Source organism: Mytilus trossulus, chromosome 2 (genome assembly GCF_036588685.1).
Source record: "Mytilus trossulus isolate FHL-02 chromosome 2, PNRI_Mtr1.1.1.hap1, whole genome shotgun sequence".
NCBI classification, from domain to species: domain Eukaryota; kingdom Metazoa; phylum Mollusca; class Bivalvia; order Mytilida; family Mytilidae; genus Mytilus; species Mytilus trossulus.
In genome coordinates this window covers 10,471,828-10,543,916 of record NC_086374.1, presented here as the reverse complement: position 1 = coordinate 10,543,916, position 72,089 = coordinate 10,471,828, and the positions used below count along the sequence as shown (strand labels likewise).

The following is a 72,089-nucleotide window of genomic DNA, read 5'->3' as shown; positions in this document are numbered from 1 at the left end:
TACATTTATAAAAATGACTATAGAATTGATTTGCATGTTAACATCGAAGTGGTGACTAATAACAGTATGAAAACGAATACGTGAAACAACCAAAATCAGCACAGCCGAACAACGTTAGCCGAAGAGATCGACGTACAAAAATGACGTCACATTTAAAATTCTAAAATGCCAAACAATATGATAAAGGTCAAGATTAGGTTTATAATACTGATATAACATGTATTAATAACAAAATTACAATTTTTATTAATATAAAATTGTGGTAGTAACTAGATAATTAATTGTATTCTCTAGTTATTTCTTCAAATTAAACTGTAAACCAAATACATCGTATTAATTCAGTTGACAAAAACAAAAATCTTATACATGTAAATGAGCTGGTTGATTGATTATCTTTACCCGAATACACACGAATAATACAGAAAAAAATAAGTTTTACAACTACAAACGTTAAGATATTTGACAAAATCCGATGAGAACAATAAAACTAAATACATGAATTTTGAATAGCAAAATACCGTGACATGTCTTATAGCAATGCGAATTCATAATCAGCTAAAGAGTCACAATCGGGAATAAGTCACGTGCGGTACTTAAAAGATCACACAACGTAATGGCAAACAACATCGAACACGTGGAAATAATGTCCTTATCTAGTTTGGACAAAAGCACATCGTATGGATCAACCAATCCATAAAATGTGCGGAGTGTGGAGCAGTTTCTGCGTTAGGAGAGTACGATCATAACGTATTGACTGATTTATGTAAACACCATATGAAGTGGCAAAAGGTAAGTTACTGATATTTTGGCCACGAGCATCACTGAAGAGACATGTATTGTCGAAATGCGCATCTGGTGCAACAAAATTGGTACCGTTGATTTTATTACTTCCACTGGGTCGATGTCTCTGCTGGTGGACTATTAGTCCCCGAGGGTATCACCAGCCCAGTAGCCAGTACTTCGGTACTGGCATGAAAATACGGATTTTTTGTGTTATTAAAATTTGCTGTTACAAAATATTAGAAATTATTATAAATTAAGGAATGTATCTCCCTCATGCAAAGCTCTGATTCCTTTCACGAATTTGGCTATACTTTTTGGACCTTTTGGATTATAGCTCCTCATCTTTTATATATGCTTTGGATTTCAAATATTTTGGCCACGAGCATCACTGAAGAGACATGTATTGTTAAAATGCGCATCTGGTGCAACAAAATTGGTACCGTTGATTTTATTACTACCACTGGGTCGATGCCTCTGCTGGTGGACTATTAGTCCCCGAGGGTATCACCAGCCCAGTAGCCAGTACTTCGGTACTGGCATGAAAATACGCGGATTTTTGTGTTATTAAAATTTGCTGTTACAAAATATTAAAAATTATTATAAATTAAGGAAAGTATCTCCCTCATGCAAAGCTCTGATTCCTTTCACGAATTTGGCTATACTTTTTGAACCTTTTGGATTATAGCTCCTCATCTTTTATATATGCTTTGGATTTCAAATATTTTGGCCACGAGCATCACTGAAGAGACATGTATTGTCGAAATGCGCATCTGGTGCAACAAAATTGGTACCGTTGATTTTATTACTACCACTGGGTCGATGCCTCTGCTGGTGGACTATTAGTCCCCGAGGGTATCACCAGCCCAGTAGCCAGTACTTCGGTACTGGCATGAAAATACGCGGATTTTTTGTGTTATTAAAATTTGCTGTTACAAAAGATTAAAAATTATTATAAATTAAGGAAAGTATCTCCCTCATGCAAAGCTCTGATTCCTTTCACGAATTTGGCTATACTTTTTGGACCTTTTGGATTATAGCTCCTCATCTTTTATATATGCTTTGGATTTCAAATATTTTGGCCACGAGCATCACTGAAGAGACATGTATTGTCGAAATGCGCATCTGGTGCAACAAAATTGGTACCGTTGATTTTATTACTACCACTGGGTCGATGCCTCTGCTGGTGTACTATTAGTCCCCGCGGATATCACCAGCCCAGTAGCCAGTACTTCGGTACTGGCATGAAAATACGGATTTTTTGTGTTATTAAAATTTGCTGTTACAAAATATTAGAAATTATTATAAATTAAGGAATGTATCTCCCTCATGCAAAGCTCTGATTCCTTTCACGAATTTGGCTATACTTTTTGGACCTTTTGGATTATAGCTCCTCATCTTTTATATATGCTTTGGATTTCAAATATTTTGGCCACGAGCATCACTGAAGAAACATGTATTGTCGAAATGCGCATCTGGTGCAACAAAATTGGTACCGTTGATTTTATTACTACCACTGGGTCGATGCCTCTGCTGGTGGACTATTAGTCCCCGAAGGTATCACCAGCCCAGTAGCCAGTACTTCGGTACTGGCATGAAAATACGGATTTTTGTGTTATTAATATTTGCTGTTACAAAATATTAGAAATTATTATAAATTAAGGAATGTATCTCCCTCATGCAAAGCTCTGATTCCTTTCACGAATTTGGCTATACTTTTTGGACCTTTTGGATTATAGCTCCTCATCTTTTATATATGCTTTGGATTTCAAATATTTTGGCCACGAGCATCACTGAAGAGACATGTATTGTCGAAATGCGCATCTGGTGCAACAAAATTGGTACCGTTGATTTTATTACTACCACTGGGTCGATGCCTCTGCTGGTGGACTATTAGTCCCCGAGGGTATCACCAGCTCAGTAGCCAGTACTTCGGTACTGGCATGAAAATACGGATTTTTTGTGTTATTAATATTTGCTGTTACAAAATATTAGAAATTATTATAAATTAAGGAATGTATCTCCCTCATGCAAAGCTCTGATTCCTTTCACGAATTTGGCTATACTTTTTTGACCTTTTGGATTACAGCTCCTCATCTTTTATATATGCTTTGGATTTCAAATATTTTGGCCACGAGCATCACTGAAGAGACATGTATTGTCGAAATGCGCATCTGGTGCAACAAAATTGGTACCGTTGATTTTATTACTACCACTGGGTCGATGCCTCTGCTGGTGGACTATTAGTCCCCGAGGGTATCACCAGCCCAGTAGCCAGTACTTCGGTACTGGCATGAAAATACGGATTTTTTGTGTTATTAAAATTTGCTGTTACAAAATATTAGAAATTTTTATAAATTAAGGAATGTATCTCCCTCATGCAAAGCTCTGATTCCTTTCACGAATTTGGCTATACTTTTTGGACCTTTTGGATTATAGCTCCTCATCTTTTATATATGCTTTGGATTTCAAATATTTTGGCCACGAGCATCACTGAAGAGACATGTATTGTCGAAATGCGCATCTGGTGCAACAAAATTGGTACCGTTGATTTGATTACTACCACTGGGTCGATGCCTCTGCTGGTGGACTATAAGTCCCCGAGGGTATCACCAGTCCAGTAGCCAGTACTTCGGTACTGGCATGAAAATACGGATTTTTTGTGTTATTAATATTTGCTGTTACAAAATATTAGAAATTATAATAAATTAAGGAATGTATCTCCCTCATGCAAAGCTCTGATTCCTTTCACGAATTTGGCTATACTTTTTGGACCTTTTGGATTATAGCTCCTCATCTTTTATATATGCTTTGGATTTCAAATATTTTGGCCACGAGCATCACTGAAGAGACATGTATTGTCGAAATGCGCATCTGGTGCAACAAAATTGGTACCGTTGATTTTATTACTACCACTGGGTCGATGCCTCTGCTGGTGGACTATTAGTCCCCGAGGGTATCACCAGCCCAGTAGCCAGTACTTCGGTACTGGCATGAAAATACGGATTTTTTGTGTTATTAAAATTTGCTGTTACAAAATATTAGAAATTATTATAAATTAAGGAATGTATCTCCCTCATGCAAAGCTCTGATTCCTTTCACGAATTTGGCTATACTTTTTGGACCTTTTGGATTATAGCTCCTCATCTTTTATATATGCTTTGGATTTCAAATATCTTGGCCACGAGCATCACTGAAGAGACATGTATCGTCGAAATGCGCATCTGGTGCAACAAAATTGGTACCGTTGATTTTATTACTACCACTGGGTCGATGCCTCTGCTGGTGGACTATTAGTCCCCGAGGGTATCACCAGCCCAGTAGCCAGTACTTCGGTACTGGCATGAAAATACGGATTTTTTGTGTTATTAAAATTTGCTGTTACAAATATTAGAAATTATTATAAATTAAGGAATGTATCTCCCTCATGCAAAGCTCTGATTCCTTTCACGAATTTGGCTATACTTTTTGGACCTTTTGGATTATAGCTCCTCATCTTTTATATATGCTTTGGATTTCAAATATTTTGGCCACGAGCATCACTGAAGAGACATGTATTGTCGAAATGCGCATCTGGTGCAACAAAATTGGTACCGTTGATTTTATTACTACTACTGGGTCGATGCCTCTGCTGGTGGACTATTAGTCCCCGAGGGTATCACCAGCCCAGTAGCCAGTACTTCGGTACTGGCATGAAAATACGGATTTTTTGTGTTATTAAAATTTGCTGTTACAAAATATTAGAATTTATTATAAATTAAGGAATGTATCTCCCTCATGCAAAGCTCTGATTCCTTTCACGAATTTGGCTATACTTTTTGGACCTTTTATATTATAGCTCCTCATCTTTTATATATGCTTTGGATTTCAAATATTTTGGCCACGAGCATCACTAAAGAGACATGTATTGTCGAAATGCGCATCTGGTGCAACAAAATTGGTACCGTTGATTTTATTACTACCACTGGGTCGATGCCTCTGCTGGTGGACTATTAGTCCCCGAGGGTATCACCAGCCCAGTAGCCAGTACTTCGGTACTGGCATGAAAATACGGATTTTTTGTGTTATTAAAATTTGCTGTTACAAAATATTAGAATTTATTATAAATTAAGGAATGTATCTCCCTCATGCAAAGCTCTGATTCCTTTCACGAATTTTGGCTATACTTTTTGGACCTTTTGGATTATAGCTCCTCATCTTTTATATATGCTTTGGATTTTAAATATTTTGGCCACGAGCATCACTGAAGAGACATGTATTGTCGAAATGCGCATCTGGTGCAACAAAATTGGTACCGTTGATTTTATTACTACCACTGGGTCGATGCCTCTGCTGGTGGACTATTAGTCCCCGAGGGTATCACCAGCCCAGTAGCCAGTACTTCGGTACTGGCATGAAAATACGGATTTTTTGTGTTATTAAAATTTGCTGTTACAAAATATTAGAAATTATTATAAATTAAGGAATGTATCTCCCTCATGCAAAGCTCTGATTCCTTTCACGAATTTGGCTATACTTTTTGGACCTTTTATATTATAGCTCCTCATCTTTTATATATGCTTTGGATTTCAAATATTTTGGCCACGAGCATCACTAAAGAGACATGTATTGTCGAAATGCGCATCTGGTGCAACAAAATTGGTACCGTTGATTTTATTACTACCACTGGGTCGATGCCTCTGCTGGTGGACTATTAGTCCCCGAGGGTATCACCAGCCCAGTAGCCAGTACTTCGGTACTGGCATGAAAATACGGATTTTTTGTGTTATTAAAATTTGCTGTTACAAAATATTAGAATTTATTATAAATTAAGGAATGTATCTCCCTCATGCAAAGCTCTGATTCCTTTCACGAATTTTGGCTATACTTTTTGGACCTTTTGGATTATAGCTCCTCATCTTTTATATATGCTTTGGATTTTAAATATTTTGGCCACGAGCATCACTGAAGAGACATGTATTGTCGAAATGCGCATCTGGTGCAACAAAATTGGTACCGTTGATTTTATTACTACCACTGGGTCGATGCCTCTGCTGGTGGACTATTAGTCCCCGAGGGTATCACCAGCCCAGTAGCCAGTACTTCGGTACTGGCATGAAAATACGGATTTTTTGTGTTATTAAAATTTGCTGTTACAAAATATTAGAAATTATTATAAATTAAGGAATGTATCTCCCTCATGCAAAGCTCTGATTCCTTTCACGAATTTGGCTATACTTTTTTAACCTTTTGGATTATAGCTCCTCATCTTTTATATATGCTCTGGATTTCAAATATTTTGGCCACGAGCATCACTGAAGAGACATGTATTGTCGAAATGCGCATCTGGTGCAACAAAATTGGTACCGTTGATTTTATTTATTACTGCTGATGGAAAATTTATAACTGGGAAGTTGAAATCGTCTTGTTTGTCATGGATTTTCGTGTGTAGTCTTCCATCTGTGTCAATATTGAGGAAAAGATCAATGTATTAAGCAGTCCTTCTAGAATCAGTAGTATCCTTAATTTCAAATTCACTGGAATATATGAGATGTAAGTATTGGCTGAAATATGGGTTATTCAATATTAGGACATCATCAACATATCTGAAAGTAAAATTAAAGACTTTCGTAAGGTGCTTTTTCATTTTGTCTTGTAGAAGGTTCTGCATTGATTCTGCTTCATACGGGTACAATAACAAATCGGCCAGTAGGGTTTCTATTGTCTTTTTCTATTAAGGGATATTGAAAGCAATAATGAATTAAGATCATAAAATATTATTCATCGCGACTTACATTAATCTTGTCATAAAAGATATTATTGACATAACTAAATATTCATAATTCTACAGATATGAACATTAAAGTCATAAGAAACCTCAAATTAAAATAAAATATACATGTTTTTTTATAACAAAATAGATAGTTTTCATTATACAACTTATGTACATATACTTTTTTCTGAGGAAAATTCTTTAATTTGTTCACATTTAGAAGAAGTTTACTTATTTTTAATTGCTTGCTTCCAGGAAGCAATTCGTCGACATATTTTCCGTATGCATAGTGACCTGAGCGTAACCCTCCTCGTAAAAATCCGTTGATCGCAATACGCATGGATCTGTCATTGAAATAAATAATTATCTGATTGTTCTTGTTAAACACGTGCTCAATAAGCATGCTTTTTGTTATTTGTTTACTATAATGTGACAATCGGTAAACTTCGGCTTTAAAACACGGCATTTAATGAGTAGCCATATTTGTTAAATCTTAACAGACAGAGAGAAAAAAATTGACGATTAAACAATATATATGCGTTAAAAATGAGAAATTCGTGCACAGAGGACTAAGTTTATGATATATACATGCATTGGTTCAAGAATTGGATAAAAAATATTTTTCACCACTCACTCGTTTCATATGACTTTAACTGATAGAATAAAGACCAACAAATAAAAGATTATTCTAATATATGTGAAGATTGTTCACATTGAGTTTGACTCATTAAAGGTAGCACAATACAAAGAGTTTTCACTTCCAATCAGAAAACTTTAAACTGATATAATTCATTTCATCCTGCTTTGAATTTAATAAATGAGGTACCAAAAGACAGATGAAAGATTTATCTTTAAAATTGTGATAATTCCATTATGACTTGATTATAAAAATAATTAATTGTTATGTAATCAGTTGATATATTGTGATGTCCACACTTGAATGAATTTAGCTTCTTTGTTATTCATAGCATCCCAAAATATTTTATAGATTCTTGTACAACACAGCTTGACCTCCAAAACTGTGTCTCAGATTCCCAAAATCATCAATAGAACAAATTTTATACCCAATGAAATTTAGTGATCTCTTGTGAATTGATGTTACAAACTTCATTTGAGATTTATGAGAGAATGAAATATAATACGAAAAATCTGAGACACAGTTTTGGAGGTCAAACTGTTTTGTAATTTTTGAAATGTTTTGAGATGCTATGAATAACAACGAAGCTAAATTCATTCAAGTGTCGACATCACAATATATTGGAAGTGAAAAAATCTTTGTATTGTACTACCTTAAGATACAAAAAATGTTATCGTTCTTGCTGCTGACGCAGGAAAGATATGTTAAGGTTCATCATAACAAATGGACAAATATGGCCGTATTTTTACCTAAAAAACTACTCTCTGTGCTGTTTGGAAAGTTTTAATGCCTAGCATCCACTAGATATTTAAAAGTTAAATGCATTTTGTGTTTAAGAAAGATAAAATCTATCTTGGTTTTTGATGGGCATTTTTTTCCTTTTTTCAGAAGGTGCAAAAATAAACAAACACCTGAATTACTTTGATACTGTCCACTCACTGACTCAGATAAACTCTTTAACTCACCTGTAGTTGTGAAGATACCTGGTGTCTATGGTCAATCAAGGACAATGAAAACAATACAAACCGTTTTTTTTTACCTGAGGGAGCATCACATAGTTGTTCCACAACTTAGTCAATTTGCACACCGTTTGCATGAAGGAAAATAATGCCCATCAAATTCCAAAAGAGATTTTATCTTTCTGAAACACAAAATGGACTTAATTTTATTATATCTCTTTGATGCTAGGCATTAAAACTTTTCCAACCTAACAGGTAAGTCTGTACTCAGAGTAATTTTTGGCATGTAAATACAGCCATATTTGTCCGTTTGTTATAATGAACCTTAAACGTGTTTTAAATTCAAGTTTAAAATTTACTTATTTCGAAGAAAAAACTGCTTTTGAACACCTATAAATTATTGCATTTTGTAGTTTTTATTTGTCTTTCTTGTATTACGTGTTTGTCAATTTTTTACATTATCTTGTTTCGTGTTATGAATCAATTCAAGACATTTGAATATATTAAATAAATTATCAAATGTTTAATATGTTTAACAGGAATGTTTATTGACTTATTTCCCTTTGTATATGTTGTGTTTTTGTTGGTTTTTTTGGGGGTACTTACCGGGGTATGCACACAATGTACTACTAGTATATATATATATATATATACGTAGGACTCAAATACTTGGCGGGTTCAAAATCTATGGCAGATTCCTAATCGATGGCAAATGTGACGTAACAAACGTCAATCAAATCAAATCTATTGCAGATTTTTGTTTTCTCCTAATCTATGGCAGATCTTTAATTTGCGTATTATTTTTTTTTTGGGGGGGGGGAGAGTAACATATAACGTCACAAGTGAATAACGCCATTTAACATCGTCGCCGTCGTAATCGGAAGAAGGACACTTAATGGTGATGTTTAATGAATGGGTTAAACAGGTTCTTATATCATGCACAGATTAGGAAATGCTTATCTTATACGGGACACTTCGCTTCAATCTTTAAGTCTGTATTTAGGTATATGAATTCCTCATTTACAGAACTTTGGGTTTGACATCACGATTTGGTTCACCATTACATAATGTTTTTTTCACAAATGATTATAGACATACTCCCGTTGTCGTTCATTTCCACTTATTTAAGATAAGTCATTGATCGTATAATATGTACTGCCTTGTTTTACATTTGCACGAAATCTGCCATGGATTTTGAAACAACAAAACCGCCATAGATAATGAATGATATGACGTCACATTTGCCATAGATAAGGATTTTGCCTAGATTAGGAACCCGCCATAGATTTGAGTCCTACATATATTCTAAAATTTTGGATAAACATCGATATGTAAAGCGACACCAGTATATGGAGTATGTGTGTTTTAATTGATACGTTACTCAAGGGCTAGCTTTAAGTACGTTGATTTTGTTGAACGAGGAATACTGCTTTCTCAAAAGTTGCTAAGACAGGTATATGAATCAATCAAATTAAGGTCATCACTCAAGAAATTTTACGGTCGCCGTCATGAGCTGATTGGCCATAATGACAAAAGTGTGTCAGAAATCATATCTAATATTCTTCCTCAGTCATAATAACCTTCCATCATTACCGAACTGAACAAAGAAATAACACGACGGGTGCAGGAAATGTCTACCCTTCCAGAGCACCTGAACTCACTCCCGGTTCTTTTTGGAGTTCGTGTTGTTTCTTAATTATTATTTATAACTGTTGAGGTAAATGTCCTATGGTTTTGTAAGTCTTTGTTTACTCCTTGGTCTTGATTTTTTTATTGTCTAAACCACTACATTTTTTATGTGTACATAGAATATGAACATTTTACTTGTATATGTAATGTGATAACAAGATTAACAATGGCAAATATTTCATTATTAACATGAAATTTACAATGGTCATAACTAAGTAAGATTAAGGTGAACTATCCATTTCTTTGTAGCAAAATTCCATCAGTACCATCAGCATTTGAGTATATCTCTTTCTATTGAACAATGAAGAATGTTCTTGTACAAATGGAAATATAATATGGAAATAAAAAATGAAAGTACCCAAACATCTAAAGAAAAAATCAACCTCCTTGAATCCCCTAAAACAATTCAATAGTAGGTGCTGCTTTACAGTCCGTAAAGTTCAAATGTCTGGATTGCACATTTTACGATGTTATTGAATTAAACCAGAACTGTCTTTATGTTGACTAAGATCCCATATCTGAAAAGGGTACCGAAATTGCTCAAATAATTATATACCGGCATGTTCAGTCGTTTGTTGATGTGGTTCATGAGTGTTTCTCGTTTCTCTTTTTTTTTAATAAAGATTAGACCGTTGGTTTTTACACTAGTTATTTTGGGCTCTTTATAGCTTGCTGTTCGGTGTGAGCCAAGACTCTGTGTTGAAGACGGTACCTTGACCTATAATGGTATACTTTGAGAGTTGTTTCATACCACATCTTCCTATATCCATGTGTCTAACCTCAAAACATGTTTTAGTTAAAATGATCTATTAGGTTCTGGGTCCAGCAAAAAAGGGGGAAAACCCCTAAACCATAGAGTAAAGCTGGTGCAAAACGTCCAGTTTATACAATCTTTCTTCGACATTTCACAGGTCTCTGTGAGAAAATGTAGGACCTTAGACACAAAATACGTTAGGGTTTTGGTAAATTTTGCAGGAAAATGATGAATTACGAAAACATTGAGGGAAAATCATCAAAACGATATTTTATTAGAGGGGCGACAGATACCAAAGGCAATTAAACAGACATAAACAAAAATAAAAATCAAGTCTTCGAAACACAAAATATAAAAAATCGAGTAACGCATACCCTACCAAAAACTCATGGTTATAACTAACCTGTTCAAGTTCAAAGTATCTGTGTTCAAAAGTAAATAGTTAGTTGATTCCCCAAAATAGTTTCTGTTTCTTTTGTTCATTTTGCTGATGATTATGTTCCTAGGTCTGAGAAAGTGAGTAAAGTTCCAATGAATTTAAACTACATATATCTTTATTCTCACGAAGCAAATGCATTACATCAGTACAGAGATAACAACAATAACTATTTACAATATATACAAAACAAGGAGAGAGGTTACAGAAGTCACTAGCCAAGGGGACAAACAAAAGTATTAATATTTTTCTTCAGGACTGATTTTCGTGTACTCGACATAAGTTCCGAGAATTTAAATGTATCTTTTCGTTGTACAATGTAGGAAAATAAAAACTCTGTACGTTTATGATCAGAAAGAGAATATTCAAATATATAGTGATGATCGTCATCAATTTGTCGATTTTTACATAGATGTCAAACACGGTTTTCTCTCAAACTCAAATGCATGTACAATCTAATTTGGATTGCTCGTCCAATTTTGTCAATATGGTGGAATTGTCATGAATATTGGAGGTCACGTTAGATTAGCATATAAAAACATGTTAAGGCCACACCAATTTAATTTCTTGTTCTACAGATTTTTGGACTCCAAAATATGGGGCGAGCGAGCGATTTGAAATTTTAATAAAAAAATATTTAATTTGCAAATTTTTGAGGCGAAGCTTGAAAAGTAAAGTCGAGCGATTATAATTTTTTTTTGTAAACATTTAAAAGTAAATTTTGACAATATTAAAACTTGATTTATCACTTGTACGTTGACATTTCTTTAATATCTGATGTATTTTTTCCCTGTTCACCAAGAAATAGTTAAATCTGGTCTATGTGTGTGTGACTGGCAGTGAGACAATTCTCCATTCAAGTCATATTCAGTTTTGGGGCAACCCCTTAATGTTATAAATATCCCTTTTACATGTTATGTATATCTTTTTCATATTCATTTGATTAAATTTACTGTTTGCAATAGCATGAATTGTTCTATATAATAAGAATGTTCTTATCCCGGGCATACAAACAATGTCGTATTTGGCAAAACCTTTTCAACTTTTGATCTTCAGTGCTGTACAACTTTGTACTTTTTTCACTTTCGATCTTTTATATCTGAGCGTCACTGGTGTGTTTTTTGTGGACAAGACGTGTTTTTGGAGTATTGAATTTTGAACCTGATGCTTTTTGTTATCTATTAATCATGCTTTTCTTTGTCTAATATGTTCTTCTTTTTATTTGTATTGTAGTCCTGTAATATTATGTTGTCATTTCAATGTTATATTTAACTTTGCCATTCAAGTGCGAGGTTTGGCATGCCATAAAACCAGGTTCAACCCACCACTTTTATTCCCCTTTAAAAGTGTCCTGTACTAAGTCAGGAAGATGGCCATTGTTATAATATTGTTCGTTTCTGTGTGTGTAGCATTTTAACGTTGAGTCGTTTGTGTTTTCTCTTATTTTTGAGATATTGAGATAAGACGTGGCTCGGTACTTGTCTATCCCAAATTCATGTATTTGGTTTTTATGTTATATGTGTTATTCTCGTGGTGTTTTGTCTGTTGCTTAGTCCGTTTCTGTGTGTGTTGCGTTTCGGTGTTGTGTCGTTGTTCTCATCTTATATTTAATGCGTTTCCCTCGGTTTTAGTTTGTTACCCCGATTTTGTTTTTTGTCCATGGATTTATGAGTTTTGAACAGCGGTATACTACTGTTGCCTTTATTTATGAGGAATCAATATAAGTTATAATATATTTGTTTGTATAAAAGAGCTAATATTTTTTCAAAGAACTATATATCTATCTGGTATTAAATGGTCAAAACATGTCCAAGAATTTTGTAATATTCCTGGACTTTAACCATGTTAACACATTTACTTTAACAGTTTAATATTATTCAAAATAAATGGACCCCTCTTTTACAAAAAAATGTTTAAAATATGATGCAACTCTCCTCTTTTTGAGTACAAAATCCTTGGTATTCTATTTTCTTTTCTATATCAATAAAATAGGTAGGTACAAAGCGGATTAGTATCATCGAACGATTTCATTAAAGCAAGTGCACAACTTCCTTATTTGTTAACTCAAACTTTTACCTTTTACGTATCAAATTTGAACTTGCTGATTTTACAAAATACTATCTTTTGTACGTCTGCCTTAAAGTTGAAATATGGTTTATGTTGTAACATCTATCTATGTTCCTGCCATAACATAAGTTATGTCTAATGGGCCGGTGATAACATCGGGGACAAACAGTCAATCAGTAACGGCATCGAAGCAGTGGTAATATTAATATGAAGGTACAAGATGCGCATTACAACAAATAATGTCCGTTCAGTAATGCTCGAGACGGAAATATTGGAAATTCTAAATCTAATTAAAACGTTAGGAAAGCTGATCAAAACAAAACAACATATAGTACAGCCAAACCAGGACAAGGAATCTGAGTTTTTCCTGATAGAGATATATTTCATGATTCAAAATATTTTCCAGTTACATAAAATTTACTTTTTTCAAAAGCACCTGATGATGAAATTAAAGTCAGCATAGATATCAGAATTGAAATTTTATATTTGCGCCAGACACGCGTTTCGTCAATTAAAGACTCCTCAGCGACGCTAGAATCAAAAGTGTTAAAAAGTCCAATGGAATGGATGTAATATGGGACGCCAGAATCATAATCGTTAACGTTAGGGGACAGGTTTGCTTCATGAACTTTTACGTTTTAATTTTCAGTTCTTTTCCGACTCCCTTAATATTTCTATGGAAAGTTTAAATTTGCTTCTATTCGTGTTCTATACCACCCTATTTTATTCAATGTCCATTGCAAGCTTATTTCCTCGAAATTACCTTTAAGTACTGCTAGAGTGTATGTCAACAATTAATCAAGGTAAATCTCTAAATGTTTACCTCCATTCACTTGTACAGCATATGAACTATGGTATTTTCGAGATGGAAATTTTGACATTTCAATAGAAAAACCTATCATTAACTTGACGTTCATTACATCAATATCCTGTCAAGGACTGAGAAATTTGCATTTTTTGTCATAAAAAGGATAAATTAATTAATTTTAAGAAAATACATAAATTATGAAATTATGATAGATGGAATTTCCTTCGTATCTTGATCAGTAAAGACATAAAATGTTTAGTTTCGTATTTGTTAACATATTTGTGAAAGGATATAGCTTTTCCACTATTTTTGTGTAAAAGTGCAACTCTAAAAATAAAAATACGATCTATACATTAACATCATGTAGCCTTTGATTAAAATTTAATTAATATCATTAATCAAAATAAGATGTTAAATTGTTAGAGTTAAGTTGTGATTGATAAGTATGTTAAACACAATTATAACAAAAGACCTAAATATTAATAATGGCTAAAACGTGAAAATGTTTTTTCATATATATATGGAATACAAAGATAAGACAACCGTGCAGATAGAATTCCGTTTGTTGTAACCTTCCATCCCGATTTGACAAATATTTCATCTTCTATCCGAAAGTACTGGTGTCTAATCGAAAATGACTCTTCCTTAAAAGAATTTTTTCCATCACCTCCTGTTATTGCCTATCGCAGACCCAAGAATCTCAAAGACATACTTGTGACATCTAAAGTAAAGAAACACGAAAATTCTAAATTTGGGTGTTACAAACAATGCGGTAGACGCAACTGTAAGTGCTGTAAAGCCGCCAACACTGACCACTCTTTCAGCAGCACAGTAACAAAGCAGCGATACAACATCTATGTTACATCTAATTGCAAAACGAAAAATAGTATTTACATTCTTACTTGTGGAACTTGCAAGCTGCAGTATGTTGGGGAAACAGAAACCACATTCAACATCAGACTAAACAACCACCGGTCGTTCTATACAAAAGGAAGAAACTGTCCAATTACGAGACACCTCTTAAGAACAGGACATACTTTTGAAAATATCACCTTTCAAATAATTGAGGTAAACCAAAATTGGGACTCCGAAATGAGAAAAAAGAGAGAAAGGTTCTGGATGCATAAGCTACATACTCTTGAACCTGATGGACTTAATGAGAGGGATGAAAAACAGTTCTACCCGAAACCAAAGGAATAAATCTTCAATTTTACTTCTATTTAACTAAAACAACTATTTGTTTTAATTTTTGAAAAAATATTTATGTACAATAAACGGCAAAAATTTGTTTTATACAGATCATCAATCAATATGTTAAACTTTTGTGTAGCTCAAGCTACAAAGATATTTTTTGTCATGCATCCGATTTCAACTAGATAGATGCACACGCCCGACGAAGCTAATTTGTTTAGCGAAATATTGCGTGAATAATATATAAAATATAACACCTAATTTAATAACACTCATTAGTGTGTTAAAGTAACATTCTTAGACACTTATATAGCTTAATTTAGTAACTGCATCAGTTTATTTACAAACTGATCCACACCTAGATAGCTGAATGTTGATTGTTGCTATTTTTAGACACTATATATCATTAAATGTATATAAAAGTTGATTTTTTTACTTCTTTTGGTAAAAATTATTTCGAAACTTACCAGTCTGTCAACAAAATATTGTTAAATACCCATCCGTCTTCGAATTTTAAGCTGCACTCAACTACGAATTTTAACATTCCAAAAAAAGAAGACAATATAACTTATTCCTTTTTTTTATTAATATTTAACGTCCAGTGACATATATCTCATTCAGATTTGGTCGAGAAAGTTGTTTGGCCAACATTAAACATCCTTAATTTGATCGCGCATGTTTTAACTTACAACACACCTTAACAAACACCCCTTTATAGCACGAATAGATTGGTGTTAGAATTTTGTTTGCCAAACGTCCAGTGGAAAATATTTCATGCATGTACAAGACGACAACAGACTAACAATAAATAACATTTGTAGGTTTTGCCAGACATCGATTGTTTGGCTGACATTATTGTGAATTTACACCGGTACTAGGATAGATTTCACCAAGAAAGAAATTTTTCATAGCAGTAGACCTGTGAACCATCTGAAAAAGTAAATGGTTTAAGAAAGTGGTATCCTTTCTACATGCGGTATCACATTTTATGTTTCTTATCAGACAACAAACGTAGGTTTTGAACGACCTTGACTGGTTATACAGCCCTTGTACGATCGGTTTCTAATTCGACCGAACGTGGCTGTGTATTTATACATCCCGACCAAGCAAACACACGATCCAATTCTATTGTCGGGACAGGAGAAGTTCAAGGATAACAACACAGTCAATTATATTCGCACAGAACTATTTTTGTGATAACTTATATGCGACTTGTACATCGGTAAACTAGTTTTCGTTGGTAAAAAAAAGAAGAAAATTGGTGCGATATATTTATGTGCAGTTTAGCCAGAAATATAATTGATAGTTACATGTTATTTATTCTAGTTTGTGTGTACATGACAGGGCTAATGGTTCTATCCTTGTTTTCTGAAGTCCTATAACATTTGACTCCGAAGGTTCATATCCGAAAAAAAAAGTTTAATGTAAATATGAACCTTGGAAGTCTTCTAGTATAGGACTATGTTTTCTTGAGAATTATATTTGGCTGTTTTCTACTATATGGAAGTTGTCTTTTGCTCCAGGAGAGGTTTGCCATTGCTCTTATCCCTGTTATAAAAGATATCGTTCGACTAATATTTATTGTGATATGTGGTACACGTTCAATATAATATGACTTTTTGTAATATGTTTCATTCATATATCACTGGACATGGATAGTCCAGGACGGGAACAGTGTCATCTCGATTCATTTTGTGTCATCATGAAGTTGAATAAATCTAACTGCATAACTTGCATAACTTGGATCTGTATTGAATGATGTAAATATAGGTACGTCATATACTATATATTACTAGGACACAAAAAAATCCTAATTTCAGGATGCTCTCATGTTTAAATCATTCGAAACAAAGATCACGAAAGTTTTCAAGTAACCTTAATTATATAATTTATTTAGTAAACAGAAGGTTGACAAACGATATAACATCCTGACATATAGATTACAACTGATTTTTGGGATGCTCTGATTTGTACGAATGGACGCTAGAAGTATAAAAATGCTAATGTAGGAACCGTAAATAAATAAAACCTTACGCAATATTAAAAAAAATTACCTTCAAAATCGATAGTATGAGAATAGGAAGATGTGGTAAATTGCTAATTTGACAACTCTCCATCAGAGACCAAAGGATGTAGGAGGTTAGCAACTGATGACACTGGACAACCTTTAACAATCAGAAAAAAATCCATACCCTAACGCATAGCTACTTTTTTTGAAAATCATATTATTGCTACATGTATGCAAACAATTTTGTATAATACATTACTTTAGATTGTATTGGTTCTTTTTTAGAAGGATTGAAATTCACCAACTAGAATGTATGGAGAAAACATAAAAACAAGACAAGAATAAATTCAAAGACAAAAGTTGGATCAGTTATTATATTCATCACTCAGTCAATGATTTGGAGTTCTTTTAAATACAAAAAAATTATTGAAACCACAATAATGTCAAAGTTCTGTGCTGAATGACCAAAAGGTGGACTATACTATCAAACAAAGCTGGATGATAAGAAACTATTAATGTTTTGTGTGGAGGTATATTGTGAAAAAAAACAGATATACTTAAATAGCTACTAGTATGTTAAGATTAATAAGAGAGTTTTTATTGATTTCAAATGGTAAATAATTGTGTTTCAAGAAAGTATTCTATAATTCATGAATAAACATATATTGATACTCACATTATCTGCTTTGTTGTTTAAAAATTTAGTTTTGAACAGTTATAGAACAATATGCTAAATTAACATTTTGAAAGAAAAAAAGATATTCAATTACAAAGATTCATCTTATAACAATTTACTACGAAATAGAATACATTGTAACATACACATTACTGTATATTTATATCTATATATTTATAATTAGAATCCCATAGGATTTTAATTTGTCCCATGGGATTCTTTTTGTCCGATGGGACAACAAATATCCCATGAGACTACAATTATCCCATGGGACCAAAACAAATCCCATGGGATAATGGTCAATCCCATGGGATTTTGCCCTGTCCCATGGGATATTGAAAATCCCATGTTTTTATAAATCAAATAGCAAAATAAATGTAAAAGTAACAGTAGAAAACTAATGAAATTATTGAATCCCATGTAATTCCGCACATTTTGGTTATATAAGTGATATTGTAGCTCATGTTTGAGGTGGCGGCGGATTTGCAAATGCGTCTTTTGCAAATTAAAAGTGTCCAGTGTTCAATCTTAACCAAAATGTATATTATGCCCCATGATTGAGTAAATTCAAATCGCACATTAGATAACTATTTTCAGGTCGGTCAACATATCTGAAACGAATGTTTTGATAAAGGAATATAACTAACGTTCTTTTTATAGAGCAGACAATTAATTTGACAAGTTCAAAAATAAGTGATATATCTAATTATACTAATAACGGTGTACTTTTAGCTATTTTCATTCATGTTACCTTATAGTGTATTATTACAATTGTATGCACGTCGGTCTTAAATAGCAGATTGTCTGTGTCGTGTTACTTAAAACATAAAAGTAGAAACTATGAAGTTTTTTGCGTTTTAATGAAAATTAAAATATAATCTGCATTTCAATAAGATTGGTGGGGGGGGGGGGGCTATTGTTTTTTTTGTTGGAAAAAAAGTTTGTTTCCAGTTTTTGGAGGAGAAAAAAACGACATTTTCATTGTGTAAATACAGTTATCTGTTGTAAGCGTGTTGCTGATACCGAAGTACTGCAAGCGCATACATATGTGGGGTTTTTTTTGGAAAAAAAAGTGTGTTTCCAGTTTTTGTAGAGTAAAAAATTTGTCCAGAAAAAAAAACCCTTTATTTAATTTTTTGGTTCCAAAATTGAATGAAAAATCCGTCGCTATCAGGAGGTACATTGTTTCAGTTTAGTCCAAAAAGGAGTAAAGAGTTTTGTAAGTGTCAATGTCTTTGGTGACATTAATTGAACCTTTTTTTTTAATTATACGAATACGAAGAAAGAAAAAAGATACCAGAGGGACATTCAAACTCGTATATCGAAAGTAAACTGACAACGCCATGGCTAAGAGAAGAAAAAGACAAACAAACAAATAATACACAAGATACAACATAGAAAAATACAGACTATGTGAGCTTAAATTAAGATTAATTTTGCAAGTGCTCAATGCAACCTTGATCTTTTTTAAGGTCATCGTTGAATATAAACCCTATGATGTTTATACTGCAGTTACTGATAGCTCAATCGAATACATTAATGTATTGTTTAACATTAAATATAAATACACGTAACATACTATGTTGGCACTTGAAACAACTAAAGAGCAAATAAAAAAACCAAAGACACTTGTTCACTGATTTAAATAAAAAATACATAACCTATTACTGAAATGAAATCTGCTATGAACATAATTATGTCCAATTGCGGAACATATACTGTTATTTCATCGAAGTATGACCTGCAATGTCGGGAGATTTTAAGATTTACCTCCAGCTGTTCATTCACATATCAACATGAATGTGACCCTCAATGCATAAAACCATTAATAAAAACAAACCTTATATATAACCTTGGTACATGGTCACTGATATAAGGAACGTAATTAAGTTATTTAATTTTTGTTATGTAAAATGAGTTATCTAACTATAAGTTTGGTTGCCTAACGAGCACGTGTCTACCAATTGCACAATCCTCAAAAGGCCGTTATAAAACAATTGAAATATATACATGTTTTCAGTGGTTGTCGTTTGTTTATGTGAGTCATAAGTGTCTCCTTTCTCGTTTTTTATATAGATAGACCGCATCGCATGTATTCGTGTTGAATTGTTTTAAACTTGATATTGTTGGGCCCTTTATAGATCGTTGTTCGGTCTGAGCCATGGCTTCGTGTTGAAGGCCGATATAGCTTCAGTCTATTAGAAAGTCAGTTTGCAAGTGTTTTAAGTAGATGTTGCAATGTTCTCAAAACAAAATGCATTAACCAAGGCTATGATCGATTGCTTTAAAAAAGTGCAAACTGAAGCATATATATCAGATTGGTGTATGTGTCTTGTCCTGAGCCAACAATGTACAATTCAGGGTTGGTTTCTGTCATATTTGCTTTTCGTTCATTGTTTTGATATAAATCAGGTCAGACTGTTGGGAGTTACTCAATTAAATTGTTTTATATTTTGCCGTGCCCATGCTGACAATATAGCTTGGCTTTTGCTCATTGTTGAAGGATTTACAGTGACATATACTTGCTCACATTCATGTCCTTGTTGTATAGCTGTCTCATTTGGTCACGTTCCCCTTATGTTCAATTAAATATATAAACTTTTGATTGTTCAATATCTCAATCTATGAAAATTCCGCCAAAGTATGTTATAAATAATATGTATCTTGTCATGACATCTAAGTTGTATAGTGGTGCGGTGTCGATGACATTTTAGTTGTATATATAGTGATGCAGGTATCGGTATCCTTTGTTAATTCGTCTATATAATTTACTCCTTATAAACACTTCACTGGTAAATTGATTTCTAATGCAACTCTTACAGATATTCAGTGCATATGCTCACATAAAAGATTTCTTATCAGATGCACAGGTTGTTTTATGTACGTTTGGGTACAAGTAGACTAATATTGATTATCACATTTCAGGTGTTCACAGGATGCCTGTATTCAATATAACATGATAGCTCTTAGATGGAAACTTCAGGGGAAGAGACCAAGATGAAGACTTAAAACCACCTGGCTTAAAACCACCTGGCGTCGAAGAACTGAAGGAGCTTGATATGACCTGGGGGGAATCCGAAACAAAGACAGAACTGATTGGCAAAATCATTTGGCGATCTTTAGAGCGCAGATGATAGGTATAATATGAGTTACTGGGTAAACAATGTTTTAACATTGACATATAACTTAATTCTATACTAGATAAATTTTATTAATAATTAAATCAAAGCATTGATTTGTAGGTCAATAATTTTTAGATTTCATTACATAACTAAAGTTGGATGGTAAGTATTACTTTTTATTTCACTGTACTCACTTTAAACTAACCACCTTTCACAGAACCTAATTGTTAATAAAAAAAGTTTGCAGTTGATAAGTTTGTGGGATGAGAATTCAAACTTATTAATTATTTGCCAATTGATATTATGATATGTCAAAGCCAACTGAATTATTACAGTAATAAACTATTAATGAAGTTCTGTCACCATATTCGTGAGAAAAATCATCGTGGAAACATGATATATGTTTAATTCCTTTTGATACATGTAAGCTACAACGTATGGTAATTAAAGATACATTGAATGACTTTTAAATATATATAATTGCAGAGAAATGACGTAATAACTATGACAAAATACGTCAGGTAGCGATTATACATCTTCAATTAATCCACTTAGGATATTAATTATAGATTATGTGTAGTATAATCTCATTATGTATGTTGAAAAATCGCCTCAGATTTACGATTTATGAATGAGCCGCCTTTCAACATACCTTCCAACTGTTGTTAAGAGAATTTTGGGATTACATGATATTTTCCAATAATTATCTTAATTTTTGAATTTATTTTATTACTCTTTCAAACAAAGAGAATTGTTGATATGCTTGCGTTCGCATGTGTAGCAGTTTAGTTCTGGAAAATATGAAAGGTTTGTGTTCAAATACCAAGAGCATCATTAGTCAAGTAGCATGCACTGCGGTACTGCTGTAATTTAGAAATGAGTATCCCTCGTTTTATCGCAGACTCCGTTCGAATTCGGCTTTACTTTTTTACTAACATATTTACGAATATGTTGGTCTGGAGCACTACTGAACAGTCAATAATTGCTAAAATACACACGTGGAGCAATAAAATCGGAACCGTTAATGTTACCAAACAAATGGTACCGTAAATGTTATTTAACGAAATTAAGGCAAGGATAAAGAGATGTAGCAAAAAATCATTTTCAAAACAGAAAAATAGCTGCATGGATATCGTCCCTTTGTCTCTGCATGGATATCGTTCTGGTCCTATGATTCTGCATGGATATCGTTCTGTTCGTATGTCTCTGCATGGATATCTTTTTCTTCCTATGACTTTATTCATAGCTCGTAATGGTGTGGAGAATTTTCTGCTATAAGAAATCTAAGATATAGATCTTGCATCCTGTTCGTATGTAAAATAAAGTACAGGGTGCTGCCCGAACTGAAAAGGCTAACTACGAAATTAGATTTTTTTGGTTTGTTTTATGAGTTATAGTTTTGTAAATCTTTAGGTCATTTATTCTGTCATTGGAGTCATTATTTGTCTTAAGCATTTGGTTTATAAACAAAAATAAAGCATTTCAAAAATTAACAGTTGCATTTTCTAATAGTTTTAGACTGCTATAGTACCGTTATGTATTAAATAAAGGCAACTATAGCATACCGCTGTTCAAAGTTACTCTAAGTTTAGTACATGTGTAATAATATGCTGTTTGTGTACTTCAAAAATATTTAATTTCTGTTTATCGTTCTCTTCTTTTAAATCGGTCGAATTTAAAATAAAAAATGCTTTTATAGGTCAGAAGAAAGTTGTAAAGAAACGGGTTAGATTTTTCTGTACCCTCGTTTATGTAAAGTATGACCGTTACACGCTAATAACTTGTCGTTCCCTACATGGAACAAACAACAATTTAATAAAATGATAAGATTTAAATTTTTCGTGGTATTCCCCTTGTTTTCGACAGTTTACCGTGTCCCTTAAATCATACCTAATCAGGGTTAGCTATCTTTGCTTTTGACATATGTAAAGTACAAGTTTTATATGATATGCAACCGGAAGGATAATATTATGTTGAGTCAGAAATGGTGTCTTGGGGGCACTATATGAGTACGCTTTTAAAAAAAACACCTCTTCTCATAATTAAAAGGATTTTTGAGTACATCTTTAAAATGATTGTAATAGATAGTTTAATCAAAATTAAAAAAGGATATATCAAATATAAAAATGTGAAATATGTCTGATATTACCCAGAAAAAAATATATAAAACAGTATTTATATGACTGTTCTTGAAATGTTATATATAATAGACGGACACACTACAAAAATAGTATACCCATGGTAAATTAAAACAACTAGAATTGCTGCAGAAATAGCATAAAATAAATAAGAAGATGTAAAAGGTTAGATAAACGGATTTATAAATTTTCACTATAGCACTTAAAATATATTGTCTCAAATTGATTTATTTCTATTTCGTATTTGTCAAAATCTTCCTGGTTATATTCGCTACCGAATTATCTGGCCATGTTGTTAACGTTCCAAATTTAATTTGTCCAAACTGTTGTTTAACATGACATTATCTTTCATTACGGTATATAATTTTGAATTCTCACACTTGAGCACATCGATTTCTTTGATGACGTTTCGGTTAGGCACTTTTGATGCAAAATGTCCATTGTGTCTGCATTTGTAACAATAACCGTTTATTGCATAAAACCGATGGTACATAAAAACATTCAATGTCTTATCGTAATATTTGAACAGAAAGTCTTAACAGGTATCAGCTTTTTCTCATCGGTAACAAATGTTAATTTCTGTAAGGCTGGTAATTCCAGGATCCTTCCATATTGTTGCCTCTGGAGATATACTCGTTTGGAGGAACTAGCTCAAAATCGTTCCCGGGTCCTCCACCAATAAATAACCGGGAGTTTTCCGTATTATAGTGATTCAAAGACGAAATACCAATACTTTTAAACTGTATTAGCAAGATCCGAACAGTACCAGATCTAAGACATAAACTGCCTACAAAATATCATACCTTGTCATGGTCAGAGTGATATCCATTAAGACAAACATATAGTTAACAATAGAATTAATAAAACACAACGAAATGTAAAAAGTTAGATAGACGGATTAAAAAATTGTTACTTTAGCACTTCCAATATATTGTCTCAATTTGCTTTATTTCCAATTCTTATTTTTTGACTAAATCTTCCTGGTTATATTTATTTCAAGTAATAAATAAAATGAATCAAATGAATTTAAATTTTCGTCGGCATGGAATTCATCTAACTTGGCCCTCGATTTATAGGAATTTCGTGGACAGGGTATTCAATTAAACGCTATATATGTGATTCAGATCTAGACGACGTTTGTCGACAGGATATCATATTATAAACCCTATATTTATAAAATTATCCAGACAAAGTTCCGTCGACAAAGAAACAGTTGTTTATTGTACACGTCATGGGCTTACAGTGTTAAAAGAAGAAAAAAATGACAACCCAGCAATTGCTAGATGGACGACACAAAACAACAAGTTTTATGTAGTAGAGTATTTTGTTTTCATATTCTGTAAATGCGATGTAAATATTGTCGACTCGGTCCTTTTTCGGGGTTGATTTTTCTTTTTGCGTTTATCTGTTATCGTTTGTTTATTGTATTGTATTTCAGAGATTACATTGTTATAATCGAAATGTAAAAGGAATATATCTTAAAATTTAGGGGCCCACCAGAAATCATAAGAAGAAAAAAGACACCAATTTACCAAAACTGACAAAACGATAAGTATCAATATTCCACAGTAATGAAAGAGATAATATTAGTGACTCATTAGTGAAGTTCTTAATCAGTTGGGTCTTTTCCTTATGTAAGATATGAGCGTAATGGACTTTTTTTTAAATACTGATCGTTGATTGCGTACAGTTTTTCTTCCCTATGAGTCCCCATTTAGTAAGTGTAAAGAAGTAAAATTGTTATTATCGGTTATTTCATCTGTCCAAACGTGTGAATTGGTGTCATAGTGTACAGATAAAGACTTTTTTAATAGTACATTAGAAAATTCACAATTATCGTAAATTATGTAGACATATATTTTGTACCTGTTCGTAACGGGTCGAAAATTACAAGATAGAATGTCACACATATAAATTTCATTATGAACACCGGATACAAAATGTCACAAATGAAATTAACATGGTAATATATGATTACCTTTAATTGATATGGACCACACAAATATTTCTTTTCTTTTCGGACATAATTTGTTTATTCGCTTTGGATTTTATTTAAGAATTGAATGCTTCTTTTTGTAAATTTATTGGGTGGTAAAAGCGTTGACCGAAGTACATTTTGTATGAAGCGCGGAAGCGCTTCATTCTAAAAATGTACGCACGGTCAACGCTTTTACAACCATATAAAGTTTCAAAAAGAAGTATTCAATACTTATAATTACATTTTTTTAGCTAAAATCATGAAAACACGATTTTTATCCAGTTTTATTTAATTCACCTGTGCACTTTTTTGTGGGACCTCGTGTCATCATGCATGATAAATGTTATTGTCTGATGCAATTGTTTACGGAATAACATGTTAGCCAATCAGAATAACGTATTATAATGAAACTTACATCTAATGTAATTATATGTAAATATTAAGATATATTGGATAATCTGTTGATTATTAGAATTGCTTGGAATATTTCTACTTGCTACAGGCCTTAAGGTTGAAACTGGAATTAGTTCTGGACTTCTGTCTGGATCGTCCTTTTGACAGTGTGACATATATAAAAATGAAGCAACGGGGCTTTTAATTCAATGCCTCGGTAGTGAATAACACGCTCTCTTTCCAAATTGAAAACCTTACAACAACTTTCTAGAAGGCATGTTGCGATGTCCTTAGGAGGCATGTTGCGGTGTCCGTAGAAGGCACGTTGCGGTGTCCGTAGAAGGCATGTGCCGGTGTATGTAGAAGGCATGTTGCGGTGTCCGCAGAAGGCATGTGGCGGTGTATGTAGAAGGCGTGTTGCGGTGTCCTTAGAAGGCATGTTGCGGTGTCCTTAGAAGGCATGTTGAGGTGTCCGTAGAAGGCATGTGGCGGTGTATGTAGAAGGCATGTTGCGGTGTCCGTAGAAGGCATGTTGCGGTGTCCGTAGAAGACATGTTGCGGTGTCCGTAGAACCATGTTGAGGTGTATGTAGAAGGCATGTTGCGGTGTCCATAGAACCATGTGGAGGTGTATGTAGAAGGCATGTTGCGGTGTCCGTAGAAGGCATGTTGCATAGTTAAAAGTCTTACCTAAGTTATCTGACATACTTAATATTTCAGTGGCATTCAAAATTTCCCGATCCTTATTCTAGACCACTTATCTTGCAGAACCTTCCAATTTTTTATTGTTAATTTGTATTCGTCCTGAAAATGCGACAGATATTTGCCACTGGACGTTTCAACAACCAACTTAAAGGAAGTGAAGAGTGAAATGAGAAAATAAAGAATGTATATGAAATTAAAATTTAGTTTCTCCATTACATCATTTGAAAGTCATATTTAATATATATAGGGTCAATTTCAATGTCTTTGATGAGTACAACAAATGCATCCGTTTACGTTGGTCGTCATTTTCATTGGCTATCGATGTGGTAATGTGTCTTCATTGAGGGTAGAAAGAGTAAAACAATTTCTACTTTCTAGTCATAAAAGTTGATTTTTAGTGAAATGTTGTATCAGTTAAATATTTGCACCAAAACAATTCAGTATTTAATTTCCAAAATAATGCTTACATTTAGCATTTAGTCTTAGCTGCATGCTTTTTTTTTATTAGTTGTTAGTGGCTTTGAACTAGCTGACAATTAACTGCGAATACTCTCAGATCTGTACCTAGTGTATTTTTGTTGTTGAGATGTACAAATACCCGGCCACGTCCACTTGTATTTTTGTCCATCTGATAAGTTAAGCCTTTTTCAACTGATTTTTATAGTTCGTTCTTATGTCGTACTGTTATATCACTGTCCCAGGTTATGGGAGGGTTGGGATTCCGCTAACCTGTTTAACCCCGCCACATTATATAGGTATGTGTCTGTCCTAAGTCAGGAGCCTGTAAGTCAATGGTTGGTGTATGTGTTACATATTTGTTTTTCGTACATTTTTTGTACAAACATAAGACAGTTAATTTTTACGTTTGAATTATTTTACATTGTCATTTCGGGGCGTTTTATAGCTGACTATGCGGTATGGGCTTTGCTCATTGTTGAATGCCGTACGGTGACCCAAAGTTGTTAATTTCTGTGTCATTTTAATCTCTTGTTGAGAGTTGTCTCACTGCCAATCATACCACATCTTCCCTTTTTTATGTTATGGGTTAAATCATTAAATAATTTAGTAAGCAAGAAAAATAACAAAGTCGTCTTTATTTACTGTAAAACAATATTTCTTGTCATAAGTCCTGCTATTTTCAATCCTTAAGGTAGAAAACAAGTTTATGTTTTTTCAGACAGATTTTTTTTATAATTTGCCAAAATGAAGATTTTACTATGCTCTTTTCTTCAAAAATTTTATAAAAAGTATGGGTCACCGTGCTATTATTCAAGATTTAGGCAAATAACTAGACCGATTTTGTACTGTGATTGTACAATCCAAGATGGCGATATACCATCAATCTACCTTAAAACCAATTAAGGATTGACTGTAATATTTTTTCTGTCTATGAAGAAATCACATGAAAAATGTGGTGCACACTGAACAACACGCGTAGTGTGTTATTTTAAAGTGTTCACCATATTTATTATGTTATCTCGAATAGACAGAAATTTTTTTACAGTTATTTCTTATAATTTAATTATAAATTCCAGTTTAAACCGGAGTTAACCATGAAAAAACGTTGATGACGTCACGGTCACATTAATAAATTTGGTCAATGAGATCATAAACAAAACAACGTCAGCCAATTAGAAGACGCGTTACATCAAAAATTGAATTATAAAAGTATATCGTTGTGCTAGGAACAAAGTGTCTTGGTGCTAGTCAGTTTTCATTGGTATAGAAGGCCAAGTGCCAAGAAAACTTCAGATTTATGGGAGGAAACTGACAATCTTACTCAATTAATGTTTGAGTCGAACGCACCTACCATGTGCAGGATTCGAACTCACAACCTGAGTGTCAGTGATACAGCATTTCGACGTCTTAGACCATTCGACAAACGAGACCCCTTCTAGAAAAAAGATGTGTTTTGATTTCCAATGAGACAACTTACCACTAGAGGCCAAGTGAAGTGAATGTAAGCAAATATAGGTCATTATACTGCCCTCAACAATGTTCAAATAATACAGTATACTATAAAGGTTGTTGACATGAAAAAATGCAACTGCAGAATGTATACTAAAACAAATAGAAAACAAATGTCAGATAGCAATCAACAACCAATAATTAATAGGCTCTTGACCTGGGTAAGGTTTGATCTCACATGATATCATTAAACGGTTACAAGAATACTGGACGCCAAGAATAAAAAATAATCTACATTTGCTTGTCCTTTTATGTCTTTTTCTTCATTTTCCATATTTGCCTTGATTTTGTTTGTCAACATATGGTGAACCCTTATGTCTTGTTTTTTATTTGTCCACATATTTTGATCCCTTATTTTGTAATCATTACTAGTATTTGAGTAGTTTGACTAGCAGCTTTAATTTTCCTTAAATCATAATTTAGTTTGCCAAAAATATACACGATTTTAATTTATAACATGACAGTTTTTAGTACTAAATAATATCACTCCTTTAAACAAGATGACACCAATTCGTACGCAGTTTACATAACATTTAATAATTTGATTTACAGATGTACCTCTAACCATATTGTATATTAAAGGTAACTTCAAAGGCATCATTCCCTATAAATTACTACGCCAGTGTCAACTCTTTATAACAGAACATCTGTTCCCAGATTTACTGTATAATTAAATGGAAATTACATATATACCGCCATTAATTTAACTAAATATGGGAATATATGAAAGAATGCTGAAAGAAAGGGTAAACATATGTGTGCCTAAAATTATGCTTAGATATATATTTTATAAGGTTCACACAAATGCGTACATATAGGTAATACTTATATAAATGGTTGAACATATGGTTAAGGCCTTTGCGTGCACATATAGACATAACACGAGACGCTGATATAGAGTTCAATGACGCATATAGAGGTCAGCAGAAATACAAAAGCGGCAGAAGATTCTAGGTGGATATTCAATACTCATTAGTCGAAGTAAAACTGACAATATCATGACAGGAAAGCAAAAACTACAAAAAGACGAAAAAAACGAACAACAATATATAGAAAACTAAAATAACCGGATCTACGCCAACACTAAAACCTTGGTTAAACGCAGGTGCTCCGAATAAGTAATCAGTGCCTGTTCTAAACCTTGTTTGAGTTTAATCTTATTTTTTTATAGTGGATTATGAAACAAGTTATTGCAACTTATATGTATTCCTTTTCCGCTTTGCGGGTGCGAGTGTTTGAACACTTGTGCTCTGAAAGGGTAGTCAGTTCCTATTATACATCCGGTTGAACGCAGAAGCTTAGAAAGGGTAGTCAGTTCCTATTATACATCCGGTTGAAACGAGCTCCAAAAGGGTTGTCAGTTCCTATTCTATACCTGGTTGAACGCAGGAGCTCAGAAAGGGTAGTCAGTTCCTATTCTACACCTGGTTGAACACTGGTGCTCTGAAAGGGTAGTCAGTTCCTATTCTACAACTGATTGAATGCAGGAGCTCTGAAAGGGTAGTCAGTTCCTATTCTACACCTGGTTGAACGCAGGAGCTCCGAAAAGGTAACCAGTTCCTACTCTACACCTGGTTCAAAATAGGAGCTCTGAAAAGATAGTCAGTTCCTATTATACACTCGATTGAATTCGGTGCTCCGAAAAGGTAGTCAGATCCTCTTCAACACCTCGTTGAACACAGGTGATCCGAAATGGTAGTTAGTTTCTATTTTTATGCATGGTTGAACGCAGGTGTTCCGAAAGGGTATTTAGATCCTCTCTAGCACCTCGTTGAACACAGGTAATCCGAAAGGGTAGTTAATTCCTATTTCTATACCTGGTTGAACGCAATTGTTCCGAAAGGGTAGTCAGATCCTTTTCTACACCTGGTTGAACAAAGGTGCTCCTAAAGGGTAGTTAGTTTCTAATCTACATCTGGTTGAAAGTATGTATCCTGAAAGGGTAGTCAGTACCTATCCTGCGTCCGGCACCCGTTGCTCTTCTGGTGCTTCATCTGGTTACGACAAATAGAACATATTTGTGTTCATCTGTGAGAATAGATAAACAGTCGCTCATGAAACGCATTCAAAATATTTATATACTTTAGGGTATTTATATGTTTTGGGGTTAGTATAAAGTCCATTTTCATTGAACTAGTACACATTTTGTTTGTGGGCAAACTGTAGCCCGCATTCGCAAAAGGGATTTTCTCGTTGTGCTGAAGACCCAGTGATAATTGCTGTAACCATATTTTGACTATTTTACCGATTATAGATAGATAAAGGAAGATGTGGTGTGAGTGCCAATGAGACAACTCTCCATCCAAATAACAATTTAAAAAGTAAACCATTATAGGTTAAAGTACGGCCTTCAACACGGAGCCTTGGCTCACACCGAACAACAAGCTATAAAGGGCCCAAAAATTACTAGTATAAAACCATTCAAACGGGAAAACCAACGGTCTAATCTACATAAACAAAGTGTGTTTTGTTCACTTATCGTTGTAAAAATTACGGAATTGATGTCATAACAGTGAGAGATTTAGCGCTTTGAAACGATTTTCTACATTTAAAAAGGCCTGTACCAAGTCAGGAATATGACAGTTATTGTTCATTCGTTTAATGGGTTTCATCCTTTGATTTTGCTATTTGATTAGGGACTTTCTGTCTTGCATGTGCCTCGAAGTTTTTTTGTAATTTTACTTTTTATTAGAGAATTTAACATTTTAACCAAAAACCGCAAAATTTCCTTAAAACTACCAATTATGAGTCAGCAATCCATCAAGGGATTGTCTGATGCGTCTGAAAATTTCGGAGCATATAGATCTTATAACCTAATGAACTTCTTTAGTCAAGTCAGATCTGCACGCAATGCTCAAGTGTTGGAGATATTAGCCAAACCCCATGTTCTATTTTAGTCATGGAGCAATCTTGGTAAATCTGATACATTTTTTGTAAAGTAAATACCCTAAGCAAGATTTATGGTTTAATTTTGTTCATTAGTTTCAGAGGAGAAGAGTTTATGTAAAAGTTAACGACGACGACGTAAACTCCAAGTGATGGAAAATAAAGATGCCCTGCATTGTAAGAACAAGCCGGGCAAAACAAACGTCCGACTGTAGAGGAAGCGGACGGGTAACTATATAAAGAGCAACAGGGCTGGACAGCTGAAAAAAATATTATGTGCTGTAGTTTCCGATTTTTTTAAAGAGAAATTTTCAAAGGTTGCAGTCGCAATGGCTATATCTATATTGGTGGGTTTCGTGTTACTTGGTCTATAGTTTTAGTCGTGTCTTGTGTGCTATTATTTGTTATTTGTCCCTTTCTATTTTAGCCATAACGTTGTCTGTTTATATTGGATAAATGAGTTTGACATTCACCCTGGTATCTTTCACCCCTATTCTATATCTTTATCTAGACTGAAAATAAATTTCAACCCTATATAAATATAATTTCTCTTTTGGTCTTTTGGAAAATGTTGTTTGTGCTGTATTTAGACCCCTCTACAACAAAATTTGTTCCACGGACACGTATAAAAATTGCGTTTTTTATCCAACGCAATCATAGGTTTGAACGTTCTTTTCAATTTAGACTTGTTTATGTATACAGTTATATATCTTTCTGATTTATCTTACTTATTTTCCATTGTGATTAATTTAGAAATTATTAAGAGACTTAGATCGGCCACTTTCAACATCTGTATCAACACAACAAATACACGATGGTCTTGAAGTTTAGATTCTTGGTACTGACGTTGTTTACCGTCATAATAACGTGTTATAGTATTCTTCTGTTTGTCAAGGAATATTGCCTTTGCTGTATAGTCTGATTTTGTTGGTATCCATATGACGTGACTCTGTACTTTTAATCCTGTCATTGTGTTATTATTCTATCTGTGTTAATTTTTATGTTTTCGTCTTTCATTTTTGTTGATGTGCCTTGTCTTTGTGCCTTTTAGGGTTTCTGTGTTTTATAGGACGTGCTCTGTACTTAAACATACTTATACTCATTGTGTCATTTTTATAGTGATTAAGATTAAAACAAATACTGTTTGCCGTACCCCTAATTTAGACATTATACCTATCATGTCCATTTTGACTTTTGCTCGGAGTTTAGTTTTTTTGTGATTTTACTTTTTCCTCAAGCAAAGTTGACGGCACGATTAGGGTATTCTCACCATTGAATAGTGTTTACCAGTGGATTGTTAACTCTTAACAAATGGATTATTTCTACTATTATTCTATTTGCACACAAAAAAAGTCTCGTACATAAACCGCATGCAAAATCTAGTTGGTTTGATATATCATAAATTCAGATTAAAAATAATTACCCTTGAAACATTTCCCAAAAAATCAATGCCCTGCATCCTATGGACTTTTCTTTTGATTTCCTAATTTTGAGAAGATCGCGTTACCGAAGCAAGTAGTGTTAAGAAAGGATACCAACAAAGAAACTAAAATATAACCTAAAAATAAGAATAGTCACATGTTTTAATGAATGGTATTCAATATTTTACAATACAAATGTAAGTCATATTTTATCAAACAATTGTCAATAGTATCCTGACCGACTCAATTACTTGCATATCTGTTTTAAAAGCCCAAGGTTAACGAAGTATTCATTCGAATATTGAACCTACTCAAGGTTAAACGAGATTAAACTGTTAAGGCAGTGCATCAGAACGCAGGTAATTTGTGTCAATTTTGCCAGTAAGCTAGGATCAAGGTCACACCAGAGGGTAAATAAGTTCGACTTCAAAAATACATTTCACCTATTTTCACTGTATTTAAACCGTATTTTTATATTCTTACTTTGGTTAGCACTTCTTTTTTTTTAGTCAAATTTTTGTTTGTGTCAATAATCCAAGAGACCGTCATTGTCATTGTTTGCGAATAAAAGTTAAATAACAAAAATACAGAGCTTTGATGAAAATTCTAAACGTCCACATTAAATAACAAAACTCTAAGCTCAAACACATCAATAGAATGGACAAAAACTATCATATTCCTGACTTGGTATTGGCATTTTCCTATGTAGAAAATAGTGGATTAAACCTGGTTGTATATAGTTATCAAAGGTACCAGGATTATAAATTAGTACGCCGGACGCGCATAATGTTCATATCAAAATATTTATAAAGCCAAACAAGGACAAAGCTATACTATGTTTAGCTAGAACCCCGTACGCGTATAACTGTTGAATAAAATATCATTATTATGGTTTGATAGCTAGAACCCATCACCCGTATAACGGTTGCATAAATATCATTATTTTGGTTTTATAGCTAGAACCCCTCAACCGTATAACGGTTGCATAAAATCTCATAATTTGGGAAACGATGTGTGACAAACAGACATAATAGGTAACAATGTCAAAGATAGGAGTACAGCAGTCAACTTTGTGTTATAATCTTAATAACTGTAAAACAAATACGTCAACAAAGAAAAACAAAATGTCATAAAAGCCCATTTTCAAAAATGAAAGGCATGAAATCAAAAACTTAACATAGCACAATTGCAAAAATGAAAGACATGAAATCAAAAACTTACCATAGCACAATTACACAATGACAGAATGTATAAGGGGACGACCATTTGATATTCTGGGGGGGGGGGGCCAGGAGGATTTTGAAAATAAATAACTCAGCCTTGATAATCACAAAAATAAATGGTTTGTTCTTTGGTAGTTTGAAAATAAATTACCTGACTTGCAATGAATTGAAAATAAATAACTCAGCCGGTCTTTAGCTTCTTGGGCCTTCAGCGGTTCAAAAACCCTTCAAAAAAAATTTTTGAACCGCTCCGCTCGGCATATATGTTTTACAATATACTTTTGAAAGAGGCTAGGTAAAAACAAACTTTGATACTATGTATGTATTTGATACTATTTATGTATATAATACATGTATATTGGTTGGGAATATAAATTATTCATTTCGTGAAGAAGAGTATAAAATACTTAATCTGATTATACCAATTGTCTTTTATAATATACTATGTATTTGTGTTTCGTTTGTCCTGTCGCGCTATGTATTATCTTAATATGTTTGTATATATATTGTCCTCTTGTACACAAGTATGTGTCTTAGGTTATGAATAAAATCTTAAATCTTAAAATTTCTGCAAGGGATAATGATTAATTTTGATTAAATGGTACACAATAACTTGACTATCCATGTCTTATTCATAATTAACAATATTTTAAAATTTGTATGTTTTCAAAAATCATAAATAAAGTTGTGAAAATGAATAATCGGTCCCTTGCTTTAATGAAAATGAAAAATCTTGCTTCAATAGTGCAGAAAATGAATAATCTGTCCTCCCAGTTCACAAAAATAAATAACCGATCAAAAACAAATCCTCCTGCCCCCCCCCCCCCCCCCAGAAAATCAAATGGTCGTCCCCTAAGTAGCGAGCAACGTCAAATAGATATTACCAAAATAGAATAAACAGTCAAATGTAATCATTTACAAAGACAAATGAAAGAATACTATATCATGATATTGATTTGGCTATACTTTTTGGACCTTTTGGAATATAGCTCTTCCTCATTTGTATAAGCTTTGGATTTCAAATATTTAAGCCACGAGCAACACTGAAGTGACATGTATTGTCGAAATGCGCTTCGGTGCAGAAAAATTGGTACCGTTTATGTTATTATTAAGATAATAAACAACGGCGAAACATAGCATCCATACTTTCAAGACCATCACAAAAAAAACCATAATCCGTATTTGCAAGTAGCGGTATTGTTTACAACTGATTAAGCAGAATACTGTTTCCATCATAATATACGTTAGTTGCATTATAAAGTAAAGGAAAAATCATTGAACTACAGAAAAATCAATCATGTTCAAAGACATATTTGCCAATTAAACTCTTAACTTTGCGAATGAGTTGTAACACTTGTGTCTGTTCTATAATATTGAAGATGAAGATAAAATGTAAACAGCAAAAACGTTTAGCAAAGTAAAATCTACATAAGAGTTATAAAAACAAGTCAGGAGTTGTTTCCCTTTAAAGAAAACTTTACACAAGATGTTCATCATGTTTGCTGACATTAAAAAGTATTCTTCAGTGTAGGTTTACTATCCGAAAGAGTTATATTTGGAATATTTGCATTCATGGGTTATGTTCACAATGTTATATAAAGAGAGAAAGTGCAAAAGACAAAGTTGTTCAACAAAGTAAGATCTACAAAACAGTCAAATGCCTGTAACTGATATTTCTGTTAGGTGAGCGATATCAAGCTCTCGAGACCCTCTTGTTTACATATGCATTAGACATAAACGTATTCAGAGAAGAAGTACAAGTAAGTGCATAATGTATTTTCAAATGTCTATAGCCTATCTTTCTAAAATAAAATGAGTTCAAATATTTATTGACCATCTTCAAGAAACCAATTGAATTCAAATGTCTATAGGCTAACCCATCTTTCTGAAATTAACTGAATTCAAATATCTATAGCCCATCTACCTGAAATGAACTGAATTCAAATGTCCATAGCCTATCTTTCTGAAATAAACTGAATTCAAATGTTTATATACCATCTTCAAGACACCAACTGAATTCAAATGTCAAAAGCCCATCTTCCTGAAATATACAGAATTATAATGTTAATAGACCATCTTTCTGACATAAACTGAATTCAAATGTTTAACATATTTAAAGAACATCTTACAGAAACATACTGAATTCAAAAGAAATGTCAAGTAGTTTTGATAAAATCAACCATTCCTGTGTAATATTCTGTTATTTCCGTGAGGTTTCCTCCTTTAACGAGTTTTTCATCTCTAGTTCAGTTATGGGTAATTCATTTGCATGTCTTGTGACATATATTTCTCACCCTTTCGATCACTAATTCCATTATAGATCAAGTCGCCCTAACCTAATGTATACCTTTGGAGATAAATGGAGGGTTTAATGTGTACTTTTGTTAAAGTTTCTATTCTGTATGCAGATTGATTCACTATGTGTTGTTGATAGATTATTAGACGCGTAATGAATGTCACTGTGTCTTTCTTAAATTGACAACAGAAATGTCAATTCTATCACTTTGTGTAGGCGTTCCCTGTGTGATGTTTGATTACATTCTATACTATCAAGGTCTTGAATGTGATTTAAATATTATTAACCTGAATGTTGTTGTACAAACATTTTTATAACCTTGGATAGAATAAATTCACAATAAGGTGTAAACACAACTCATGGACGTCAAGAAACATTTCAAACTTCTTTTTGTGTTTGCGCGTTCCTGATGAAAGTTAATCTTAAAAAAGAATTTCGGACTTACTGAATTAATATATTTTAAGTGTTTTCATTTTAAACAGCCGAAAGGAAAATCACATAAATACTGAACCAGAGGAAAATTATATCGGAGAGTCCCTAATCATGGCAAACTTCAAATGACAAAACACATAAAAATTAATGGACATCAACTGTCATATTCATAACTTTGTACAGGCATGTTGAATTGTGAAAAATTGTGGATTAAACCTGGTTTTATAGCGCTAAACCTCTCACTTTGTATGACAGTCTCATAAAATTCCGTTATATGTAAGGTGATGCGTGAATTAAACAGACATAATAAATAAAATAGTCAAAATATCATTTGAAATCATATTGTTCCGATGCAAATCAATTTATCGTTACCACTCATTTAATTATAGTAATTTCATTATCTACGTTATCAATGTGTTTATTTTATAATCCACGATCGCTTTAGACTATGTTCTTAATGTAATGTAACCGGAGAGTATGGTTAGAATTACAAAATCTCATCGTCTCCCCCGGAACCTCTGTGTAACAAGACGGTGATCTAACATAATCGACTTCCTTGAATCAGCTGCTCCGTGTATAGCTGGCTATGCAGTCTGTACTTTGCTCATTGTTGAGGCCGTACGGTGACCTAAAGTTGTTAATTTCATTGTCAGTTGGTCTCTTATGGAGATGTGCCTCATTGACAATCATACCACATCTTCCTTTTTTATATGTATGTCCTACTGAAGGGAAGCAATCATGTTACAATACTACAAAGATCCCCAATAAAAGAGTACACAATTCGGCCGTATAACAACACAAGAAAACTGTACGCTTTGACCATCGATTGAAGTGTTATTTCCTCCAGATATTCGTGTAATATTTGCTACTAGCCGTTCATCTCAATCGTCAAGTGTAATAAATTATCCTTCGTTTTATTGGATAGTAGTTAACACTTTGATTAACAAATGTTTTCATTTGTGTGTAGGAAAGATTTTCTGTGATTTAATTCTTCATTAATATCGTTCATTTTCTATATCAGTGACACTTATTTTAAACCGAGAAATTTAACATAACTTTACAGGAAATAATTGTAATTCCGGTCCACTTTATCAAGTTGTTTAGTTTATTGTTATCTACATAACATCAGATGAAATTCATAAATTGGCATTAAAACAGGACACTCTATGAACCCCTTAAAAAGTTAATTCAATGGTTCTTTAAAGTACATTTAACGCTTGTTAATCTTCCTACATTAGACTTCGGATAAAGTATCCTCTTTCTGATCACACATATCTGTTTATTTACATATCACAGACAGTAAATCGAAAATCTGTCTTTATCATGGTTTTTATTGACGGGTGGTAGGAGTCCAAGTGACATACGTGAAATTTTATATACGTTTGTCTACAACAAACACAGCCGATATAATGCCCCTCTTTAGGCATGTATAGCATGGCAGATATGTATAATGACGTTTATCATTTTGGTAGAAGAACCGATTCAATATCAAGCTCTTGGACAATTAGATATGAACAATATTTAACGATGAAACTGGACACATAAAGGCAACAGTAGTATACCGCTGTTCGAAATTCATAAATCGATTGTGGGAACACAAATCCGGGTTAAAACATAAACTGAGAGAAAAACATCAAATATAAAAGGAGAATAACGACACAACAGAAATACCAAATGCAATACACACAGAAACGAAATATAATATAACAATGGTAATTTTCCTGACTTGGTACAGGACATTTTAAAATGGTGGGTTGAACCTGGTTTTGTGGCTTTTTACTGCAATGTTAGGAAGAACATACAGGACAGAGAAACACTACAAATAAGCAATGCAACATTACGACAAGCTAATTGTTATTAAAGATACCAGGCTTATAATGTTTCTAGCCTAAGCTAAAACATTTAATGTTAACTATTTCTCTTTTGTAATAAAATTTAACATGTTATCATGATTAGCTATTTCATTCAAGAGTATTGCTTTCAAAATTGTCGTGTATTGATTGATGATGAAAAAATTAACCACAGTAACCACACAAACATATACACCTGAGGGTTCTATCTCTCAAATGACAACTGATTGCGGTTTTCGTTGTCAATAAAAACCATAGTAGTAATCTGTACGTTTTTTGTTTTTTTTTTTTATTAAACTATTTTTTCTTTATTTTATTGTTTTCACAGATCTGGAATCTTATTCACTTCGAGAGATAAGGATGCCAGTACGTGTAAAATGAGAAACGTAAACATTGGTTTAAGCTGCTTGTTCGCAAAAACACTACATTGGTAAAGTATTATAAGTGCAAACTCGACGTGTCATATTATCGTGTCAGTTATACGTCGAATATCAGTCATACTTGTCAGTGAACGTTTGTATGGAATAACAAGTCGTCCTGTCTGTATCCAAGTCAGTTACACGTCAATTATCCAGTACTAAGAGTCAGTCAAAGTTTGTATGAAATGACAAGTCTTCCTGTCTGTTATCGAATCAGTTACACATTAAACTCGACATGTCAGGCAAGATCAAAACTATATAATACCAACTAGATATGTTGTATTTGTTGTTGGACTTATTTGTTCTCATTCTAGATGTCGATGAAATTTTAAATGTTCGCGTTTTAAAATTGGATAACGGATTTGGTTTATGCCCAATCAGATGGTTTTAACTAGGTTCATTGACATTTTTTTTTACATCAATAAATTACATAGGTTTAACTCTCTGACGTCCAGAAAACCATTGAGACTGTTTGAATTACATATTCCTCATTTTATACAAATGTTGTTTTTTTTATATATCTGTAGTTATCTATAGAAATATGATCATCACATCGTAAAACCGACTCATATTATTTCTAGGTTCAATTTTTGACAACAATGATTTAACTTGGTTTAACTCTCTGGTAAATCTCTGACGTCAATGAAAACAGACGTCAATGAAAACATTGACGCTGTTAGGTGTAAATTTACCTTAATTACATGAACATAATAAAATCAAAAGCAAAATTTATAATTTTCTGATGTCAGACACTCAAATCAATTAACGTATTTGTAGATAGATGTTTTTGTGTTCTGTTAGATTGTTCCTTTTAAAATTGTTACACGATGATGACTGTCGTACCTATATTTTGACTATTTTATTTACTGTGTCTGTTTAGTTAACGCATCATTGTAAATATAACGGATTTTGATGAGACTGTCATTAAAGTGAGAGGTAAGCGCTATAAAACCAGGTTTAATCCCCCATTTTCTATATTTGAAAATGCCTGTACCAAGTCAGGAATATGACAGTTCTTGTCCATTCGTTTTTTATGTGTTTTGTTATTCGATTTTGCCATGTCGTTATGGACTTTCCGAATAGATTTTCCTCAGTATTATAGTGATTTTACTTTTTATAACAGATAAGAAATATTTAGACAAATAAGTGGCAGTGCTTTACTGGAATTATCAGAGGGTTAAATCAAATTATTATAATGTATTGTTGTCAAGAAGCTATACGTTGTGTCTTTCGTATTGTGAATGATGTATGAGTACCCTGCCATGTCCGGTGTGTGGATTTGTTAGGTGTTTTTATGCTTTATATATTTTGAGTTGATAATTCAATTGTTCTTATGTTATCCTGCTGTTAACCACTGTCTCAGGTTATGGGGAGGGTGGCGTCTTCAAACATGGTTAACCCCGCCACATTCTTAATGCGCCTGTCCCAAGTCATTGTGTAATAGTTTACTGGTAGTCGTTGTTTAATGTCTGTCATATTTGTTTTCGTAAATAGTTTTGTTATATGTAAGACCTATTTTTCTCAAATGAATTATTTCACAGTTTTTATATCAGAGCCTTTTATAACCGACTTCACATTATAGGTTTTTCTCATTGTTAAAGTCTTACATCTACTTATGTAGAGCGGTGTGTGCTGGAATCTGTCGTGTCATCAACAAGACAAGTATGTTCGATTGCATTGTGGAATAATAATAAAAAGAAGAATGAAACTAAAATATTACTTTCATGTTTAGAATAATTTTAGGCTATATTCCTGTATTATTTTAAATCTTATATATAAATAAGACCGTAATTCTTTAATAGCACGTCAATGCTACAAAATGTTATTAAAATAATAAGCCAATATAGTGTTTTAGGGTAGAATAAATCTGTAATGTCGATACAGTAAATTGCCTATTCGTATCCGATTTTGTGTCATCAATATAATTTCGCTTACAACTTGATAGACGCCGTTTGATTGTACCATATCATGTCAGATATCAACATAGCAGTTGGGAGTCTTATTTGATATAATGGGTTATCGCTCAGAAAACATAAATACAATCATTCCGTTAATAAAGTTCACTGGACCATAGAGTTCAACGAAGGATATTGCTCTCTGGTCATTATAACATTTACTGTTACTACTGACCATCATTTGACTTTATAAATCATTGACCGGTATACGGAGCATTGACCGGACTTTGTTTTCTCCTACATATTGTAGCTTTAATTTGTGTTGGCTCGTTTTAACGTTTGACGTCAAAAGTTATCGTTTTATTCTTTGTCTAAGTATAAGTTGCAGAATTTGACTGAACCTTAAGTGGCTTCAATGTGTTAATTTCGTCTTAATGAACACACTGAATCTGTCAAACTTGTATTGAATGTATACGCATCAAAAAGTCAGTCAAAGTCATAATTTTAAGTTGCATGCACGATAATATTCAAGCTGTACATCGTTCTTTAAACTGCTTTAAACTGCTATATACATGCAAATTGTACATGCTACCTTCAAAATATACATTTTTTTAAGTCTAGTAATTTAAAATCGTTAAAAAAATCCTTCCCTCAGCATACAAAACCAAAATAACAATTTGTAAATTTTATGCGTCTTAAGCGGCTTTTTAATTTGCCTTCTTCACCAAACAAACAGACATTTGAGAGTCGATGATAGGAAAAATATCTATGGACATGTTAATTTTCGTGACATTCAAGAGGTTTAGGTATAGAATCTCCTCGGTTCCATTTATGCAATTAAACTGTGGTTTAGATCATTTATGATTGGCAAGTGTAAGGTATCTTTCACTGCTCGAAGAGGTAAAATTATAATGCATTAGCAATCAACAGTAAAGTACTTCATGGTGGGTTTTTTTTAGTATTATCTCTGTTTTTCTCAACCTACAAAGGATCATTTAACTTCAGAACACAAATGCATTGATAAGAACAAACGAAAGAACAGCTTGCAATTTTATAAAAAAAATCTTTTGTTTTACTTTTCTTATTTATTAAGTATAAACATTATCTACAACATACAATACGTATTGGAAATTTAACATGCATACCAATAATTCCCCAAAGTGTTGCACACTTACAGAATATAATAAATTTCCTCAATGTTGTTTAAATAATATGGAGGTGTTACCCTATGCTATGAAAAAAGTAAATTAAAAAATTTCCGAACTACGAGGAAAATTCTAAACTGAAACTTCATAATCGATCGTAAAAATCAAAATCTCAAACACATCAAACGAATGGACAACAACTATCGTATTAATGGCTTGTTACAGTCTTTTTTCTTGTAGAGAAAATGGTTGATTAAACCTGATTTTATAGCTAGCTATATCTCTCACTATTATGAAAGTCGCATAAAATTCTATTATATTGACAACAATGTGTGAACAAAACAAACAAACATAAAAGGACATTATAGGTAAAATGTCAAAAATAGGGATACAGCAGTCAACATGTAATTATGATTTAGCCCTGCATACCTATGATTTATCTATGTTATTATTTAACACTACATGTCTATAATGTCTCTTTCTTTTTCTTTTACTCGCGATGATTTAATTTATAAAAAATATTTAACCTTTCCTACATGTAGATGAACTCCAAATGTAAGCTAGATTTGCCAGAAGGGAATATTAAAATGCAGCTTCTAGTATGACCTTTACTGTGAACTCTTTACGAACTTTCTTTGTGGTTATCACTAAATTAATCATAAGATTTACTCTGACAAACATTAAAACAACTTCTGGAGGATCTTACAAGCCCGGTCATTTATCCAACAAATATTAAACTAAATGTGTGACGGTACCATACAAAGCATCACAAAGGATTGACACTGAGGCAAACGTTTCTGTTAATAAATTCACAGCGATTGAGAGTTTGACTTGTTGTATATGACACATGATTATTGTATAGGACTGCACACAGCGATTGAGGGTTTGGCTTATTGTTTATAGACAAATTATTATTGTTTAAGAATGCATGTTGGTTTCTTGGGGTCTTTTGTATGTTTTTCTTTCGAAAGTAAGAAGTCGCGTTGACGTATAACCGACTTCTTTTTATAGAAAGGAATGGCAAAATGCCATCTATTTATAAAATATAGAAACCAGCGTATGACTTTAGAAACATCTAAATTTTAGTTTGCTCTAAGAAACAGCATCAAGTTCTAGTAAAACTAAGTCAAGATAAATTCGTTATTTTATACGACACAATACTAGTATTCATAAACTGACTAGGATTGGATTGATTTGAATGGGCGACATACTTTGATAATGGACCACGTAAATTTTTATCTTGCCATTAGTTGTAATAGAACTTGATGTTGAATAGAAAAAACAGTTTTGACTATAATTATCACAAACAACCGAAGTTCTTCATTAAAGGATAAGATTCATGAAAATACACAAGTTTCAGGAATATGGAAGTATATGACAACGATATCAGTCAGTATACCATGGTCTGCTGGCATATCCACCTTTGAATACATCATTCGTTTAAAAAACGTGTCTGGCACATACATAAATTACTGTTTTCACTCTATCACTTTCATAAAACAATCAATGGTGTTTTTCTACCCCCAACTCCTTCTATGTATACATTAGTGTATTGGGCAGACTTGTGGATTATTTTAAGGTTCCTCTACATATATACCGTCCTTGTGTTGATCTATGTTATTTTATTGTATTCTTGTCTTTCATTTTTTTCTAATTTGCTTTGTTTATATGTCTTTTTGTGCTTTTTTATACTGTTTGTTCTATAGTGATTGAGATTAAAACACAATGTTGACTGCTGTACCCCTATTTTTAACATTTTTACCTGTTGTTTACATATCGTTGTCGCTATAATGGAATTATTCGATTGTCATACAAGTGAAAGGTTAAGCTAGCTATAAAACCAGGTTTAATCCACAGTTTGTATACATATGAAAATGCCTGTTCTAAGTCAAGAATGTGACAGTTGTTATCCTTTCGTTTGATGTGTTTACGCTTTTGATTTTGGCATTTGATATGGGCCTCTGTTTTGAATTTTCCTCGAAGTTCAGTATTTTTTTGATTTTATTTTTTCAATGCAAATATCGACCCTTTACATGATTTTGATCGTACATATCCCATTTAACTTGAAATAGAGTATTTATCAGTTGCATGAACCTTTTGTCTTTTGGTCGGCATGTTGCTCAATTTACTTGAGGTGTTTGTTGACAATTTTGTGTCTTTTCATTGATTTCTTTTTGTCATGGTATTTATTTTTTACTTTGCATTTGTTTTAGTTGCATTAGTTTGTGCATTGATAGAAACTATATCATACCAATAATGAAATGCAGTAACAACGCAACACATAATTTAAGTAGATTTTTTTGTCATCTCTTCATCGATATCACACAATCATATATATTGTTATATTTTTTATAACAAATCAGTATGAAGATGAATTGTTGTGTATTCATGGTGGGCGAGACATTGACATTAGTGTACTGTTATATCTCGTTGGAAATACATTATATCATCGACAATGATACAAGTTGGTGAGGCGCTTATCACTGTTAATGTTATTTAAATGTTCCTTGGGCTTCAATGATCTTAATGATAAAGTATTGAAACTTCGTATAAACCCAACAGATCGCAATAATCTAAATCTATCCAGGTAATCAACGTTAATACTTTCTTTTTTCAACAAAGTTAGATATTAATTTGAATCTAAATTATCCTATTTTCCGCATAAATAAATTTAATGTTGAATCTCAGCAATTACCACTAACTATAAAATATTTAATAGTCATATTTATCTTTAAGATGTAAAAATACTTTTTTTATTAAAATGATATCGTTGATTTTAAGATACAGAAAGGTCGTAGGGTTAACAAGTATGTAGATTTCAATAACAAAACAAGTTAAATTGCAAAAATTCAGACCTCCAGGACAGTCCTTTATCAAATGGGAAAAAAAGAATGAATAACTTATAGAGTAAAATGACATGTCAGATATAAATTAATGAAACAGCAAAAACAGAAAAAACTGAAAAGAAATGTACAACAATCTTGAAATTCTCTTATTTAGGAACAGGTTCAACCCACCATTTTTTCTAAAAATGTTCTGTACAAAGTCCGTAAAATTGGTACAAGACAGTTGGGATCTTATAGTCCGTTTCTGTCTGTGTTACATTGTCGTTTGCTTTTTTTGTTGCACTTTATAGTATATAGTAAGTTATATATGTGTTTCTCTCAGTTTTAGTTTGTAACCCGGACTCTCAATCGATTTATGACTTTCGAACAGCAGTATACTACTGTTGCCTTTATTTAACAGAATGAAGCAGAGAAATGCTTTCTACACAAGATTCCGTTAATTGATTACGTTTGATTATGTTATTTTTAAGGAGTTCCCCTTTTTAAATTTGCTTTGTTTTGATCAAGCTTTTTTTCCGAAGTCCTGTCTATTCTTTGTCTTGAAAACTGTGCTTTATATTTCCAAATTGTACATGCAGACTAGTTTACGTTAAGCAAATTAACATGACAAATGAGTGACGAATTTTACTGATGTAATAGGGCAAGTCCGTTTTCAATATGTTCATGCGACTTGATATCTCTGATCAAGGTATATTCTAGGTGTAACACGACATCTGTCACATTAGGAATGAGATCTGCTTACTATTCTGGAGCACCTGAGGTCCTAATCAGTTTTGGTGGGATGCTTGTTGATCAGTCTTAAGATTTCTATGTAGACTGTTGTGTTGAAATGTTTGTTATTTTTTATCTTTCGTTCTTTGTCATGACTGACTAGTTTTGAATGTCCCCTTTTTATCTTCCCCTTGGATTACATTATAAGAAAATAAGTACCTCACAATTCTAGAATAACATTATTATCATATATCTCACATCAATAAATATATACATATATTACTTTAAAAATTGATCTGCTCGACTTTCTATATTGAGAAGGATGTAACGAAACCTAGCTGCTTTGACATTTTGTATGTCTTTCGCCTTATTCTAAGTAGTTAAATGGTTCTATCGACTGGTGATCTCGGACTTTAATTACTGTCGATTAACTTAATTTGTACACTATGCAACATGCATGTTAGAAATGGTGTATCACTTTGTTCATCTGGCTTTCCAAATTATGTGTCGTCTTTTTTCATATTTTTCAAGTTGATATCATCGTGTTGGTAACCTGGCTGCGTCAACTTTTATTGTGTTCAAATTTTATGGCACATGATCTAAATCTGCAAAGAGGGGTGTACACACTAACAAAATGATGAATCCCATGAACGTGTTATTACTGTATATTTGTTAAAAAAAAATCAAAAATACTGACCTTCGAGGAAAATTCAATACGGAAAGCTATCTTGACCATGCGTTACTCGTTGATGTTTGTCTGTTTATGGGTGCATTTATTGTAAGAGGAAAACAACGATTTTCGGGCTTGTTGTGGTCCGATGAACTCTTTTAAAATAGATTTGATGATAACTGTTGTTCTGTATATCCATTAATTTGAAGAACTTGATAATTTACTTCCTTATTCAGAAACCACACCTCAAGAATATTCGCTTAACTTCTTAAGGTTCGGTAATTTAACAGCAGCAAAAAAATAAAAAAAAGCTTAAATGTTTCCTAATCTTCGTGCAGATTTTATGGTTCGGGTAATATTGTGAAACACATTGAACTGTTTCACTTTATATCCCGAAGCACAAAATCTTCATGAAATCCGAATGCATCTATTCGACATCTTAAATTGTTCCCAATCATATTTAATAATGCATCAATACCATTTAGTTTAACTTTTAAAAGTAAAAGTACACAACTCAAGAATGGTAAAAGGTACCCTTGAAGTTCCCATAACTTTTAATCAATGCAAACTAAAGTTAGAGAACAGCAACCAATTTTTGGACATACGGACAAACGTATTTATACAGAGAGACAAGGTTAAAACATAAAAGGCGGGGCATAAACAAACACTTGTAGTTTCATACGATTGTTTATTCCACAATGACAAACAAGGAAAAGTAGAAAAATTGAATAACATTATATATGTATAAATTATAATCATTTCATATAGTAAATCATCATGAAACAAAATAGATACATTTAGTGATTATGTAATTGGAATGTTGGAGCACAATTTAATCTGCTTCTAACTGAAAATAACAATCATCTTATGTAAAACCTGATATTGCATTTAATAACTGTTTTAGCTTGATTGATAATTTCTGATAATATTTATGATTTGTTCGTGTTAAATATCACAAACACTTCTTATGTTCTATTTCTTAAACTAACAAAGCATCTATCTTGAAGCGTTTACCCTTGGTCTAAATTAGGGTCGGTTAACCAATAATTACATATATTAAATAACGATTTCCTTATCCAATAATTTAATATGCATTAAAAAATTAGTATAATCTTGCGCGTTTCCTTGATGTTTTTTTTTAAATAAATAAATAAACTTAAAATTATATTATAAGTTGTATATTTATATATATTATATTAGCCTGGTAGCTTATGTGAGTTTGAGACAAAAGAAGTCACCAATATGTAATACCAGCCATTGATATCAGCTTGCTGTGTCGTGTTCAAATGTTTACGTCTAATAACCCATCGAAAATTGTAATGACCGATTTCCAGTACACCTGACCTTAGTCTATTTTTACAGTTCTTTCAAAATAAAAACTGAAGTTAAATGTTTACTTATATTTTAAAATCAGAAGCAAAATACTCTGTTACGATTGAAGAAAAAATGTCGCAGTATTACAGTGTTAACTTTTGTGTCATTAAGATGATATGGTATCTTCACGACAAAGTATTCATTTCTATTCTCAGTTTAGCTTATGTCCAAAAACAGGGTTATAAGAAGTTAAAGTTGGATGGTTAATCGTCTGATAGTTAATTAATATGGCTTGATGGTCAATTAATATGGTCTAATGAACATCTATGTCATAATGTAATTCTGAGCATTGAATGGATACAAATAATCAGGAGGACTTTCTGTGTAATTTATTGAACAATGAAGACAAAACATTCATTAATAACAAAAAATGTAATAAATGCTGCCGAACGTTGCTTGATACGACTGCAAAGGTCAAACTCTGAACAGATGAGACAAGTATGGACACAACATTCAAGCTTGATACAGCACTCAATTTGAAGTGTGATTAAATGTTGATCCAACAATGGTTCTGACATAGATATCTGGTTTAACTTAAACATTTGAATTTGGACATTTACGTATTAAGATCCAATATTCAAAATCTAAAAACATGAATAGAATAAGCATGTCAAACCAAAACAATGTTTGAGAAAAAAATCGAACAACTTTGGATCTTTTGGACCTCAAGGTAGACCAATTTGATAATGGGGCCCAAAAGTTTAATTTTGGGCCCCGATTAGGACAATTGAAAACGGGACCCACAATCCAAAATCTAATAAAACAGATAGATTCTGCATATCAAAGAACCCCTACCAGCAACTCTAATCTTTCTTTTAAAGAACGCTACCTTCTCAGAAGACAACAACAAAGTCATACAGTTATAACCCCAAAAATGTTCTATTCTTATAAACATACTGTGTAAAATTGAGAAATGAACATAGCATCGTTCTGTTAAGGTACAACAGGTACAAAATGTAAGGTAGCACATGAATACACAATCAAAAACTTAAATGGTACTTATTTTGATCAAAACTGGCAAAACTGAATAAAGTGTTTCAATGGCGATGAAACTGTTTGCCGTGTTATTTTTATAATGATAGTTGATATGCCAATGCACTAATGCGGAGAAGCTTATCGAATGAAATCAAAATAGGTAGTTAACAAGTATGTATTATCTCTTTTCAAAGATCGAATCAAAATTAACGGTCTGTTACAATCCTTTTAATGAGGAAATATATTATCATAAAGCGTCATAAAACATAAAATATGAAGTGCAGTATACAGCAAATAACAATATGAACATGATATTTGTATGACGATATGATGAAACAAATTACAAATAACTTCATCAAACAATAAAAACACAATGGGAACCCGTATTATACCATAACATGAAGTTTCTTTTTCATTTGAACACATATTCCCGAAACTCATGTACAGAGTTACAATTGACTGCCAATGAATAAAATTGTAATCACAACAATCAATATAATATCAGATATTTTAAAAACTGAAAATCAATAAAACGAGGAAATATATCAGTGTTTATTCTCCTAACCCAAATCGACGTTGTCCATTCACTTTATATAATTCAAAGCCCGGTTACCGTGTTAAACGACTCTTACTAGAAATTAAGAATACCACAGATACAGCGGAGTCTGCCTCATATCTCAACATTCATAAAAAAAATAACCATTTCAGTCGGTTGAGAACAAAAGACATCATCAAAGCTTTCTTTCCTATCGTGAATTATCATTTTTATGCAACAACATTCCAGTAGCACCTGCATATGGAGTAAATGTCTCGCAGTTGAAACGATAGTCCAAAGCTTGTGTTTCTTATTAAAATGTCCGTTAAAGATGGTTCGAGGAAGCTATTGTAACTAGAGTTCCTAGTGGTAAAGTTCAAGTCATGTTTACGGACGCCACAATACTTTGATTGAAGAATCTTTGGAAAAGATTACACGATTTCCCGTAGCTACGATTATTCCTTTATTTTTCTCTCTCGAACTGTGCCATCACTTACCGGTCTTCTTACCTAACTTGTAATTGTCATGAGCGATACGTTGTGTTCCACATGTGAAGACAGCTCTACTCGCACTTCCGGAACAGCTACGATCACCCCGGCTTTTTGGTGATGTTATAGTTGCTCAGTCTTGAGTTCGTTGTGAAATGATTTGTGAACTATTTTTCGTCTTCGGTATGATGCTGTTTGTTTAATTTTTTCATCTGATCATGAATTGGTCATTGTTGTTCTTCTGCCTCTGTGTTATGTAATATCAAGATTGTCAACATAATTATTATATTAAAATGGCGTTGCATGTATAGTAGAAGTAATGGGTTTTATATAATTACAATAATAAACATTCAATGTATGGGGCTAAGTTGATGTGGATACAATCGCCCTTAGTATGTGGGTTGATATGGATACCAAAACTTTTAATGCTAGTAACCCATTGCTTAAAATCTTTTCTATTGTAACAAATGATCTGGCATTGAACTGATATTTGTTATCGTTCAAATTACAGGTTATAAATAAGATGTTTACAACCTATATTAAATTGTAATGATATGTTGCATGTAAATATTTTGAAATGATAGTCGTAACAGATTTCAAGAAGATATAATCAGTTTAATCGATCGAAGAATTCTTTCATTTCCAGTAAGGATTGAACTTTCCAGCAAAACCTTTACCTATGATTTCTTATAAATCTATGACAAAGTTTTCAAGTCACAACGACACATATCTAATAGTTCTTTTCTTTTAGCCAAAAAAATCAAAACCTTCCTTAGCTGTCTTCAGTTTTATCTTGACTACAACAAATTGTAAACAAACGTAAGTATAGGCATTGCTTTATAATTCCAGGAAAGCAAATTTATTTAAAAATGAACTCGGTTCAATTTTGAATTAATTGTTATCATTTGTAGTAAAAGCGTTTTGAAATACACAGGTATCCTTTTGTTTTAAAACAAACTTCTTGTGTGCAGAAAATATTGAAAAGATATTCCTCGCACTGGTATATTAACGATTGACTAATTCTATATCCTCGATTTTTTGGTATAACATTATAATTGGTAAGCATTCAATATGGTTCCGACATAAAATACCACACCAATGTATATTATAATTCTGCTGTTGGATGACGTCATAGACTGGATAGACAATTCTTCGAGAACTTTGTGAATTGTTCCGGAATATTTGATGATTATATGAAGTCAGTTACACAAAACTGTTGTACAATCACGTGACAGGATGAGCATTACAGCTGATCGGAGACTCTTAGTTGAAAGGATTTACTTTCTTTCCGACGTACATAGAGACACAATACTTAAATGACATGAACTACATTAATTTAAGTTTATATTTATATCGAGTACTTATTACAAGGAATGGTTGGACACTGTCATTGTTTTTCAGTCTTCTGTTCCTTCTCTTTCTAGTTGTTCGTTTTTTGTGGGTTTTGTTCTTCTCTTTATGTCGTCGTTTTCTATGTCGTTTCCGTTGTAGGACGAGCCTGACCATTTTGCCACATTTCTTACAAGATACTTTTAATTTAAGTGCGTGTTCATGGTTGTCTATCATTGATTGTATAAGAGTAACCGGAAGTGCAATTTTTTGCCACCGTGTTTTTTTCACACGAGTCCGTATACTAGTAAGATATTGATTTGTATTGTTTGTATCGTTAATTTGAGACACACGTAGCCATATTTTCTTGCCTCTGGTTCGACCTTGTTTTCGTTGTTTAACTAATATCCAGAGGTGTGCTTTTATAGCTTCTAGAGGACCAGGGTTATTCCTCACGTCTATGGTAAATAATAGAATATTTTTTCCAGTTGTATTATCTATAAAGTAGAGAATATCCATTAACATGTTATATATAAAACATTTTTACTAACGTATATAGCCCAATAACTGTTTTTATAATTCAAAATTATACTGTAAATCATGTGCGTGAATAAGCATGGCGCTGTAACAATTTTGTGCAAGGTAATAAACGTTTTGTGTGGCTGTGAATTAATACGTTTTCAAGTTGTAAATTCATGCGATATTTGACAATTAAACTTTAACTTAATAATTCTTCTCTATAATCATATTCTTAAGCACTTGTTATCCACATTAGTTGACTACTTTTTCATTCATACATCTTTGTTTATAATATGCATCTGGTCTAAAACGGACGGGTTTGGGATTTTCTAGCTGTATTGAAGACCCGCTGGTGGCCTTCCGCTGTTTTCTGCTCTTTGTTCGGATTGTTGTCTCTTTCGCACATTTCTAATTTCCATTCTCAATTTTATTTATTTGTCGGCTATTGTTTTTTAGGAGTAAGTCAGGTACTTATATCAAAATAATTTCCTTTGAAACCACAGCACTTATTTAAACCAATCACATTAGATTCCTTATGATGTTATGTTTTGAATTAGTATCGCCTTTCCAAATTTCATCAAAAGAAATACATTTTCCAACCTCGATATTATCAATAAATTTTAACTGTTTTAATATAGTTGCAAAATATTTATTTAAAAATCTCTTATGAAATTCGGTTAACATGTTGTGATCTCAGTTAATAAATTTTGACCTCTATTAATATATTTTGACCTCAGTTAACCTATTTTTTTCAATTATTAAAGACGTTGCTATAGTAAGTTTACTTTTTGTAAATGATATGAAAATATAAGTTCTCTTTGCCTATCAGTCCTTATAGAAGAGAATGGGGCATCTAATATAAACAGGAGGAGTAACATAACATACATGATACACGATTAAAAGATTATTCACAAGATGTAACAGTAAATAAAAAAAGGCAACACAAATTTACTTCACTTAAATTCACATTAAATACAGAAAATAAAATGTGATATGATTGCCAGAGACGCAACTCTCGTCCAGAGACAATGGCACAGAGGTTAACAACTATAGGTCATTGTATGGTCTATCGACAAGGAGCAAAACCCATTCCGAATAGTCAGTTATAAAAGACCCCGAATTGAGTAATGTTTCGGTTAACATGTCATTGTTGCATGTGTCCTTTCATGTTGTATGTAACACGTTTTGTCGTTTTCTAGAAGCTTTAACCAAATTAAAGATAACAGTAAAAGGTTAAAGCAAAATTGTATATCTCCAGGAAATCTCAACAAAAACAGAAACTAGCTAGAAGTAAAAGTTTGATATTGTCTTTCAGATATAAATTAGATGTTATCATTTTAATTTATTTCTAACGTCGTTCAATGAGTTTTTTCATTACTATGTATTAGTATATAAGAGTACAATTATATATATCAATTCTATATATACCATACCAAAATTTAAAAAGTATATTTTTTGCTTTTGTGCAATGGGTTTAATATAAACGTTTAATGAATTTAATCAGAATAATTGGATGAGTTCAAACGTAACTGACAACTGGAATTTCTGCCATTTTCTCTTTTATATATTTTGATTTGATTCGTCACGTTAATATGTTTTACTTGGTTCATACGCTCTAAGACAAAAAGATCCGGCTGAGCACAGCGACATTCGACTAAAGCAAATTCATAACGTTGTTTCGAATTTTGAAACTCAGGAAAAAGCGATTTAAAAAAAATAGAAAATGAGTTTATAAAGTGAAATACTGAGTGGGTTTTGGGGATTATTTAAGCATTTCGTAATTCTTTTTTTTCCACACTAAAATATTCTATTATTTACTAACCTTGTTTTTCTGGAAAACTAACAATTTCTGAAGTTTCTGGATACGTGTATTTCGGTTGAACATATTGTGAATCTCTTGGTTTTGCATTTGTTTCTTGTGCTACTTTTCTATTTGGTTCTATTCCTAATCTGTCTTTAATCCGCTTCAACAGAATGTCTAGACGTCTTTTCTCAGCTATACTTATATCAAGAATTCGTTTACAATTTACACAACTGTTATTTCTGGCGCTCTGTATCCTACTTTGTAGATCTACACTGAACTGGGAACTTACTCCCGAACTTAGATATATCAAAAACGTTATAATCAAAATATAGTCAGGTAGATTGTTGAAGGCCTTTTTACACCATGCACACAATTTACACATGGTACCCTGAAATTAAAAAGCACATGATTACAATATTCATATGTATTATAATTGTAAGAGACACTACACGTATTACTTTGTTTCAGTTTTCAATTAAAGTAAACATAAATAAAAAGCGATAGTCTTCTTCATTACAAAATATAAAATACATATGAATTGTTTGCCAGTTTTTATCATTTAAACTAAAATTTAACTTGGAAACGAGTACATGGACACATCTACTTTTTAAATGGCATTAAGTTTGATTACATATAAAAACTATGTGTACCAATTCAAATGAAAAAATTAACGATGATTTTTTTTTAAATTTGATAAATATACAGCAAGAAATACCGGTTTTTTTCTCTCCCTAAAATCCTGACACTTTCTTAAAAAAATAATTATTTCCAAAGAATGGTTGTACATATGTTTATCTGTTTTAAAAATTAAAAAAAGTTAGGTGTGTCTATCTAAAATATACGTTAGAAATGTTACAAAAAAAAACACGAAATTTTGTATAAATGTCTTAAGTGTCGACCCCTTTTATATCTTAAAGTAGCACATGAAGGTATAAATCTTATTACATATTTGAATTGAATTTAGGTGAAATATAGCTTTTATGCAAATTTTCGTAAACAGATCATCTTGGGATCGAAACTGAATCGTATGACTTTAAAAGATGCTTATCAATAACATTAACGGTACCAATTTTCCTGCACCAGATTCACATTTCGACAATACATGTCTCTTCAGTGATGCTCGTGGCCAAAATATTTGTAATCCAAAGCTTATACAAAAGATGAAGAATTATAATCCAAAAAGTCCAAAAAGCATAGCCAAATCTGTGAAAGGAATCAGAGCTTTGCATGAGGGAGATACATTCCTTAATTTATAATAATTTCCAGCATTTTGTAACAACAAATTTTAATAACACAAAAAATCCGTAATTTCATGCCAGTACCGAAGTATCAAATTATAAGCCATCTCATTCTTCATAGTACAAAAATAGAAATTAAGATAAAACATAAACACAGGCACATTACACAGGCAAAATTTTTATTTTATATATCAGGGCCTCAAAATTTGCTATGTTCGATAAGGGGTAAAACAAAAGGTACATAAACACTTTGCATGAAAAACATCCAACTCTCTACTAAATACATGAAAAATAGCATTAAAAAAGGATTCACCAAACAATAAGAAATAATACACCATATCAAAGATTGCTTGCATTTAAAGAAAGCAAGTTTAACATAATCAACCGGCATGTTAGAGGATTCATGCCAGTAATAAACCCTTATATATATATATATTTACAGCAGTATTTCATAGTAGATTTCATTTAGCAATTTCATAAACAGTACAGGAAACAAGACCATGTGTAATGCCCAGAACCTACTCAGATTGTCAATGCAAGAAACACAACGAATTATACAAGTCTTGCTTTAACAATAACTTAGAAAATTAATCTTAAATTCTCAAAATACCAGTCTATTAAGGAAAAACAATGTCAATGAAACAGATACAGCACAATAAGCAACAATTAACAAACTCCAGTAGTCGCTATTACTATTAGCCCTCATTTCTTATAATATATCTCTATATTATATTGTCAATATGCACAATATACATTATTAGCAAGTTAAATATGACAGTCATCAGATACCTTGTTGCAGTTAATGATATTTACAAATATGATTTACTGTTACACCACTGTTATTCATTGAAAAATAAAGTATTATGGTTTAGGTAACAAAGGATTTAAAGTTGAATGTGATATTAAACTATGTCATGTATGGTAAAATTAAAACGTTGCAAACAACAATACAATGTTGGAAGACATACTTTATGACACTCCTGATAAATATGCTGACACAGCGGAGGAGGCACAAAATAATGCATTCTGAATGTGTAAATAACATTTATACAAACTGATTGATAACATTATGAGCCAATACAATTGTATAAGGAACACCAAAAGGTGCATCAACATCACTTAGTAACCAACAAATCTAGGATAATCAGTACGATGTTCGATGTTTAGTTTTGAAATTTAAACTGCAGATGACGAACTAGATATTAGAAACCAAAATTGTGGTATGTTTTTATAACTAACGTTGAAAGAACGGATACCAAGATATGCTGAAAACTCTCTCTGCATCTAACATCTATTTTATCAGACATCAAAACGAATTTCAGAATTACTTTTAAAACTTTTTTACAAAGATGTTATTATTACAAATTTTAAAAAAATGTTAAAATTAAAAAAAAATAGAAAAGAATATCTTATTTTCGGAAGTTACAAGGAATGAGTCCTCAAATGAAAATTGGTATTAAAAATAATAAAAAGTAGTTATAAAATTCTGTTGGTTTTTTTTTTTTTGTCTCATTAGGCATCCATATCACATCTACTTTTTTTATAGTATCACGGTAAACAAATATTTACGTAAGAAACATTTACCCCTGTGTACGTGTTTTACAATGGATAATCGGCATACCCATGAATATAACGGGTTTGTTTCTTTCTTTTCATTTTTGTGAGGTCAATTTCCATTTTAAATAGTAGCTAAAACAAATATAAGAAATATTATCATTAATTTTTTGTTAAATAAAGATAATGTTCTCACAATGAACATTTCAAAGACTGGAGGCTCTTTTGATATTTATCATTTTCATAGTTTTTAGGACTTTCACATTCAATATTTATTCAGTCAGTGGCATGCTCAAAAATGTATTATTTAAATCTATTTCAAATGTTTCTATAGCTACTCTTAATTATATATCTGTGTTGAACCAAACGTCAAAATATATCGGATTGTTTTTTCTCTTGTTTAATAAATAAAATGAGGGCTATCCTTTAGTCTGCAATATCTATCCCTATCATGCTTTAGAATAACAGAGAACGCATCGTTTAGCAATGCAAATATGCTTGAACTATTCCGTATTCCACTTATTTAAATTGAAATAAAAGAGTATAACATTATTAAAACATATATATGTAACAGTTAATAGGTGAAATAAGAATTACGCGTAATTACTAACATAAATATATATACCTAGAAAATAAACCGCATTCAAAGGATACCAACAAAACATATTTTTGACAATCCATAGCAAATGTACCTACCTAATTATAAATTGTCTTAATATGAACTGCCAACTCGTAATAGACATCTGAAGTCATTTATAATTAACAGTTTGTCTATATCGCCTTTGTGGGACTATTTCTATTGGTTAAGAAGGAATTATATATTTGCATAGCTACATGTATCTAACGCCTTAGAGTTCGTGATATCAAGCACCAGCTTATATACTTACCAGATCTAATGACAGTCATAACGTAAATGAATATAACTTTCTATAAAGTTTATATGTCCGAATCACCTTTCTTGACTTCATTTTAACCGACTAAATAGCGAGGGTCACCCGGTGTATACTGATAAACCGTTGTCGCTTTATACATGAAAGTGTCATTATTAACCGGCTTAAGTTATAACTACATGTAGGGTATATACTGATATACCGTTGTTTCTCTATACATGAAAGTCATCTTTTACCCGCTAAAGTAACAGCTAGGGTATATACTGATAAACCGTTGTTGCTCTATACATGAAAGTGTCATCATTTACTGGCTAAGGTTAAAGCTAGAGTGTATACTGAGAAACTGTTGTTGCTCTTTACATGAAAGTGTCATCATTTACTGGCTAAGGATAAAGCTAGGTGTATTCTGATACACCGTTGTCGCTCTATACATGAAAAGTCATATTTTACTGGCTAAGGTTAAAGCTAGAGTGTATACTGAGAAACTGTTGTTGCACTATACACGAGAGTCATCTTTTACTGGCTAAGGTTAAAGCTAGGGTGTATACTGATAAACCGTTGTTGCTCTATACACGAGAGTCATCTTTTACTGGCTTAGGTTAAAGCTAGGTGTATTCTGATACACCGTTGTTGCTCTATACATGAAAGGTCATATTTTACCGGCTAAGGTCAAAGCTAGAGTGTATACTGATAAACCGTTGTTTCTCTATACAAAAAGGTCATCTTTTACCGGCTAAGGTTAAATCTAGGGTGTATACTGATAAACCGTTTTTGCTTTTTAAATGAAAGTCATCTTTTACTGGCTTAGGTTAAAGCTAGGGTGTATTCTGATAAACCGTTGTTGCTATGTCAATGAAAGTCATATTTTACTGGCTAAGGTTAAAGCTAGAGTGTATACTGAGAAACCGTTGTTGCTCTATACACGAGAGTCATCTTTTACTGGCTAAGATTAAAGCTAGAGTGTATACTGAGAAACCGTTGTTGCTCTATACACGAGAGTCATCTTTTACTGGCTAAGGTTAAAGCTAGGGTGTATACTGATAAACCGTTTTCACTCAAGACATGAAAGTGTCACCATTAACCGGCTAAAGTTAAAGTTAGGTTTTGCCATAAACTAAGCAACTGATCTTGTATTCATGATTTATTGGTTTAAGGGTCATTAACAGAATATACTAATACTTTTAAAGATTTTAATGACAAATTGTCATCGTAGTTTGAAATAACAAAAAAGAGATAAAATACTGCATCATTATGCACTGAGATGACATAACAAAACTACTGCATCACTTTGCACTGAGATATGATATTAAAAAACGACTTTTATGTGAGAAAAAAATTGCAACGGCATCGTATTTCACTTGGGTATTTTCTGTTGCAACTTAAATATATCGTGTATCAGTCACTACAGACAATTTCATTGTAAGTCTCTTCTTTATAAATGTAAAACGATGCGTTACATTCATCCTTCTGACAAAGCCCAACATAAAGAGTTATTTATTTCCGCGTCATATAGGATCATAATTGTTATGTCAGCAATTTACTGTTGGTCTGCACGTTGTAGGAATTCAATCCTTGTTAACTTAGTAATTTATAAACTGGTGTTTTCATGTAGAGATACAAAACTTGTTAACTGTTTAGTAAAAGTAGAGCTTCAACATTTTTAAATGCGTAATTGGTGGTTATGCTGAAGAGATGCAAGTCTTGAAAACTCGTTGATATAACTAATGGTTGATAAAAAGCATGCCGTGATATACCAAATGTAGATAATACTTATTATTCTTACATTTGGAAATGTCATCGCACAATGTAACATTACATCAATTAAAGTGTATATCATGTGTACCGTTAAATTAACATGTATGACTGATTTGTATGAACTTCCAGACAAAGTCTATAAAAAGGACGAAAAAATGTATATCTAAACACCTAATAAAGGGCCCAATTACGACAATCAACAAATGAAATAGCATGATTAGGTGCGGAAATGCTCAACAAAAACCAGTGGTCAAAATATTGGCAGGTACAATTAAAAGATAACAGAGAAATGGTTGGTTAAAGTAAAATGAGAAACAGCAACCCAACAATAAAACATCTATAGCTGACAAACAAGCTAAAGCAATTAACAAGTGTCGATATGATATGTGAATAGAATTAAAATAAAAAATAGCTGACCAGTTATAGAGGTAGTCAGCTGGTTGACCAGTTAATATTGTAAACAGCTAGCTGACCAGTTAACTTTTCAGACCGCTAGCGGAACAGTTAACATTGTAGACGGGTAGCAGACCAGTTAATATTGAATACTGCTAGCTAACCTGTTAACATTGTACACAGCTAGCTGTCTCGTAGTCAGCATTAAAGGCAAAAAACTTACCAGTAAGAGAAGTAGACAGCTAGATGACCAGTCAACAACGCAGACAGCTAGCTGAATACTCAACATTGTAGGCAAATATCCGACCAGTTATTGGTGTATACCGCTAACTGACCATTTAACACTCTAGACAGACAGCTGACCTGTTAACATTGTAGACAGCTAGCTGTCTCGTAGTTGGCGTTAAAGGCAAAAAACTTACCAGTAATAGAAGTAGACAGCTAATTGACCAGTCAACATTGCAGACAGCTAGCTGAATAGTCAACATTGTAGGCAAATAGCTGACCAGGTATACAAGGTAGACCGCTAGCTAACCAGTTAACATTTTAGGCAAATACTAGTAGCTGACCAGTTATAGATGTAGACATCTAGCTGACCAGTTAACGTGGTAGGTTTATAGCTTATAGCTGACCAATCAGCATGGTAGGTTTAAAGCTGACCAGTTAACATGGTAGGTAAATAGCTGACCAGTCAACATTGTAGATAGCTAGATGACCAGTTTATATAGTAGGCAAATAGCTCACCACTCACTATCTGACCAGTTAACATGGTAGGTAAATAGCTGACTAGTTAACGTTGTAGCCAGCGAGCGGACAGTTTTCACATTGTAAACAGCTAGCTGACTCGTACTTAGAATTGTAGGCAAATAGCTGACCAGTAAAAGAAGTAGACAGCTAGTTGACCAGTCAACATTGCAGACAATTAGCTGATGAAAAGTCAACATTTTAGGAAAATAGCTGACCAGTTGTAAAGGTAGACAACTATCTTACCAGTTTAAATTGTATGCGAAAAGGCTGAACAGTTAACATTGTAGACAGCTTGCTGACCAGTTTATAGTGTAGGCAAATAGCTGACCCATTATGAATGTAGACAGCTAGCTGACCAGCTGGTAACATTTGACCCTAGACCAATCATCAATTACTGGTATATCAATACTAGTCGGGAGGTCCAATGATGTATGTATACCGCTTGTCAATGCTTCATGTATGCCCAGCTAGTAACATTTATTATCTGGACCAATAATCATTTACTGCTATGCTAATACTAAATTGGAGCCCAAAAGACGTATTCGTAATTCTATGTCCACAAAGTTACTACACATGCTCAATATTAAAATTCGTAAGTATACAGTTAGCAGTAAATCAAACGCATCCGACGTACTTTTAAAAGATAGGGTTCATTATCACTGAACTAGTATATTTGTTTAGGGGCTAGCTGAAGGACAACTCCGGGTGCGGGAATTTATCGCTGCATTGAAGACCTGTTGGTGATTTTCTGCTGTTGTCTGTTCTATGGTCGGGTCGGGTTGTTGTCTCTTTGACGCATTCCCTATTTCCATTCTCAATTTTACAGTTGTAGAGTGCCTTTATTGAAGTTCCAAGTTAATGTAAGAATGTTCTCACTTAAAATAGTAAAATAGAGTAAATCCTCTAGAAATAATTGATTATATCTAACGTATAATTATCAACTACCCCTTTCCAAATGAAACAGTTCATCATTACTTAATATTGACAACTACCCCTCCTCTAAAAGAGCCAGTCCAGCATAACTGAATACTAACAGCTACCCCTCCTCTGAAAGAGGCAGTCCATCATTACTTGATATTGACAACTACCCCTTCTTTAAAAGAGGCAGTCCAGCATTATTAAATACAGAAAACTACCCCTCCTATAAAATATACAGTCCATCATTACTGAATACTTACAACTACCCCTCCTCAAAAAGAGACAGTCCATCATTACTTGATATTGACAACTACCCCTTCTCCAAAAGAGGCAGTCCATCATTACTTGATACTGACAACTACCCCTTCTCCAAAAGAGGCAGTCCATCATTACTTGATACTGACAACTACCCCTTCTCCAAAAGAGGCAGTCCATCATTACTTGATACTGACAACTACCCCTTCTCCAAAAGAGGCAGTCCATCATTACTAAATACAGAAAACTACCTCTCCTCCAAAAGAGACAGTCCCATTTTAACAGTAAGCCTACAGTCCCATCTGAAGCGTAAGGAGACAGTCCCTTTTGAACAGTAAACCTACAGTCCCGTGTGAACAGTAAACATACAGTCCCGTGTGAACAGTAAACCTACAGTCCCGTGTGAACAGTAAACATACAGTCCCGTGTGAACAGTAAACATACTGTCCCGTGTGAACAGTAAACATACAGTCCCGTGTGAACAGTAAACATACAGTCCCGTGTGAACAGTAAACATACTGTCCCGTGTGAACAGTAAACCTACAGTCCCGTGTGAACAGTAAACATACAGTCCCGTGAGAACAGTAAACATACTGTCCCGTGTGAACAGTAAACATACAGTCCCGTGTGAACAGTAAACATACAGTCCCTTGTGAACAGTAAACCTACAGTCCCGTGTGAACAGTAAACCTACAGTCCCGTGTGAACAGTAAACATACAGTCCCGTGTGAACAATAAAGATACTGTCCTATTTGAACAGTAAACCTACAGTCCCGTGTGAACAGTAAACATACTGTCCCGTGTGAACAGTAAACATACAGTCCCGTGTGAACAGTTAACATACAGTCCCGTGTGAACAATAAAGATACTGTCCTATTTGAACAGTAAAGATACTGTCCTATTTGAACAGTAAACCTAATCCCATTTGAAGAGTGAAGTATGTGATAAATATTAGCCGGCTGATATTAGGACACTGACATTATCGTCTGTAATCGGAGTAACTTGTTGACTACTAACTGTGACGTTAACCGTTAAGGCTACCCGTGATGATCGCATGGTATAAATAATCAAGTGCTTACTGACTTTTAAACTTACTTTTCATTTCATTACTATGCACAAACTTTTACAATGCTCAATAAAAGAAAACCTCAAGTTTGATTAATTCTAATATGTATGTACGAAAAACTTCTGCATGAATTACTTGTACATTTATTTTAACTTCTCCCAAATAGACCATATATAAAGCCTAGGCTGAAACAATATATTCCTTCGACCAATAACAAGTTGTATCCTACAGTTTGTATTTTATACGTTGTATGTACCAGATTGCATGTATGATAATTTGTTATTGGTCCCTGTGGGCACATGATTGATATAATAAACATTATGTATTTGCTTAGGGCATTTGATGCTGTATAGATAAATGTTAGTTTTTGTTCACTACTATAATAGCAATGCCTATGTTGTTTTATTTCAAGTAGCAAGTTAATGTTAACGTTAGTGTACATGAAAAAACTTTTATATTAACAACTATTGTTAGTTTCTTGCTATTTTTAGACTTTTTGGTAAAATATGTGGTTTTGTCATTACTTACCATTTAAGCTTTGTGTACAGTCTAGGTTAGCATCTTTTATTCCTCCGTATAATCCATTACTATATAAATAAAAACTATTGTTAACTACTTATCTACAGACATAAATGGTTTAATACACAAGTCACAATTAATTAATTAAAAGTCCATGACATATCCATGGGCGAGAAACGAATTCATTCATAAAATAGGACTGAATGTTTGGATATTTATATCCAGAGTGAGTGTATCGACCGAGACACGCTTCGAAGGATTTGTTCATTCATTATTTATGCTTTATAAAAAGGGGTTGTAAAAGTATGAGAGTCAATTTAATTCACCTGATTCTGTTTTATTTGTTGTTGACGAGATCGTATGTCATGACAAAAACAATGCGTAGCAAATATCAATATTTTAGTATGCATGATTAAACTACAATATAAAAATTTGAACATAACCATGCATGTGTTTTAATTCTCAGATGGATACTGATAGACTCGCTGATAGACGTCCTCTGGAATTAATTGATATATCATAGGATTGTATTATCGAGTTTAGTGTTTGCATTCGATTTTATTGTACATACATTTATATACCTTTTGTCGATTTTTAAAAAAGCAAAAAGTTGAGCTCTAAGAAAACTAGGTTATCTTCGCCGCATGCGCATTTGTCTGTCAAAGTAGAATGAACAATGTTTCTGCGAATTCGGTGTTTATAACAGATCTTTGATAGTATACAGCCTCATCTTTCTAGAGTTGACGCGATTTACAACTAGACATAATGTGCAGACACGTCTATTTTGAATATCGTATATTGACCTATTGATCTTGTAAGTAGTTCTGTTGTGTCAGTGCAAGTAGGTGGCTGTCTGACTCTCATTAGTAAGTATACACATCATAGTCCTCAAAATTCATTTTGAACATGAACATTAGCTGGATTTAAGGTACGGTTATTTTTCTTAGCTAAATGTTGCAGCGATTCAGTACACCAAATAAAAGTGACGTTACGCGCAAATGCCATCATTATATAAATAGTGCAGTTGTGTAACAACACATATTGCAATTTCCCATAGGAATCACTTTTACGCCTAAACCTCTGTCACTTTTACGATCAATAAGGGTATTCAAAAATCATATATCTAGAATGGAAAATAATGGTATTCACGACTTACGGTAATGGTCTAAAACAAAGGTTTAAGGGGCATTTCTCAATTTTAATATTACTCTTATTCCTCTGATTTTCATAAGCTATTTTGTAGTTATCTCCCTTTACTTTGAGTTTTATTGAACATTTATTTCGACCGCTCTCCAACTGAATATTTACTGGTAAACTTATCACATTGTGTTTAAGGACTATGAACATGATGACCATGATGAGAACTATTGGGTAACCTAAACAAACTATTGAATACAAATTATCTGCCCTAAAGTGGCATGGTTTGTGAATCAGCGATATTTACAAAGTGCAACCTATTCCAAGTTTGTCCATCAGAATGCGCAATGATGTTGTACATTAAAAACTATAAATTCTGTTCGTTGAAAACACGTATGGTAAAGTTGAAAATAAAAACCAACCAGTCTAACGACATCTAACAAATGTCAATCTGATTTCTACTTTGCCATTATATGAAGTAAGGAAATGAAAGCTCTTGCTAGTGGATCTTACTGACAATGCAACACTTCCTGGAAGTTGTATTTAAAGAAAATTTTCTTCTTTATGATATGAAAACCATTTGTCACAGTTTTATGTCTTAATGTTATGTGAAATTATTGTCTGAATGGCTGCAAGGTCGGATTTTGGAAAGTTCAATAAAATATAGCCATCGCTAACACACATAATTTTTAGTTTTTGCTTTCTTGTAATGTGAATTTCCATTGTAATTGTATCAATTGTTACTATTAAATACAACTTATTATTAGACTATATACTATATATATAAAAATTTTTCAATGGTAAACATATGGAAATTCTGTAATATCCACAGCCTTGTAATCTTGACTGTCTTGGGTGTGCTCGACTTTAGTGATTAAACTCGAGGTTTTGGGGGGGATAACAAAGGTTGTTAAAAGGACTTTTGTAAGCAATAAATGCTAGCACAACATTGACAACCATATATGTTTTGAATGTTATCTCTTCAATGCAATAAAACATAATATTGCTGAGAATGACGTTTCCCACTGGTAAATGTATATGTACAAAATAACACGACTCTTTAATATTTTTTTTAATATATTTTGATATTATTGCTCTTTGTAATTTTTGTTTAACACATACCTACAAAAAATGTCACAAAGAAGAGGAACTCGAATGTTTCTTCATGATCAGCTTTTACTCATTTTCAAAGGAAGAGGCAATTAAAAATACTAAGGACGGGATGAAAGATATTAACGTCTTTTATACATTAATTTTCAAAATTGAAAGTATTTAAATGTATCTTCAAGATCCACACGTACTGTATATGCCCTAACCAAAAAAGTTAATTGTTTTATTTTTACTTGGCATTTAAAATTAACACCAAAAAATGCAGTCTGTATTTTGCTCCATACCACAATTTGTGCACAAATTTTGCATCAATAAGAATTAAACATACGAAACACTTTACTAAAGTATACAAATAAATTGATTCTTTTTTATCAACGTTTAAAATTTCAATAGTAAAAAGTTCTAATTTCGACTAAAATTCGTCCGATGAAAGTGATAACTTGTTTTAAGACTCGCTCCCACATGTGAACACTAGTATATCTATTAGTTTTCAATACCACCTACTTGTAAACACGAACTGAGAAATATTAGATACAATGAATCGGCATCTTGTATTTCAGCAGATTTATAATTACTTATTTGGCAAAACTCGAAGATGATGTAATGAGAATGTGTGAACATAGCCACGGTTATCGTTGTGATTAAAAACCATACACTCTTCATGGTTTTCTATTACTGACGTATAAAATGTACATAAATTAAGTGATCTAAACCCACTGTGTACATGTATACATCTTATCACGAGAATATATTCATTACACTCATTTGAAGCTATATTTTTTGTAAAAATGAAGTTTGAAAATCCAACTGACGTTTCCCTATTATAAACATTATAAACTAACATATAAACAAACAGTGGTTTTCGGTTGTCCATACTTGTTTCTTAACTCACTTTCTAAAGATAAATGTAAGCTTTTACCATCAATTGGCGTCCGTCGTCGTTCGTCCGATGTTAACTATTTCAAAGATCTTCTCCTCTGAACTACTGACCAATTTAATCAAACTGTAGCTGAATGATCCTTACTGTATCTTGTCTAAAAAAAAAAGTATTTTGAGCAAATCTGACATGGTACTAAAATGTTCATTATGTCAAGAACTACTTGTCCATAAATTTTCAGACGAATCAGACAACCGGTTTCGGGGTAATTGACCCTAAAATTGAAAATTTTATTGAAATTTTGCAGTTTTTGGTTATTTTCTTAACCCATTCACCAATAAATTTGGTACCTTTAGCTAACATGACATTAATAAATACACTGTTACATACAGGAAGTGTATTTAAAGAAAAGTTAATGAGTTTTCGTATGTTTTGCTGTAACACCATAGTTCCATGTTAAAGACATGGTTTGTATACAGTATATAAGTTCTATCTCTCCTTGTACAACTCACAATCCCATAATTTTAGTGGTTGTCACTTGTTGTTGTGTTTCATATTTTCTATTCGTTTAATGTTTTTACCTACCCTTTCCTATTTGTCATGTAATACTATCACAATGATGGATACACAATTATTTATTATACATTAAAAAATTAAAAGCAAAAGAAAAACTTTCATGAAAGTTAAAAAAACAAACAAAAAAACTAGCGATTCCAGCTATTGAGAGCCTTTTCTTGTTTATTGTTTTGTACATTTATCAGGCCGTCGGTTTATCCGTTGACCTATAGTTGTTAACTTTTATGTCATTTGGTATCTGAGTGCAGATTTTTCTCATTGGCAATCATACCACATCTTCAAATTTTTATATTTACATCTTTCATCTTGGATATTATCAATCAAAGACTCAAAACTGACAACTTCAACTCTTGATGGCAGTATTACAAATTTAGCAATCCTATATATAATAATTTTATTATGTAATCCATATTATAACTAATAACCTTCGAAATGTCAACAGTGTTTCTGTACGAAATCAGTTCACGAGGGGGGTGACATATAACCTTAATCTTACAACAGGAAACACTACTTTATAATACTTATAAATTCAATGGAGGGTTGTACCAGATAATGGACAAAACGTTAAACTAAGACAAGTATGCTCATTCTGGATAGGTTAAAGCTGCGAAGTGGTTCATTCAAATACAAAATTAAAAACGAAGAAACACTAGATAAACCTAAGAAAAAATAATATTTCATCTGTCTTCAAATCCTCGTTTGTTGCTGAACAATTGTCGTCTCTTTATCGTTGCCCCTACAGAAAAAAAGACTCACACACTATCAGTTTATTTGTAGTTTACATTAAGTCAACTACTTGATAAGGATGTTGACGTTAATAATTTTACTTGGAAACTGGTGCTTTATGAGGGCGAAGTTCTTCAGATTTTCAATCAAAGAAGAAATGTCGGATCTTCCCTTATTCTACTGTATACCCAAATTAGATTATAACAATTTCATTACTAGCTTTTATTTTTAGTCTGATAAATACTATAATAATTACTTTTCAAAATTACTATCTTGTGTCTACAATAAAATCAGGGTTTCTCTTCTTTTAAGATTCCATCTAGTAGAATAAAAATGTGCATACAACTTTACATTTAATCTGATGCCATAATATAAACAGGGAGAAAGTGTCCAGAGGTAATCAAATCCCATCAGTTGTATAAACAGATGACATTGATAAACCAAGGATAATAACATTAACGGTACCAATTGTCCTGCACCAGATGCGCATTTCGACAATACATGTCGTTTCAGTGATGCTCGTGACCAAAATATTTAAAATCCAAAGCTTATATAAAAGATGAAGAGCTATAACCCAAAAGGTCCAAAAAGAATAGCCAAATCCGTGAAAGGAATCAGAGCATCGCATGATACATTTCTTAATTTATAATAGAATCTAACATTTTGTAACAGCAAATTTTAATAACACAAAAAACACGTATTTTCATGACAGTATCGAAGTACTGGCTACTGGGCTGGTGATACCCTCGGGGACTAACAGTCAATCAGCAGAGGCATCGACTCAGCGGTAGTAATAACATTAAGGATTAAAATTAACAATTAACATTAACGATTAACATTAACGATTAACGATAACTTCGAACAAACTACAATAAAAGTTAAGGCACCATGTAAATCCAGAAAACAACTTCAAATGCACAAAGTTTATAAAGTTTTCTCTTTATTCTTTATACTAGGTAAACAAGATGTACTGAAGGTAACGTATTTGAACGATCATCGTGCCTAATCTACGCCTAGAAACATGATTGAAAATATTTAACATAACTACACAAGTGCAACATGACAATCAAAACAGTTGAAATGACAGGGTAAAAAAACAAATATTTTCAGTTATTTAAACCAACTAGGAAACAGAAGCTGAAATCTAAACAGCTGTTGGAATTATAAGCCTTCTTTTCTAGTGTTTCCTGTTACATCGATACTTCTGCTAGTGTACTCAATGATATCACCAGTCCGAAAGCCGGTATTTTGGTACAGCATATATATGCGGATATTGTGTTATTAAAATTTGCTTTTTACAAAATTTTGAAAATGACAAAAGTGAGATAACAAAAATATTGAACTCCAAGGACATTTTAAAATGGAAAATCCCTCATCAAATGGTTAAACCAAAATCTCAAACACATCAAACGAAAAGAGAACAACTCAAATACATCTGAATTGATACATTCATTTCTTTATGTAAAAAAATAGTTTTCTAGCTAGCTATACCGTTCATTTGTATGACAATCGCATATAATTATATTGTACTGAAAACAATATGTGAACAAAACAAACAGACATAAACTAGGTTAAAAATGTAAAAAAAAAATCAATTTTAGGGGTGCAGTAGTCAACATTGTGTTCTTATCTTAATCTCTTTCAAATATACCAACAATAAAAAAAAAACGAATTGCCATATAGACTTCAGCAAAAATGAAAGACAAAAATACAAAATTTTCATAGAACAATAAAACAATGACGAGATACAAAGCTACGATAAAGAGGTATTACCAAAATGAACTAAACAGTAAAAGTAATGATCTATATTGACGAATTAATTAACACTATAACACATAATTAAGATGATGTGCTAGGCCAGTTCCTTTACTCTATATTTCAAGACCATTATGTATTGTTAGTGAAGTTAATATTTTGAATAAATGAGCATTCACCCTCATGCCAAGCTCTGGTTCCTTGACCGGCTTTGGCTATAGTTTTGTTCCTTTGGTTTATATGCTCTTCGTCTTTCAAAACATAATGATATTTTCGAATATTTTTGACTTGGAAAATACTGAAAAGACATTGGTTGTCGAAAAGTTCATTTGGTGCATTCAAACAAGTCAACATCAAAAGCAAAACTATCCGAATCATGATGGCGTCCGTACACAGGAACAAGCTATATCTTCAAGGCATTAGCTTTCTTGTAAACATCAACCAGTACGACGGGACTCCTCTTAGACTAAGCAGACCCTTGTCTCCAAATGTCGTAAAACCTGCGAGATACATATTTCAAATGGAGCTGTCGTTTGAATGTTGCTTAAAAAATGAAAATCAGAAAATTGAGTTAATTTTACTAGTTTTCTTTTCTTATTCCACATTCACGGTCATTGTCCAGCTACAAGTCAACATCAAAACCAAAACTGGCCGTCATTGTGTTTTGTATTAGTTATTAGATTTGAGAGATCTTAAGAGTATCCAAAGTTTGAAAGTAAGAGGTCAAAATGAATTTGAAGATAAAGTAAGCATCTTGTTTTACCTCTATGGAACCTTTCCATTTTGAAATGTTATATTTAAAGTATCATAATGATATACAGGACGATGCACTTTAATACTGAACAAACATATCTCTTTAAAATTAACTCAGTCAGCACTAGTTAACGTTTTCTGAATTTAAAGAAAGTACATTATCTATGCGGTAATAAATGGGTTAAATAATCGATTAAAAGGACTAGTCTCTCAAAATTATTTTCATTTCAGTTTATTTCTGTTTAAATCAATGTTCTTCGGTTCCTAACTCAATATTTGTTTATCTTCCTGAAAGCACATATGCATATCCTCTTTCCCATCTATTTGATAAAAGTAGAAGTTTACTTATTATGTGCACTTTTTTATATAGTCATGCAGGACTAAAGAATTAAATCTAAAGAAATTAAAAATTTGACTGATACTACCATTGTAAGATATTTAGGGATATTTTATTTCAATTGATAATCATATAAAGATAAGGTGATAGTTAATTAACTTAATGAATACATTATGTTCTATAAAGTAAAAGCCAATTTCAATTTAAGTATTTGTTAACTATTTATCTAGGGTCAATCAGCTAATAAAACATTAGGTTCACCTTTATACTGTCCGTGTCATGTTGTCCGTCTGCTTTGAGATCGGGTGTTGTCTCTTTGACACATTCCGATTCTCAACTTTATGTCCATGTCTTATTGTCCGTGTCACTATGGTCAAATTTTTTCACTAGTTCTAAGAATCTAACTTTGTGCTCAGGTTAGCTAAATAAAGGCAACAGTAGTATACCGCTGTTCAAAACTCATAAATTCATGGACAAAAACCAAAATCGGGGTAACAAACTAAAACTGAGGGAAACGCATTAAATATAAGAGGATAACAACGACACAACATTAAAATGTAACACACACAGAAACAGAATAAGCATTAGACAAAATCCAATGAGAACAACAAATATAACATCAAAACCAAATACATGAATTTGGGAAAGATAAGTACCGTGACACGTCTTATAGTGATGTGAATTCACAGTCAAAAATAAGAAAAAACAAACGACAGAACGGAAACACAACATTAACAGAAACGAACTATACTATAACAATGGCAATATTCCTGACTTGGTACAGGACATTTTTAAAGGAAAAAATGGTGGGTTGAACCTGGTTTTGTGGCATGCCTCACCTCCCTCTTTTATGGCCATGTGAAATATAACATTAAAATGACAACACAACATTACAGGACTACACTACAAATAAATAGGAGAACACAATGGATAAAGAAACACATGAATAATAGCTTACTAAAGGCAACAAGTTTAAATTTTAATACGCCAGAAGTGCATTTTGTCCACACAAGACTCACAATCGACGCCCAGACACAAAAGTTTGATAGCCGAAACAAGTACAAAATTGAACAGCATCGAGGACCAAAAGTTCAAAAAAGGTGTGCCAAAAACGGCCAGGGTTTTCTGTACAAGAACATCCCTATTATTTAGAACAATTTATACTTTTGCAAACAGTAGCTACATAGTTAATTTTGTCCATTAAGTATATACAGGTTAGCTACATAGTTAATTTTGTCCATTAAGTATATATACAGCTAGCTACATAGTTAATTTTGTCCATTAAGTATATATTAAGATGTATGTTTGATCAGTTGATATGAAATTCGATAAGATTTTTTTATCTCCAGATTTATTTGTCAGCAGAAGATAATATTGACAGATCATATTTTATTCCTTTTGCTCCTTTCAACCAAAACCAGTCTTGTTTCAAAATAAAGTTCAGCATTTTCAATACCATAGAATAACAATGGTACTGTTAGTTTTGACCATCGCATATGTCATAAAAATATTGTTTGTCAAGGTAAACCTACATTTTTTTCAACATTTATGATCCACATATTATACTGAACTGGTAATATTTCTTTCATTTTAAAAATAAATACAGAAAGAACATCATTTGATCCTATAAATCAAGTACACAGACAAAATGACATATGTGATATATGCAAACAAATTATGCCCCACTATCTTTGATACCTTTTATACGTTAAGATATACTAGTGACCGAATTTTAACAGTCGAGTACAGTTAGTACGAACTACATTTACCTTAATTAACTTATATCCACTATAACGTCATAACTATGCCTCCAATTATCACGTGTCAACTATAGCCAAGTGACTTTAAGTAGCCGATAGAATCGTCAGATATTATTCAGTAAATATTCCAGTTCCTTATAATTACAATCCAGTGAATTAAGGGAAACAATTTATGTCTCTATGGTCTTGAGCCTGACGTCATCTCATCATTATCAAATTACTTTGTCCACAGTCAAACCAACCGTTAGTGTTTTTATGACATGGGGTGGTATATAATAATCACTTATCACAAGCGATAAATGGGGTCATTATATACGATGGACTTAGTAGATACTAATATTTATAAGTGTTATGGAGAAAATCTGTTTACTTATTTTTCTCTAATCCTTATTGTGATAAACAATATAAACTTCTTTCTTTAAGTCCACTTATCGAAATTATATGCTGCTATGTCGGGTTTATAATAAATGTTAAGATATGAGCACTAAAGCCTAGTTAAACAAAATGTGATAATCTGAAAGTATACATATTAAGACTTTCTTATTTACAACATAACTGTCCCTCAGTTCATTTATGATCAAATTAATTAATTGTTGTACAATAGATTGATATACATTACTTACATCACTACAAGTTTTTGTCACAAAATATATGAAATGAAAATTAATAGAATGAATTTTGTAGTAAATATTCTTTCGGTTTTCTAATCTACAATAAGTTTAAAACTTTGAATTGGGTTTCACTCGCAATACTTACGGGTGCACCGTCATGTTGAATTTCTGGTTTCAACGGGTTCGAATAGTTCAATAAAATCGAAAATTAAACACTACTTATACCTATAACTC

The 72,089-nt window shown here is 32.6% G+C and overlaps 1 protein-coding gene across 4 annotated transcripts; it reads right to left on the bottom strand.

Moving 5' to 3' along the window:
* Positions 1-46,633: 46,633 nt before the first annotated feature.
* On the bottom strand, positions 46,634-71,558 carry LOC134706459 (uncharacterized). Of its 4 annotated transcripts, none has more exons than XM_063565416.1 (5): positions 71,254-71,558; positions 65,353-65,494; positions 62,223-62,281; positions 52,897-53,266; positions 46,634-51,052 (listed from the first exon to the last, which is right to left on the bottom strand). In XM_063565416.1, the coding sequence occupies exons 3-5, from the start codon at positions 62,223-62,225 to the stop codon at positions 50,553-50,555; spliced, it is 873 nt and encodes a 290-aa protein (XP_063421486.1). In that variant the 5' UTR covers positions 62,226-62,281; positions 65,353-65,494; positions 71,254-71,558; the 3' UTR covers positions 46,634-50,552. The 4 variants fall into 4 exon arrangements, with proteins under 4 accessions (XP_063421486.1, XP_063421485.1, XP_063421488.1 ...); XM_063565415.1 differs by having other exon boundaries at positions 65,380-65,494; XM_063565418.1 differs by having other exon boundaries at positions 65,451-65,494.
* Between the last annotated feature and the right edge of the window lie 531 nt (positions 71,559-72,089).

What these genes read in the sequence shown, in the direction of transcription:
- LOC134706459 (XM_063565416.1), bottom strand. An exon ending in TAGTTTTCCAGAAAAACAAG is followed by an intron (nt 51,053 to 52,896) that starts GTTAGTAAATAA and finishes TCTACTTTATAG; the next exon opens with ATAATACAACTGGAAAAAAT.